Raw genomic sequence first — 72089 nt, 5'->3', positions numbered from 1 at the left:
CACACACACATATACATATGTGTACACAGTACATTTTCAAACAAATACATGGCACACACACACAGCATACTCACACACACAGCTTGTCCATTGTGTGGGCTCAGCTGCTACACTGCTGCGGACCTCTTCCGTGACGGTGAACCTGCTGCATGACTCTGGAGTCCCTCTCCGTCACAACTGCTATTGTGGCACACTGCCCAGCCAGCCACTGCCGGTTCAGCTCTCAGCGCACCGCATCAGCCATCAGGCGGTATGGCTATGATAGCAACCTGACACGGAAGCATACTGGTAAACCAGCAGTGGCAGGCAGGCCGGACATCACCGATCACAGCTGGAAGCCTGAGGCTGGTACAAAGGCTGTCTCCGTCTCAAAAAAAAAGAAAAAGTGGTTCGTCAGGGGGGGGAGTTCTGGGTACTCAGAAACCCCCCCTGCGTGCGCCACTGGCGCTGGTATACTGTGCGCCGGTATCCCAACAGCCGGCCACCTGAAGACCACCCATCTGTAATATATACACTAACAGCAATGGACCTGTGAAAGGGGTTAAATTGGATTTTTTATTGTATTCCCCCCTCCTCTCTCCACTCATACCCCCTGTCCCTGGCTCCCAATCATCATCCACCAATTCCACATCAGTCCCCCAGCCACAGCTCATCACCCCAAAACCTCACAGTCACACCCTCGACCCCTGTTCACATGCTATCACCTCACACAATATGCCACCCGCTCACAGCCTGTCACCCCACACACATACCCACTGGTCACAGTCCGTCACCCCATAACCTCTGTCCTTCAGCCTGTTACCACACAACATTTGATACTTTTAACTGTATTTTTATGTAGATCTGGCTTTTTTTTATGTGGTTTTATATGGATCTGTTTTATTGTTCATGTATTTTCAGTGGATCTGGTATTTTCAGTGATTTTTCTGGATCTGACTTTTTTAATGTATTTTTAGTGGATCTGATGTTTTTAATGTATTATGTGGATCTAGCTTTTTGCAGCATACTGTACAGTATTTAGGTGGATCAGACATTTTCAATGTATTTTTATGTGGATCAGGTATTTTATGTATTTTTAGTAAATCTGTTTTTTTCCAATGTATTATGTGGATCTGGCTATTTCAGTGTATCTTTATGTGGATCTGGCTCTCTTAATATGTGTATGGGTCTGGCGTTTTCAATGTATTTTTATTTGGATCTAGCTTTTTTAATGTAGGCCATAGTTTCGCATACTCCACCATCCAGTCCAGGTTTTAAGGATAGCCATGCTTGAGCACAGGTGACTTGGTAACTCAGTCGATTTGACTTAACTATCTGGACTCAAGCATGGATATCCTGAAAACCTGGACTGTAATGGTGAAGTTTGGGAAACTCTGATGGGACCCATAGTAGTGGTGTCATTAGTTCAAATGAAAGGTGGTGAGATCAATCATCACTCTTCAAGTCGACGGCAAGCCGATGTGGCTAACTCTCTGGCTGTGCACAGCATGCTGGGAGGAGAAATGGGATTATCTGCTAGGGGGCTCCAACAAAAATCTTGCCTAGGGCACCAAATTATCTAGGGCCAGCTGTGAGCAGCAGCACCAGGCCTGCTGCACTCTCCCGCCGGCGGCTCTGCCAGGACTCAGATGAGAGGGGCTGGGTGGGGGGAAGGTGACTTAAAGTAGTGTGAGCAGGGGGGTAGCTCATACCCCATCCGAGAAAGAGGGCACTATGTGTAATTGGCACTACGTGTAACTGGCACTACAGAGGGGCAATACGTGTAACTGGCACTACAGGAAGGCACTCCATGTAACTGGCACTACAGGATGCATTACGTGTAACTGGCACTACAGGGGGCACTACGTGTAACTGGCACTACAGGGGGCACTACATGTAACTGGCACTACAGGACGCATTACGTGTATCTGGCACTACAGGGGCATTACATGTAACTGGCACTACAGGATGCATTACGTGAATCTGGCACTACAGGGGCATTACATGTAACTGGCACTACAATGGGCACTACGTGTAACTGGCACTACAGGATGCATTACATGTAACTTGTACTACAGGGGGCACTACATGTAACTGGCACTATACTGAAGGCATTACGTTTATCTGGCACTGTACTGGGGTCTTTACATGTAACTGGCACCACAGGACGCATTACGTGTAACTGGCACTATTCTAGGGGCATTACATTTGTCTGGCACTATACTGGGGGCATTACATTTATCTGGCACTATACTGGGGGCATTACGTGTAAGGAGCACTGCTGTGGGCATTATGTGTAAGGCTGCCAATTGTGTGTGTAGGTGGGTGATAATATGGTATATATATTTATAATTTGATTTCATAATATATAGTTGCGAGAAAATGCCCACTCTTATAGGAGCGAAGGCGTGCACATTGGGGAGAGGGGGCACTTCAAATGATCTCACTCAGGGTTCTAGTAGGCCTGGAGCGGGCTCTAGCTGCTGTCTGGGTACTTTGGGGTCTGTCCTGTAATCACAGTATATACACAATGGCTGCAGTACCAGCCCTTCCCCCATATACTGTAATGTATCTGCTGTTACTAAAAAGTGAGCTGAGGTTTGTGATCTTGTGCTGCTGGGGATGTACTGGAGAAGCCAGTGCCTACCCAGCCTTTGACCTCACCGCACGTCACTGATATTTACCCCTTAGGAGTCAAATTATAAAAAATCCCTGCTTAGTGGGTGGCTGCAAAAAACTGTCACAGTTTCCAGAGCACCCAGCAGGTCAAATGTTCCATGTCACCAAGCAGATGCACGGGAAGAGTTCACTAACTGTCACATTTTCCATAGCACAATGATGATGCACTGTAAATGACAGGTGGACGTTTTGCCACATAACTCCGAAACCAACCAACAAACCAATTACAACGAAAATATGTTTCTGCAAATCTACAGGCCAAGACCTTTAATTTAGGTATATGATGCAAAGGCCATAGAAGCTTGGGTTCAGTGACTGGAGGATGGCAGACTATACATGTCTTACATTTAGACTGCTACATATTACATATAAGAAGAACCATCTGAGGCGGCACTGCTGGCTGCCTAGGCGTCTGCTACTTCCATTCTGGCGCGCCACATTCTATGGTTGAGACTGTGGAAAGTGCAATAGATTCCAAGAAAACCATGGAAATCCTTTCCTTCACTGGAGACATTCTGTTTGGGGAAGACCTAAATAAAATAGTGTCTGAACTGGCGGCTGCCAAGTAACTCACCATACCACACGGGCGGGCTAGTGGGTCACTTCCTCCGGGTGCAGTGGGTGACAGGTGGCTGGCTGCGCACACTTCCTCCAGTTTGTTTCCCGCCCTCTACAATTGATTCTATCCAAGTGGAATGGCCTGCCTCATCAGATGATCTCCGTGACTCTGGAGGTTCGCTTATTGCTGTCCCGGTGGCTACAGGACCAGCAAATGAGCATGAGCTGTCCTTTCTGGATCCCCAACAGGGTCTTCGGGGTTGGGGAGCGGTGACAGAGCAACACTCCTTTCAGGGTCGTTGGACCAGGGAAGAATCCCTACGTCACATCAATATTCTGCAATTGAGAGCAGTGTTCAATGCACTGTCTCTGGTTCTTCCACTGGTACAGGATCAGGCCTGTTCAAGTACAATCAGACAATACCACCATGGTGGCCTGCATCACCCATCAAGGTGATACCTGAAGCCGAATGGCAATTTGGGAAGTATCCAAGATCCTTCAATGGGCAGAACGCCATCTGCAGACCATATCGGCAGTGGGGGTCATTCCGAGTTGCTCGCTCGTTGCCGATTTTTGCTATACTGCGATTAGTCGCTTACTGCGCATGTGCAAGGTTCGCAGAGCGCATGCGCTTAGTTATTTTACACAAAAGTTAGGTATTTTACTCACGGCATAACAAAGCTTTTTTATCGCTGTGCTGATCGTAGTGTGATTGACAGGAAGTGGGTATTTCTGGGCGGAAACTGGCCGTTTTATGGGAGTGTGCAGAAAAACACGTTCGAGTTGCAAAACGCAGGAGTGGCTGGAGAAACGGGGGAGTGGTTGGGCAAACGCTGGGTGTGTTTGTGACGTCAAACCAGGAACGAAAAGGACTGAGCTGGTCGCAATGGCTGAGTAAGTCTGGAGCTACTCAGAAACTGCTAAGAAATTTCTATTCGCAATTCTGCTAATCTTTCGTTCGCACTTCTGCTAAGCTAAGATACACTCCCAGAGGGCGGCGGCTTAGCGTGTGCAATGCTGCTAAAAGCAGCTAGCGAGCGAACAACTCGGAATCACCCCCAGTGTTCATTTCAGGTGTCCTAAACTGGGCAGCATACTTCCTCAATTGTCAGAACATTCACTCTGTCGAGTGAGGTCCTCATCCCGAAGTCCTACAACTCCTGGAAGACAAATGGAGCCTCCCAGAGGTGGACCTCATGGCTTCTCAACATAATCACAAGGTTCAAGTCTTCGGATCATGAAACAGGGATCCTCAGGTGGTGTTCATGGATGCATTGGCAGTCCTGTGCAACCTTTGTCTGCCTTACATATTCCCTCCAGTGTCACTTCTGCCAAGGGTCCTTTGGAAGTTCAAACAAGAAGGAGGAATTCTCATTCTGATTGCTCCAGCATGGTCCAGACGTCGCTGATTATCAGATCTACGGGGACTCTTGGTAGAGCATTCCCATGTGTTTCCTCAGTGACAAGACCTTCTACAGCAGGACCCTTGCCTATATCCGGTCCTGGCCAGACTGGCTTTGACGGCATGGCTCTTGAAGCATAACTCCTAAGGACCAAAGGGTTCTCTGATGCTGTTATTCAGATGATGCTGAAGACCCGCAAACCATCTTCTGCCTGGATTTATTACAGAGTATGGCATTCTGTCTTAACCTGGTGTGCTGCTAAGAATCATAATGCCTCTAAGTTCAGAACTTTCAGAATTCTGGCTTTTCTCCAGAGAGGTTGCGACTTACAGTAGGCCTTCGGCTTGCCTCTCAAGGTACACATCTCTGCCTTGTCGGTATGGTTCCAACACAAGATTGCCTTCATACTTGATGTACGCATGTTCCTTCAGGGTGTGGTATGTATTCAGCCTCTCTGTGTCCCTCCAGTGGCTCCATGGGACCTGTCTAGTGTACTAAAGGCTCTTCAAGAGACTCCATTTGAGCCCCTTGAATCAGTAGACCTGAAATGGCTTACGACCAAGGTCATTTTCTTTCTGGCTATTGCCTCTGCAAGGAGGGTTTCGGACTTAGGCACATTGTCCAACTGTCGTCCCGTTTTAATTTTTCACCGTGAAAAACTAGGCCTGATTACCTACCTAAGGTGGTTTTATCCTTTTAATTTAACCAAGAGATTGTGGTTCCTGCCTTTATCTCTTCAGACTTGTCAGGTAAAGGTCGGTCTTTGGATGTGGTTAGAGCCCTACGTACAGTATAGACATGGACTTTACAACCCCCATTAAATGGTTGGATGCCCTCTTTGTACTATTGGTTTCCACAAACGTGGCTGGCCTGCTAATAAGCAAACACTGGCCAGATGGATTAGAATGGTTATTACTCATGCTTATACGCAAGCTGGTCTTCCAGTTCCAGCATCGATTAAGGCCCATTCTGCTCGGACTGTTGGACTTTCGTGGGCGGCCTGCAGTGGCGTGTTTACAGAACAATAGTGCAAAGCGACTAAGTGGTCATCAGTGAACCCAGTTGCCTACGTAGAATGCCTGTTTGTTTTTGTAAGGTAATTTACTGCCTGGCATTCTAGGGGGTGGGGTGTGGTTGGAGATTTCAATTATTGGTTTCACTTGTAGTATTTCTCTACTTAAGTTCTATCCTGTAGTTCTATCCTTAAGTTCTTTCCGGTTTGCTGTGCATTTATTATCTAAGCGTGCATTTTTATTAAAGGGTGATAAAATTGACACATAACAGCAGTGTTCCATCAGCGTTCAATCGAAGTGAAAAAGAATGAAAACAGAAGCACACCAATCTAACAAAACAAAGAAAACTGAAGAACTAATAACAAAGTCACTTACTCTTCATATCACTTACCTCCTGATTGTTGCATCTGATTAAATAGCCCGTAACTACATTACTTGGACATTTCAAAAACCATCCATTTCTGCTGCGGGGTACACTGGGCTCCACAAGGATTAACATCGGGGTGTAGAGTAGGATCTTGATCCGAGACACCAACAGGCTCAAAGCTTTGACTGTTCCCAAGATGCACAGCGCCGCCTCCTCTATAACCCTGCCTCCGTGCACAGGAGCTCAGTTTGTAAGTTGGTGCCATACAGTAAGCAGGCAATCAACAGGGGGGCTGCCTTTGCAGCCCATATTATAGCTTAAATTGAAGAAGAAAGAAAACTTTGAGGACTTCAAGTGCTGCAGCTTTTATGTACTGTATGTCATAAGACATACTTTGCTAGAGCTCCATCACTCCCCCAGCGGCACTGTATGCTCCCGCGCCCTGGTTGCCGGGTATCTACAGCGGAGGCTCCGGTGTCTTTTCTGTCAGTCACACACACCCGCCCCTGCCCTCCAGGATCGTGTGGGCGCAGGTACAAGGGGAGGTAAGGGGTCTCCTTGTTCCGCTGTTAACCGCGATCCGGCGCGGCCGTGGGAGACGGGCCGTGCGCGCTGGCGTGGACACTGTAATTGGGCAGCCGCTCCACTAGTCACCTGGACACTGGGCACAGGTGGGGTTTTTTCCTCTCCTTAAACCCCCGTTTTTACATAGCCAGCAGGGGGATAAGGCCTAACCTGTAGCCCCTCTCCCAGGGCGCCATTTCAGTGAATGTTCCCACCCTGGAGCTGCATATCTCTCCCTCACTCCCTGTCAGCCACCATCACAATGGAGCTGCGCTGTTCCTGGGACTGCTGGGGCAAATCCTCCTCTGTAAAGCCGCCTGATCACCAGCGCTGTGCATTTTACAGGACTCTGGGACAGTGGGGGTAATTCCAAGTTGATCGCAGCAGGAAATTTTTTAGCATTTGGGCAAAACCATTTGCACTGCAGGGGAGGCAGATATAACATGTGCAGAGAGAGTTTGATTTGGGTGTGGTGTGTTCAATCTGCAATCTAAATTGCAGTGTAAAAACAAAGCAGCCAGTATTTACCCTGCACAGAAACAAAATAACCCACCCAAATCTAACTCTCTCTGCACATGTTATATCTGCCCCCCCCCCCCTGCAGTGCACATGGGGGGTAATTCCAAGTTGATCGCAGCATGATTTTTGATAGCAATTGGGCAAAACCATGTGCACTGCAGGGGAGGCAGATATAACATGTGCAGAGAGAGTTAGATTTGGGTGGGTTATTTTATTTCTGTGCAGGGTAAATACTGGCTGCTTTATTTTTACACTGCAAATTAGATTGAAGATTGAACACACCCCACCCAAATCTAACTCTCTCTGCACATGTTATATCTGCCTCCCCTGCAGTGCACATGGTTTTGCCCAATTGCTATCAAAAATCCTGCTGCGATCAACTTGGAATTACCCCCATGGTTTTGCCCAACTGCTAAAAAAATTCCTGCAGCGATCAACTTGGAATTACTAGAGATGAGCGGGTTCGGTTTCTCTGAATCCGAACCCGCCAGAACTTCATGTTTTTTTTCACGGGTCCGAGCGACTCGGATCTTCCCGCCTTGCTCGGTTAACCCGAGCGCGCCCGAACGTCATCATGACGCTGTCGGATTCTCGCGAGGCTCGGATTCTATCGCGAGACTCGGATTCTATATAAGGAGCCGCGCGTCGCCGCCATTTTCACACGTGCATTGAGATTGATAGGGAGAGGACGTGGCTGGCATCCTCTCCGTTTAGAATAGATTAGAGAGACACTTGATTTACTAATTTTGGGGAGCATTAGGAGTAGTCAGTACAGTGCAGAGTTTTGCTGATAGTGACCAGTGACCACCAGTTTTATTTATAATCCGTTCTCTGCCTGAAAAAAGCGATACACAGCACACAGTGACTCAGTCACATACCGTATCTGTGTGCACTGCTCAGGCTCAGGCCAGTGTGCTGCATCATCTATTATCTATATATAAATAATATTATATATATCTGTCTGACTGCTCAGCTCACACAGCTTATAATTGTGGGGGAGACTGGGGAGCACTACTGCAGTGCCAGTTATAGGTTATAGCAGGAGCCAGGAGTACATAATATATTATATAGTGAGTGACCACCAGACACACAGTGCAGTTTATTTAATATATCCGTTCTCTGCCTGAAAAAAGCGATACACACAGTGACTCAGTCAGTCACATACCATATCTGTGTGCACTGCTCAGGCTCAGGCCAGTGTGCTGCATCATCTATATATATTATATATCTGTCTGACTGCTCAGCTCACACAGCTTATAATTGTGGGGGAGACTGGGGAGTACTACTGCAGTGCCAGTTATAGGTTATAGCAGGAGCCAGGAGTACATAATATTATATTAAAATTAAACAGTGCACACTTTTGCTGCAGGAGTGCCACTGCCAGTGTGACTAGTGACCAGTGACCTGACCACCAGTATATATAATATTAGTAGTATACTATCTCTTTATCAACCAGTCTATATTAGCAGCAGACACAGTACAGTGCGGTAGTTCACGGCTGTGGCTACCTCTGTGTCGGCACTCGGCAGCCCGTCCATAATTGTATATACCACCTAACCGTGGTTTTTTTTTCTTTCTTTATACATACATACTAGTTACGAGTATACTATCTCTTTATCAACCAGTCTATATATTAGCAGCAGACACAGTACAGTGCGGTAGTTCACGGCTGTGGCTACCTCTGTGTCGGCACTCGGCAGCCCGTCCATAATTGTATATACCACCTAACCGTGGTTTTTTTTTCTTTCTTTATACATACATACTAGTTACGAGTATACTATCTCTTTATCAACCAGTCTATATATTAGCAGCAGACACAGTACAGTGCGGTAGTTCACGGCTGTGGCTACCTCTGTGTCGGCACTCGGCAGCCCGTCCATAATTGTATATACCACCTAACCGTGGTTTTTTTTTCTTTCTTTATACATACATACTAGTTACGAGTATACTATCTCTTTATCAACCAGTCTATATATTAGCAGCAGACACAGTACAGTGCGGTAGTTCACGGCTGTGGCTACCTCTGTGTCGGCACTCGGCAGCCCGTCCATAATTGTATACTAGTATCCAATCCATCCATCTCCATTGTTTACCTGAGGTGCCTTTTAGTTGTGCCTATTAAAATATGGAGAACAAAAATGTTGAGGTTCCAAAATTAGGGAAAGATCAAGATCCACTTCCACCTCGTGCTGAAGCTGCTGCCACTAGTCATGGCCGAGACGATGAAATGCCAGCAACGTCGTCTGCCAAGGCCGATGCCCAATGTCATAGTACAGAGCATGTCAAATCCAAAACACCAAATATTAGTAAAAAAAGGACTCCAAAACCTAAAATAAAATTGTCGGAGGAGAAGCGTAAACTTGCCAATATGCCATTTACCACACGGAGTGGCAAGGAACGGCTGAGGCCCTGGCCTATGTTCATGGCTAGTGGTTCAGCTTCACATGAGGATGGAAGCACTCAGCCTCTCGCTAGAAAAATGAAAAGACTCAAGCTGGCAAAAGCAGCACAGCAAAGAACTGTGCATTCTTCGAAATCCCAAATCCACAAGGAGAGTCCAATTGTGTCGGTTGCGATGCCTGACCTTCCCAACACTGGACGTGAAGAGCATGCGCCTTCCACCATTTGCACGCCCCCTGCAAGTGCTGGAAGGAGCACCCGCAGTCCAGTTCCTGATAGTCAGATTGAAGATGTCAGTGTTGAAGTACACCAGGATGAGGAGGATATGGGTGTTGCTGGCGCTGGGGAGGAAATTGACCAGGAGGATTCTGATGGTGAGGTGGTTTGTTTAAGTCAGGCACCCGGGGAGACACCTGTTGTCCGTGGGAGGAATATGGCCGTTGACATGCCAGGTGAAAATACCAAAAAAATCAGCTCTTCGGTGTGGAGGTATTTCACCAGAAATGCGGACAACAGGTGTCAAGCCGTGTGTTCCCTTTGTCAAGCTGTAATAAGTAGGGGTAAGGACGTTAACCACCTCGGAACATCCTCCCTTATACGTCACCTGCAGCGCATTCATAATAAGTCAGTGACAAGTTCAAAAACTTTGGGTGACAGCGGAAGCAGTCCACTGACCAGTAAATCCCTTCCTCTTGTAACCAAGCTCACGCAAACCACCCCACCAACTCCCTCAGTGTCAATTTCCTCCTTCCCCAGGAATGCCAATAGTCCTGCAGGCCATGTCACTGGCAATTCTGACGAGTCCTCTCCTGCCTGGGATTCCTCCGATGCATCCTTGCGTGTAACGCCTACTGCTGCTGGCGCTGCTGTTGTTGCCGCTGGGAGTCGATGGTCATCCCAGAGGGGAAGTCGTAAGCCCACTTGTACTACTTCCAGTAAGCAATTGACTGTTCAACAGTCCTTTGCGAGGAAGATGAAATATCACAGCAGTCATCCTACTGCAAAGCGGATAACTGAGTCCTTGACAACTATGTTGGTGTTAGACGTGCGTCCGGTATCCGCCGTTAGTTCACAGGGAACTAGACAATTTATTGAGGCAGTGTGCCCCCGTTACCAAATACCATCTAGGTTCCACTTCTCTAGGCAGGCGATACCGAGAATGTACACGGACGTCAGAAAAAGACTCACCAGTGTCCTAAAAAATGCAGTTGTACCCAATGTCCACTTAACCACGGACATGTGGACAAGTGGAGCAGGGCAGGGTCAGGACTATATGACTGTGACAGCCCACTGGGTAGATGTATGGACTCCCGCCGCAAGAACAGCAGCGGCGGCACCAGTAGCAGCATCTCGCAAACGCCAACTCTTTCCTAGGCAGGCTACGCTTTGTATCACCGCTTTCCAGAATACGCACACAGCTGAAAACCTCTTACGGCAACTGAGGAAGATCATCGCGGAATGGCTTACCCCAATTGGACTCTCCTGTGGATTTGTGGCATCGGACAACGCCAGCAATATTGTGTGTGCATTAAATATGGGCAAATTCCAGCACGTCCCATGTTTTGCACATACCTTGAATTTGGTGGTGCAGAATTTTTTAAAAAACGACAGGGGCGTGCAAGAGATGCTGTCGGTGGCCAGAAAAATTGCGGGACACTTTCGGCGTACAGGCACCACGTACAGAAGACTGGAGCACCACCAAAAACTACTGAACCTGCCCTGCCATCATCTGAAGCAAGAAGTGGTAACGAGGTGGAATTCAACCCTCTATATGCTTCAGAGGTTGGAGGAGCAGCAAAAGGCCATTCAAGCCTATACAATTGAGCACGATATAGTAGGTGGAATGCACCTGTCTCAAGTGCAGTGGAGAATGATTTCAACGTTGTGCAAGGTTCTGATGCCCTTTGAACTTGCCACACGTGAAGTCAGTTCAGACACTGCCAGCCTGAGTCAGGTCATTCCCCTCATCAGGCTTTTGCAGAAGAAGCTGGAGGCATTGAAGAAGGAGCTAAAAGGGAGCGATTCCGCTAGGCATGTGGGACTTGTGGATGCAGCCCTTAATTCGCTTAACAAGGATTCACGGGTGGTCAATCTGTTGAAATCAGAGCACTACATTTTGGCCACCGTGCTCGATCCTAGATTTAAAGCCTACCTTGGATCTCTCTTTCCGGCAGACACAGGTCTGCTGGGGTTGAAAGACCTGCTGGTGACAAAATTGTCAAGTCAAGCGGAACGCGACCTGTCAACATCTCCTCCTTCACATTCTCCCGCAACTGGGGGTGCGAGGAAAAGGCTCAGAATTCCGAGCCCACCCGCTGGCGGTGATGCAGGGCAGTCTGGAGCGACTGCTGATGCTGACATCTGGTCCGGACTGAAGGACCTGACAACGATTACGGACATGTCGTCTACTGTCACTGCATATGATTCTCTCAACATTGATAGAATGGTGGAGGATTATATGAGTGACCGCATCCAAGTAGGCACGTCACACAGTCCGTACTTATACTGGCAGGAAAAAGAGGCAATTTGGAGGCCCTTGCACAAACTGGCTTTATTCTACCTAAGTTGCCCTCCCACAAGTGTGTACTCCGAAAGAGTGTTTAGTGCCGCCGCTCACCTTGTCAGCAATCGGCGTACGAGGTTACATCCAGAAAATGTGGAGAAGATGATGTTCATTAAAATGAATTATAATCAATTCCTCCGCGGAGACATTGACCAGCAGCAATTGCCTCCACAAAGTACACAGGGAGCTGAGATGGTGGATTCCAGTGGGGACGAATTGATAATCTGTGAGGAGGGGGATGTACACGGTGATATATCGGAGGGTGAAGATGAGGTGGACATCTTGCCTCTGTAGAGCCAGTTTGTGCAAGGAGAGATTAATTGCTTCTTTTTTGGGGGGGGTCCAAACCAACCCGTCATATCAGTCACAGTCGTGTGGCAGACCCTGTCACTGAAATGATGGGTTGGTTAAAGTGTGCATGTCCTGTTTTGTTTATACAACATAAGGGTGGGTGGGAGGGCCCAAGGACAATTCCATCTTGCACCTCTTTTTTCTTTTCTTTTTCTTTGCATCATGTGCTGATTGGGGAGGGTTTTTTGGAAGGGACATCCTGCGTGACACTGCAGTGCCACTCCTAGATGGGCCCGGTGTTTGTGTCGGCCACTAGGGTCGCTAATCTTACTCACACAGTCAGCTACCTCATTGCGCCTCTTTTTTTCTTTGGGTCATGTGCTGTTTGGGGAGGGTTTTTTGGAAGGGACATCCTGCGTGACACTGCAGTGCCACTCCTAGATGGGCCCGGTGTTTGTGTCGGCCACTAGGGTCGCTAATCTTACTCACACAGCTACCTCATTGCGCCTCTTTTTTTCTTTGCGTCATGTGCTGTTTGGGGAGGGTTTTTTGGAAGGGACATCCTGCGTGACACTGCAGTGCCACTCCTAGATGGGCCCGGTGTTTGTGTCGGCCACTAGGGTCGCTAATCTTACTCACACAGCTACCTCATTGCGCCTCTTTTTTTCTTTGCGTCATGTGCTGTTTGGGGAGGGTTTTTTGGAAGGGCCATCCTGCGTGACACTGCAGTGCCACTCCTAGATGGGCCCGGTGTTTGTGTCGGCCACTAGGGTCGCTAATCTTACTCACACAGCTACCTCATTGCGCCTCTTTTTTTCTTTGCATCATGTGCTGTTTGGGGAGGGTTTTTTGGAAGGGACATCCTGCGTGACACTGCAGTGCCACTCCTAGATGGGCCCGGTGTTTGTGTCGGCCACTAGGGTCGCTTATCTTACTCACACAGCGACCTCGGTGCAAATTTTAGGACTAAAAATAATATTGTGAGGTGTGAGGTATTCAGAATAGACTGAAAATGAGTGTAAATTATGGTTTTTGAGGTTAATAATACTTTGGGATCAAAATGACCCCCAAATTCTATGATTTAAGCTGTTTTTTAGTGTTTTTTGAAAAAAACACCCGAATCCAAAACACACCCGAATCCGACAAAAAAAATTCGGTGAGGTTTTGCCAAAACGCGTTCGAACCCAAAACACGGCCGCGGAACCGAACCCAAAACCAAAACACAAAACCCGAAAAATTTCAGGCGCTCATCTCTAGGAATTACCCCCAGTGTTAGTTAAGAAAGAGTGCATACATTCAGGGCTGTGTGGTACAAACACCCTGTGATATACAAGTATCTACTGTGCTTTGTTATATCTAGTGATGTGCACCGGACATTTTTCGGGTTTTGTGTTTTGGTTTTGGATTCGGTTCCGCGGCCGCGTTTTGGATTCGGAAGCGTTTTGGCAAAACCTCCCTGAAAATTTTTTGTCGGATTCGGGTGTGTTTTGGATTCGGGTGTTTTTTTTACAAAAAACCCTCAAAAACAGCTTAAATCATAGAATTTGGGGGTCATTTTGATCCCATAGTATTATTAACCTCAATAACCATAATTTACACTCATTTTCAGTCTATTCTGAACACCTCACACCTCACAATATTATTTTTAGTACTAAAATGTGCACCGAGGTCGCTGGATGGCTAAGTTAAACGACCCAAGTGGCCGACACAAACACCTGGCCCATCTAGGAGTTGCACTGCAGTGTCAGGCAGGATGGCACTTCAAAAAAATTAGTCCCCAAACAGCACATGATGCAAAGAAAAAAAGAGGTGCACCAAGTTCGCTGTGTGACTAAGCTAAGCGACACAAGTGGCCGACACAAACACCTGGCCCATCTAGGAGTGGCACTGCAGTGTCAGGCAGGATGGCACTTCAAAAAAATTGTCCCCAAACAGCACATGATGCAAAGAAAAAAAGAGGCACACCAAGGTCGCTGTGTGACTAAGCTAAGCGACACAAGTGGCCGACACAAATACCTGGCCCATCTAGGAGTGGCACTGCAGTGTCAGGCAGGATGGCATTTCAAAAAAAATGTCCCCAAACAGCACATGATGCAAAGAAAAATGAAAGAAAAAAGAGGTGCAAGATGGAATTGTCCTTGGGCCCTCCCACCCACCCTTATGTTGTGTAAACAGGACATGCACACTTTAACGAACGCATCATTTCAGCGACAGGGTCTGCCACACGACTGTGACTGAAATGACTGGTTGGTTTGGGCCCCCACCAAAAAAGAAGCAATCAATCTCTCCTTGCACAAACTGGCTCTACAGAGGCAAGATGTCCACCTCATCATCATCCTCCGATTCCTCACCACTTTCACTGCGTACATCCCCCTCCTCACAGATTATTAATTCGTCCCTACTGGAATCCACCATCTCAGATCCCTGTGTACTTTCTGGAGGCAATTGCTGCTGGTGAATGTTAGAGATGAGCGGGTTCGGTTTCTCTGAAACCGAACCCGCACGAACTTCATGTTTTTTTCACGGGTCCGAGCAGACTCGGATCCTCCCGCCTTGCTCGGTTAACCCGAGCGCGCCCGAACGTCATCATGACGCTGTCGGATTCTCGCGAGACTCGGATTCTATATAAGGAGCCGCGCGTCGCCGCCATTTTCACACGTGCATTGAGATTGATAGGGAGAGGACGTGGCTGGCGTCCTCTCCATTAGAAATTAGATTAGAAGAGAGAGAGAGATTGTGCAGAGTCAGACAGAGTTTACCACAGTGACCAGTGCAGTTGTTGTTAGTTAACTTTTATTTATTTTAATATAATATATCCGTTCTCTGCTATATCCGTTCTCTGCCTGAAAAAAAACGATACACAGCAGCAGCCAGTCACACAGTGTGACTCAGTCTGTGTGCACTCAGCTCAGCCCAGTGTGCTGCACATCAATGTATAAAAGGCAAAGCTTATAATAATTGTGGGGGAGACTGGGGAGCACTGCAGGTTGTTATAGCAGGAGCCCCCAGGAGTACATAATATTATATTAATTTAAAATTAAACAGTGCACACTTTTGCTGCAGGAGTGCCACTGCCAGTGTGACTAGTGGTGACCAGTGCCTGACCACCAGTATAGTAGTATATTGTTGTATGTATTGTATACTATCTCTTTATCAACCAGTCTATATTAGCAGCAGACACAGTACAGTGCGGTAGTTCACGGCTGTGGCTACCTCTGTGTCGGCAGTCGGAACTCGGCAGGCAGTCCGTCCATCCATAATTGTATTACAATATATACCACCTAACCGTGGTATTTTTTTTTCTTTCTTTATACCGTCGTCATAGTGTCATACTAGTTGTTACGAGTATACTACTATCTCTTTATCAACCAGTGTACAGTGCGGTAGTTCACGGCTGTGGCTACCTCTGTGTCGGCAGTCGGCAGGCAGTCCGTCCATCCATAATTGTATTATTATTATAATATATACCACCTAACCGTGGTTTTTTTTTCATTCTTTATACCGTCATAGTGTCATACTAGTTGTTACGAGTATACTACTATCTCTTTATCAACCAGTGTACAGTGCGGTAGTTCACGGCTGTGGCTACCTCTGTGTCGGCAGTCGGCAGGCAGTCCGTCCATCCATAATTGTATTATTATTATAATATATACCACCTAACCGTGGTTTTTTTTTCATTCTTTATACCGTCGTCATAGTGTCATACTAGTTGTTACGAGTATACTACTATCTCTTTATCAACCAGTGTACAGTGCGGTAGTTCACGGCTGTGGCTACCTCTGTGTCGGCAGTCGGCAGGCAGTCCGTCCATCCATAATTGTATTATTATTATAATATATACCACCTAACCGTGGTTTTTTTTTCATTCTTTATACCGTCGTCATAGTGTCATACTAGTTGTTACGAGTATACTACTATCTCTTTATCAACCAGTGTACAGTGCGGTAGTTCACGGCTGTGGCTACCTCTGTGTCGGCAGTCGGCAGGCAGTCCGTCCATCCATAATTGTATTATTATTATAATATATACCACCTAACCGTGGTTTTTTTTTCATTCTTTATACCGTCGTCATAGTGTCATACTAGTTGTTACGAGTATACTACTATCTCTTTATCAACCAGTGTACAGTGCGGTAGTTCACGGCTGTGGCTACCTCTGTGTCGGCAGTCGGCAGGCAGTCCGTCCATCCATAATTGTATTATTATTATAATATATACCACCTAACTGTGGTATTTTTTTTTCTTTCTTTATACCGTCGTCATAGTGTCATACTAGTTGTTACGAGTATACTACTATCTCTTTATCAACCAGTGTACAGTGCGGTAGTTCACGGCTGTGGCTACCTCTGTGTCGGCAGTCGGCAGGCAGTCCGTCCATCCATAATTGTATTATTATTATAATATATACCACCTAACCGTGGTTTTTTTTTCATTCTTTATACCGTCGTCATAGTGTCATACTAGTTGTTACGAGTATACTACTATCTCTTTATCAACCAGTGTACAGTGCGGTAGTTCACGGCTGTGGCTACCTCTGTGTCGGCAGTCGGCAGGCAGTCCGTCCATCCATAATTGTATTATTATTATAATATATACCACCTAACCGTGGTTTTTTTTTCATTCTTTATACCGTCGTCATAGTGTCATACTAGTTGTTACGAGTATACTACTATCTCTTTATCAACCAGTGTACAGTGCGGTAGTTCACGGCTGTGGCTACCTCTGTGTCGGCAGTCGGCAGGCAGTCCGTCCATCCATAATTGTATTATTATTATAATATATACCACCTAACCGTGGTTTTTTTTTCATTCTTTATACCGTCGTCATAGTGTCATACTAGTTGTTACGAGTATACTACTATCTCTTTATCAACCAGTGTACAGTGCGGTAGTTCACGGCTGTGGCTACCTCTGTGTCGGCAGTCGGCAGGCAGTCCGTCCATCCATAATTGTATTATTATTATTATAATATATACCACCTAACCGTGGTTTTTTTATACCACCTAACCGTGGCAGTCCGTCCATAATTGTATACTAGTATCCAATCCATCCATCTCCATTGTTTACCTGAGGTGCCTTTTAGTTCTGCCTATAAAATATGGAGAACAAAAAAGTTGAGGTTCCAAAATTAGGGAAAGATCAAGATCCACTTCCACCTCGTGCTGAAGCTGCTGCCACTAGTCATGGCCGAGACGATGAAATGCCAGCAACGTCGTCTGCCAAGGCCGATGCCCAATGTCATAGTACAGAGCATGTCAAATCCAAAACACCAAATATCAGAAAAAAAAGGACTCCAAAACCTAAAATAAAATTGTCGGAGGAGAAGCGTAAACTTGCCAATATGCCATTTACCACACGGAGTGGCAAGGAACGGCTGAGGCCCTGGCCTATGTTCATGGCTAGTGGTTCAGCTTCACATGAGGATGGAAGCACTCAGCCTCTCGCTAGAAAACTGAAAAGACTCAAGCTGGCAAAAGCACCGCAAAGAACTGTGCGTTCTTTGAAATCCCAAATCCACAAGGAGAGTCCAATTGTGTCGTTTGCGATGCCTGACCTTCCCAACACTGGACGTGAAGAGCATGCGCCTTCCACTATTTGCATGCCCCCTGCAAGTGCTGGAAGGAGCACCCGCAGTCCAGTTCCTGATAGTCAGATTGAAGATGTCAGTGTTGAAGTACACCAGGATGAGGAGGATATGGGTGTTGCTGGCGCTGGGGAGGAAATTGACCAGGAGGATTCTGATGGTGAGGTGGTTTGTTTAAGTCAGGCACCCGGGGAGACACCTGTTGTCCGTGGGAGGAATATGGCCGTTGACATGCCAGGTGAAAATACCAAAAAAATCAGCTCTTCGGTGTGGAGGTATTTCACCAGAAATGCGGACAACAGGTGTCAAGCCGTGTGTTCCCTTTGTCAAGCTGTAATAAGTAGGGGTAAGGACGTTAACCACCTCGGAACATCCTCCCTTATACGTCACCTGCAGCGCATTCATAATAAGTCAGTGACAAGTTCAAAAACTTTGGGTGACAGCGGAAGCAGTCCACTGACCAGTAAATCCCTTCCTCTTGTAACCAAGCTCACGCAAACCACCCCACCAACTCCCTCAGTGTCAATTTCCTCCTTCCCCAGGAATGCCAATAGTCCTGCAGGCCATGTCACTGGCAAGTCTGACGAGTCCTCTCCTGCCTGGGATTCCTCCGATGCATCCTTGCGTGTAACGCCTACTGCTGCTGGCGCTGCTGTTGTTGCCGCTGGGAGTCGATGGTCATCCCAGAGGGGAAGTCGTAAGCCCACTTGTACTACTTCCAGTAAGCAATTGACTGTTCAACAGTCCTTTGCGAGGAAGATGAAATATCACAGCAGTCATCCTACTGCAAAGCGGATAACTGAGTCCTTGACAACTATGTTGGTGTTAGACGTGCGTCCGGTATCCGCCGTTAGTTCACAGGGAACTAGACAATTTATTGAGGCAGTGTGCCCCCGTTACCAAATACCATCTAGGTTCCACTTCTCTAGGCAGGCGATACCGAGAATGTACACGGACGTCAGAAAAAGACTCACCAGTGTCCTAAAAAATGCAGTTGTACCCAATGTCCACTTAACCACGGACATGTGGACAAGTGGAGCAGGGCAGGGTCAGGACTATATGACTGTGACAGCCCACTGGGTAGATGTATGGACTCCCGCCGCAAGAACAGCAGCGGCGGCACCAGTAGCAGCATCTCGCAAACGCCAACTCTTTCCTAGGCAGGCTACGCTTTGTATCACCGCTTTCCAGAATACGCACACAGCTGAAAACCTCTTACGGCAACTGAGGAAGATCATCGCGGAATGGCTTACCCCAATTGGACTCTCCTGTGGATTTGTGGCATCGGACAACGCCAGCAATATTGTGTGTGCATTAAATATGGGCAAATTCCAGCATGTCCCATGTTTTGCACATACCTTGAATTTGGTGGTGCAGAATTTTTTAAAAAACGACAGGGGCGTGCAAGAGATGCTGTCGGTGGCCAGAAAAATTGCGGGACACTTTCGGCGTACAGGCACCACGTACAGAAGACTGGAGCACCACCAAAAACTACTGAACCTGCCCTGCCATCATCTGAAGCAAGAAGTGGTAACGAGGTGGAATTCAACCCTCTATATGCTTCAGAGGTTGGAGGAGCAGCAAAAGGCCATTCAAGCCTATACAATTGAGCACGATATAGGAGATGGAATGCACCTGTCTCAAGTGCAGTGGAGAATGATTTCAACGTTGTGCAAGGTTCTGATGCCCTTTGAACTTGCCACACGTGAAGTCAGTTCAGACACTGCCAGCCTGAGTCAGGTCATTCCCCTCATCAGGCTTTTGCAGAAGAAGCTGGAGGCATTGAAGAAGGAGCTAACACGGAGCGATTCCGCTAGGCATGTGGGACTTGTGGATGCAGCCCTTAATTCGCTTAACAAGGATTCACGGGTGGTCAATCTGTTGAAATCAGAGCACTACATTTTGGCCACCGTGCTCGATCCTAGATTTAAAGCCTACCTTGGATCTCTCTTTCCGGCAGACACAGGTCTGCTGGGGTTGAAAGACCTGCTGGTGACAAAATTGTCAAGTCAAGCGGAACGCGACCTGTCAACATCTCCTCCTTCACATTCTCCCGCAACTGGGGGTGCGAGGAAAAGGCTCAGAATTCCGAGCCCACCCGCTGGCGGTGATGCAGGGCAGTCTGGAGCGACTGCTGATGCTGACATCTGGTCCGGACTGAAGGACCTGACAACGATTACGGACATGTCGTCTACTGTCACTGCATATGATTCTCTCAACATTGATAGAATGGTGGAGGATTATATGAGTGACCGCATCCAAGTAGGCACGTCACACAGTCCGTACTTATACTGGCAGGAAAAAGAGGCAATTTGGAGGCCCTTGCACAAACTGGCTTTATTCTACCTAAGTTGCCCTCCCACAAGTGTGTACTCCGAAAGAGTGTTTAGTGCCGCCGCTCACCTTGTCAGCAATCGGCGTACGAGGTTACATCCAGAAAATGTGGAGAAGATGATGTTCATTAAAATGAATTATAATCAATTCCTCCGCGGAGACATTGACCAGCAGCAATTGCCTCCACAAAGTACACAGGGAGCTGAGATGGTGGATTCCAGTGGGGACGAATTGATAATCTGTGAGGAGGGGGATGTACACGGTGATATATCGGAGGGTGAAGATGAGGTGGACATCTTGCCTCTGTAGAGCCAGTTTGTGCAAGGAGAGATTAATTGCTTCTTTTTTGGGGGGGGTCCAAACCAACCCGTCATATCAGTCACAGTCGTGTGGCAGACCCTGTCACTGAAATGATGGGTTGGTTAAAGTGTGCATGTCCTGTTTTGTTTATACAACATAAGGGTGGGTGGGAGGGCCCAAGGATAATTCCATCTTGCACCTCTTTTTTCTTTTCTTTTTCTTTGCATCATGTGCTGATTGGGGAGGGTTTTTTGGAAGGGACATCCTGCGTGACACTGCAGTGCCACTCCTAGATGGGCCCGGTGTTTGTGTCGGCCACTAGGGTCGCTAATCTTACTCACACAGCTACCTCATTGCGCCTCTTTTTTTCTTTGCGTCATGTGCTGTTTGGGGAGGGTTTTTTGGAAGGGACATCCTGCGTGACACTGCAGTGCCACTCCTAGATGTGCCCGGTGTTTGTGTCGGCCACTAGGGTCGCTAATCTTACTCACACAGTCAGCTACCTCATTGCGCCTCTTTTTTTCTTTGCGTCATGTGCTGTTTGGGGAGGGTTTTTTGGAAGGGCCATCCTGCGTGACACTGCAGTGCCACTCCTAGATGGGCCCGGTGTTTGTGTCGGCCACTAGGGTCGCTAATCTTACTCACACAGCTACCTCATTGCGCCTCTTTTTTTCTTTGCGTCATGTGCTGTTTGGGGAGGGTTTTTTGGAAGGGACATCCTGCGTGACACTGCAGTGCCACTCCTAGATGGGCCCGGTGTTTGTGTCGGCCACTAGGGTCGCTTATCTTTCTCACACAGCTACCTCATTGCGCCTCTTTTTTTCTTTGCGTCATGTGCTGTTTGGGGAGGGTTTTTTGGAAGGGACATCCTGCGTGACACTGCAGTGCCACTCCTAGATGGGCCCGGTGTTTGTGTCGGCCACTAGGGTCGCTTATCTTTCTCACACAGTCAGCTACCTCATTGCGCCTCTTTTTTTCTTTGCGTCATGTGCTGTTTGGGGAGGGTTTTTTGGAAGGGACATCCTGCGTGACACTGCAGTGCCACTCCTAGATGGGCCCGGTGTTTGTGTCGGCCACTAGGGTCGCTTATCTTTCTCACACTGTCAGCTACCTCATTGCGCCTCTTTTTTTCTTTGCGTCATGTGCTGTTTGGGGAGGGTTTTTTGGAAGGGACATCCTGCGTGACACTGCAGTGCCACTCCTAGATGGGCCCGGTGTTTGTGTCGGCCACTAGGGTCGCTTATCTTTCTCACACAGTCAGCTACCTCATTGCGCCTCTTTTTTTCTTTGCGTCATGTGCTGTTTGGGGAGGGTTTTTTGGAAGGGACATCCTGCGTGACACTGCAGTGCCACTCCTAGATGGGCCCGGTGTTTGTGTCGGCCACTAGGGTCGCTAATCTTACTCACACAGCTACCTCATTGCGCCTCTTTTTTTCTTTGCGTCATGTGCTGTTTGGGGAGGGTTTTTTGGAAGGGACATCCTGCGTGACACTGCAGTGCCACTCCTAGATGGGCCCGGTGTTTGTGTCGGCCACTAGGGTCGCTTATCTTACTCACACAGCGACCTCGGTGCAAATTTTAGGACTAAAAATAATATTGTGAGGTGTGATGTGTTCAGAATAGGCTGAAAATGAGTGTAAATTATGTTTTTTGAGGTTAATAATACTTTGGGATCAAAATTACCCCCAAATTCTATGATTTAAGCTGTTTTTTAGGGTTTTTTGAAAAAAACACCCGAATCCAAAACACACCCGAATCCGACAAAAAAAATTCGGTGAGGTTTTGCCAAAACGCTGTCGAACCCAAAACACGGCCGCGGAACCGAACCCAAAACCAAAACACAAAACCCGAAAAATTTCCGGCGCTCATCTCTAGTGAATGTCTCCACGGAGGAATTGATTATAATTCATTTTGATGAACATCATCTTCTCCACATTTTCTGGAAGTAACCTCGTACGCCGATTGCTGACAAGGTGAGCGGCTGCACTAAACACTCTTTCGGAGTACACACTGGAGGGAGGGCAACTTAGGTAGAATAAAGCCAGTTTGTGCAAGGGCCTCCAAATTGCCTCTTTTTCCAGCCAGTATATGTATGGACTGTCTGACGTGCCTACTTGGATGCGGTCACTCATATAATCCTCCACCATTCTTTCAATGGTGAGAGAATCATATGCAGTGACAGTAGACGACATGTCAGTAATCGTTGGCAGGTCCTTCAGTCCGGACCAGATGTCAGCAATCGCTCCAGACTGCCCTGCATCACCGCCAGCGGGTGGGCTCGGAATTCTTAGCCTTTTCCTCGCACCCCCAGTTGCGGGAGAATGTGAAGGAGGAGATGTTGACGGGGCACGTTCTGCTTGACTTGACAATTTTCTCACCAGCAGGTCTTTGAACCTCTGCAGACTTGTGTCTGCCGGAAAGAGAGATACAACGTAGGTTTTAAATCTAGGATCGAGCACGGTGGCCAAAATGTAGTGCTCTGATTTCAACAGATTGACCACCCGTGAATCCTGGTTAAGCGAATTAAGGGCTCCATCCACAAGTCCCACATGCCTAGCGGAATCGCTCTGTTTTAGCTCCTCCTTCAATGTCTCCAGCTTCTTCTGCAAAAGCCTGATGAGGGGAATGACCTGACTCAGGCTGGCAGTGCCTAAACTGACTTCACGTGTGGCAAGTTCAAAGGGTTGCAGAACCTTGCACAACGTTGAAATCATTCTCCACTGCGCTTGAGTCAGGTGCATTCCCCCTCCTTTGCCTATATCGTGGGCAGATGTATAGGCTTGAATGGCCTTTTGCTGCTCCTCCATCCCCTGAAGCATATAGAGGGTTGAATTCCACCTCGTTACCACCTCTTGCTTCAGATGATGGCAGGGCAGGTTCAGGAATGTTTGGTGGTGCTCCAGTCTTCGGCACGCGGTGGCTGAATGCCGAAAGTGGCCCGCAATTCTTCGGGCCACCGACAGCATCTCTTGCACGCCCCTGTCGTATTTTTAAATAATTCTGCACCACCAAATTCAATGTATGTGCAAAACATGGGACGTGCTGGAATTTGCCCAGATGTAATACACGCACAATATTGGTGGTGTTGTCTGATGTCACAAATCCCCAGGAGAGTCCAATTGGGGTAAGCCATTCTGCGATGATCTTCCTCAGTTCCCGTAAGATGTTGTCAGCTGTGTGCCTCCTATGGAAAGCGGTGATACAAAGCGTAGCCTGCCTAGGAACGAGTTGGCGTTTGCGAGATGCTGCTACTGGTGCCACCGCTGCTGTTCTTGCTGCGGGAGGCAATACATCTACCCAGTGGGCTGTCACAGTCATATAGTCCTGAGTCTGCCCTGCTCCACTTGTCCACATGTCCGTGGTTAAGTGGACATTGGGTACAACTGCATTTTTTAGGACACTGGTGACTCTTTTTCTGAGGTCTGTGTACATTTTCGGTATCGCCTGCCTAGAGAAATGGAACCTAGATGGTATTTGGTACCGGGGACACAGTACCTCAATCAAGTCTCTAGTTGCCGCTGAATTAACGGTGGATACCGGAACCACGTTTCTCACCGCCCAGGCTGCCAAGGCCTGAGTTGTCAGCTTTGCAGCAGGATGACTGCTGTGATATTTCATCTTCCTCGCAAAGGACTGTTGGACAGTCAATTGCTTACTGGAAGTAGTACAAGTGGTCTTCCGACTTCCCCTCTGGGATGACGATCGACTCCCAGCAGCAACAACAGCAGCGCCAGCAGCAGTAGCCGTTACACTCAAGGATGCATCGGAGGAATCCCAGGCAGGAGAGGACTCGTCAGACTTGCCAGTGACATGGCCTGCAGGACTTTTGGCTTTCCTGTGTAAGGTGGAAATTGACACTGAGGGAGTTGGTGGTGTGGTTTGCAGGAGCTTGTTTACAACAAGAGGAAGGGATTTAGTGGTCAGTGGACTGCTTCCGCTGTCATCCAAAGTTTTTGAACTTGTCACTGACTTATGATGAATGCGCTGCAGGTGACGTATAAGGGAGGATGTTCCGAGGTGGTTAACGTCATTACCCCTACTTATTACAGCTTGACAAAGGCAACACACGGCTTGACACCTGTTGTCCGCATTTGTGTTGAAATAATTCCACACCGAAGAGCTGATTTTTTTTGTATTTTGACCAGGCATGTCAATGGCTATATTCATCCCACGGACAACAGGTGTCTCCCCAGGTGCCTGACTTAAACAAACCACCTCACCATCAGAATCTTCCTTGTCAATTTCCTCCCCAGCGCCAGCAACACCCATATCCTCATCCTGGTGTACTTCAACAGTGACATCTTCAATTTGACTATCAGGAAGTGGACTGCGGGTGCTCCTTCCAGCACTTGCAGGGGGCGTGCAAATGGTGGAAGGCGCAAGCTCTTCCCGTCCAGTGTTGGGAAGGTCAGGCATCGCAACCGACACAATTGGACTCTCCTTGGGGATTTGTGATTTAGAAGAATGCACAGTTCTTTGCTGTGCTTTTTCCAGCTTAAGTCTTTTCATTTTTCTAGCGAGAGGATGAGTGCTTCCATCCTCATGTGAATCTGAACCACTAGCCATGAACATAGGCCAGGGCCTCAGCCGTTCCTTGCCACTCCGTGTCGTAAATGGCATATTGGCAAGTTTACGCTTCTCATCAGACGCTTTCAATTTTGATTTTTGGGTCATTTTACTGAACTTTTGTTTTTTCGATTTTGCATGCTCTCTGCTATGACATTGGGCATCGGCCTTGGCAGACGACGTTGATGGCATTTCATCGTCTCGGCCATGACTAGTGGCAGCAGCTTCAGCATGAGGTGGAAGTGGATCTTGATCTTTCCCTATTTTTACCTCCACATTTTTGTTCTCCATTTTTTAATGTGTGGAATTATATGCCAGTATCAATAGCAATGGCCTACTACTATATATACTGCGCACAACTGAAATGCACCACAGGTATGGATGGATAGTATACTTGACGACACAGAGGTAGGTACAGCAGTGGCCTACTGTACCGTAATGCTATATATTATATACTGGTGGTCAGCAAACTGCAAAACTGAAATGCACCACAGGTATGGATGGATAGTATACTTGACGACACAGAGGTAGGTACAGCAGTGGCCTACTGTACCGTAATGCTATATATTATATACTGGTGGTCAGCAAACTGTGCAAAACTGAAATGCACCACAGGTATGGAGGGATAGTATACTTGACGACACAGAGGTAGGTACAGCAGTGGCCTACTGTACCGTAATGCTATATATTATATACTGGTGGTCAGCAAACTGTGCAAAACTGAAATGCACCACAGGTATGGATGGATAGTATACTTGATGACACAGAGGTAGGTACAGCAGTGGTCTACTGTTCCGTAATGCTATATATTATATACTGGTGGTCAGCAAACTGCAAAACTGAAATGCACCACAGGTATGGATGGATAGTATACTTGACGACACAGAGGTAGGTACAGCAGTGGCCTACTGTACCGTAATGCTATATATTATATACTGGTGGTCAGCAAACTGTGCAAAACTGAAATGCACCACAGGTATGGATGTATAGTATACTTGACGACACAGAGGTAGGTACAGCAGTGGCCTACTGTACCGTAATGCTATATATTATATACTGGTGGTCAGCAAACTGTGCAAAACTGAAATTCACCACAGGTATGGATGGATAGTATACTTGACGACACAGAGGTAGGTACAGCAGTGGCCTACTGTACCGTACTCCTATATATTATATACTGGTGGTCAGCAAAATTATGCACTGTGCTCCTACTATATACTACAATGCAGCACAGATATGGAGTGTTTTTCAGGCAGACAAGTTAACGTATACTGGTGGTCACTGGTCAGCAAAACTCTGCACTGTACTCCTCCTATATAATATTATACTGGTGGTCCCCAGTCCCCACAATAAAGCAGTGTGAGCACAGATATATGCAGCACACTGAGCACAGATATGGAGTGTTTTTCAGGCAGACAACGTATACTGGTGGTCACTGTCAGCAAAACTCTGCACTGTACTCCTCCTATATAATACAGCTGCTCCCCAGTCCCCACAATTAAGCAGTGTGAGCACAGATATGTGCAGCACACTGAGCACAGATAAGGAGCGTTTTTTTCAGGCAGAGAACGGATAAAACTGGTAGTCACTGATCAGCAAAACTCTGCACTGTACTCCTCCTATATTAATAATACAGCTGCTCCCCAGTCCCCACAATTAAGATATAAGCAAGCACAAATATTTGCATCAACAATGAATAAATGGAGAGGACGCCAGCCACGTCCTCTCCCTAACATTTCCAATGCACGAGTGAAAATGGCGGCGACGCGCGGCTGCTTATATAGAATCCGAATCTCGCGAGAATCCGACAGCGGGATGATGACGTTCGAGCGCGCTCGGGTTAACCGAGCCATACGGGAGAATCCGAGTATGCCTCGGACCCGTGTAAAATGGGTGAAGTTCGGGGGGGTTCGGTTTCCGAGGAACCGAACCCGCTCATTACTAGTTATATCTATTGTTAACATATATAGCTATACTGAGTATTACTTTGTATTGTTAGTCCAGTGCAGTTTTATGGTATATAATTTCTGCATGGTACGTTTGTGACTATATATGTGTGTGTGTGCATGTAGCTGCTGCGTGGCTGCCATATCGGGTATTTCACTCAGCGTGCTACTCCTATATTCTGTAACCTGAGGGGGCTAAGTGTGTCAGGTTTTCTAAAATAATATAGGTATATCACAAGATATACTTGCTGTGTATTTTTCTTTGTGATTTATAGTCACCATATATCTCTTGGATTCCCGGTTTGTGCTGACAGGAAAGTCACACTGCACTGGGAGTACTTGCTAGGTATATCGCTGCTAAGATTGTACCGGGATGCCCAATATTGTGCTTACTAGTATGTCAGCTACACGAGGCAATGGAGCTGGGGCTTCTCCCACATTGCGTTGTGGTGATGCCGCGGACATTGTGGAGGAAAATATGGCAGCAAAGAGTTCAGGTTCAGGGGGTTCCTTACCCCCCAGTGGGTCTGTAGCACCGGGGGCAACACATGACCCACCTTGGGCTACCTTTTCCACGCTGTTAAACAGGCTTGTAACTAAACTGGTGCCCCCTGTGGGACCACCTGTGCCAATGCAGCAGGTTATGGTCCCTGCAATTAATCCGCCATGGGCCGATCAAATCTCCACTCAGTTACAGCAATTGAACCGGTCACTGACTAAATTTAAATCTCATTCTCGCCCACCTAAGACTAAGACGTCTTCTAAACGGGCCATTACCTCCTCACAATCCACTGCTATCCCGGACACATCCTCTGAGAAGGATGGTGCATATACTGACCCGGCAGACACTGACTCAGATGCTTCTGATGGGGAAGGGAAGTCGATGGTGGATGTCCCTGATTTGATTGAGGCTATCAGGCTCATTCTTCAGGTCTCTGATGAACCTGAGCCGGAGGTTGTCTCTAAAAAGCTGGACAGATTTAAACGTAAGAAGGTGGTTAAACAAGTTTTACCTCATTCTCAACACCTGGCTGACATACGTCAGGAGTCCTGGGAAAATCCGGGGATGAAATTCACACCGAATAAGAGACTGTTGGCTCGCTATCCTCTCTCTGCAGAGCTATGTAAAAATTGGGAAACTCCTCCGCCTGTAGATTCTCATGTTGCACGCATGGTAGTTTCCTCTGCTCTGCCAATAACTACCGTCACCTCTCTGAAGGAACCGTCGGATAGACGTGTGGAGGGTTGTTTGAAAGTGATTTACACCCTAGCGGGGGCTGTGCATCGGCCAAACATTGCAGCAACTTGGGCTGCTGAAGTTGTTGAGGCGTGGGCTCAGGAGCTAGAGGCGGAGCTGCCTTCTAATGCATCTGAGCATGCTCGACAATGTCTCTCATATATTACCACGGCTTCTCTGTACTTAAGGAGGCAGCCTCCGATGCCGGAGTGCTGGTGGCCAAGGCTGCTACTATGTCCGTCTTGGCCAGACGTATCCTTTGGCTGAGATCCTGGTTGGTGGATATGGATTCCATGAAAACCCTGGAGGTGCTTCCTTTCAAGGGAGACATTCTCTTTGGAGAAGACCTCAATAAGATTGTGGCTGATCTGGCTACTGCTAAAACAGCTTGCCTACCTAGTACGGCTCCTTCCACGCAGAAGGCTAAAATTACTTTTCCTCTGCCCTTTCGTCCTCCAGGTAAAGCAAAAGGTCAGGCGTACCCAAAGCAAGCTCGTGCTTCCAGACCTGCCATGCCCAGACCGAAGCGAGCCAGGGCTGCCCGTCAGCCCGCTTCCAAAACTGACAAGCCTGCTGCATGATGGGGTGGGCCTCCCTCTGGGGGAGCCCAGGGTGTTGGGCCGACTTCTAGGCTTTGCCCAGGAATGGTTGAAGACCACTTCCGATGCCTGGGTAAGGGAAGTCGTCACTCGAGGTTAAGCTGTACCCTTCAAGAATCATCCCCCTCATCGATTTTGCCTGACAGATGTTCCTCTGGACCCAACAAACACTCTGCATTCGGTGGTACATTCCCTCCTGACCACAGAAGTGGTAGTAAGTGAGGCAAGGGGTACTATTCACCGCTGTTTCTGGTCCCGAAACCGAACGGGTCCTCACGGCCCATTCTCAATCTGAAGTCCTTGAACAAATATGTGCAGGTCTCCAAGTTTCGGATGGAAACTCTGCGCTCTATTGTTCTGGCCTTGGAGCCTGGGGACTATATGTTCTCCCTGAACATACAGGATGCCTACCTGCATATTCCTATTGCAGTGTCTCATCAGCAGTACCTCAGGTTTGCGGTGGGCAATCTTCATTACCAATTTCGGGCGTTACCCTTTGGTTTGACAATGGTTCCCCGAGTTTTCACCAATGTAATGGCGGTCATGACGGCTACACTCCGCCGTCAAAGGGTCAGGATCCTACCGTACTTGGACGATTTGTTGACCCTGGCAAATTCCCCAGAACTTCTCCTGTGTCATCTAGATCTGACGGTCCAGTTCATGATAGCCCACGGGTGGCTGATCAACTGTAAGAAATCCTCCCTGGTTCCTGCTCGGACCATGGTACACCTGGGAGCGTTATTGGACACTCGCAACAAACGGTTGTTCTTGTCTCAGGAGAAAGTCCTGAAGCTTCAGGACAGGATTCAATGCTTCCTATCTCAATCACATGTGTCGATACATTCGTCAATGCAAGTGCTAGGTCTCATGGTGTCGGCTTTCGACATGGTGGAGTATGCTCAATTCCATTCACGCCCTCTGCAGAAGTTAATTCTGACCAAGTGGGATGGCCTGCCTCACCAGATCAGATCTCACATGATCTCCTTGTCTCCTGAGGTCCGTCTGTCACTGAGCTGGTGGCTTCAGGACCTACGATTGAGCAGGGGACGTCCCTTCTGGATATCCAACTGGGTCCTGCTGACGACGGATACCAGTCTGAGAGGTTGGGGCGCGGTGTTGGAACAACACTCTCTTCAGGGCCAGTGGACCAAAGAGGAGTTTCTACTCCCGATAAATATTCTGGAACTGCGGGCAGTGTTCAATGCATTGACAATGGCCCAGCATCTAATACAGAACAGAACTGTTCAAGTACAATCGGACAACGCCACCACGGTGGCATACATCAATCATCAAGGCGGCACTCAAAGCCGCATGGCAATGAGGGAAGTATCACGGATTCTTCAGTGGGCAGAATGCCATCTGCCGCCCATATCCGCAGTGTTCATTCCGGGGTTCCTAAACTGGGAAGCAGACTTTCTCAGTCGTCAGGACGTACACGCCGGAGAATGGAGCCTCCATCCAGAGGTGTTTCAACTTCTCATTGACAAGTGGGGCCTTCCAGATGTGGACCTGATGGCGTCTCGACACAATCACAAGGTTCCGGTCTTCGGAGCAAGGACAAAGGATCCTCAAGCAGCGTTCGTGGATGCTCTGTCAATCCCATGGAACTTTCAGCTGCCGTATGTGTCCCCTCTGGTGTCACTACTGCCCAGAGTAATACGGAAGTTCAAGCAAGAAGGAGGAAACCTACTTCTGATCGCTCCAGCGTGGCCCAGACGGCACTGTTTCTCCGATCTACAGGGCCTCTCGCTAGATCGTCCCCTTCTACTTCCACAACGACCAGACTTCCTCGTTCAGGGCCCTTGTGTTTTCCAGGACTTGGCCCGTCTGGCTTTGACAGCATGGCTTTTGAAGCTTCCGTCCTGAGGGCCAAGGGTTTTTCTTAGGCAGTTGTTCAAACTATGTTGAAGGCCCGTAAGCTGGCTTCTGCTCGGATTTACCATAGGGTCTGGAATGCTTACTTTACTTGGTGTGCATCTCACAATCATGACGTTTTCAAGTTTAGCACGGCCAAACTGTTGGCCTTCCTACAACAGGGCCTGGACTTAGGTCTTCGTCAGGCCTCCCTCAAGGTTCACATTTCTGCCTTGTCGGTTTGGTTTCAGAGAAAAATTGCTGCCCTACCTGATGTTCATACATTCACTCAGGGCATGTTGCGGATTCAGCCTCCTTATGTACCTCCTGTGGCCCCTTGGGATCTGTCGGTGGTGCTGGAGGCCTTGCAAGAGTCTCAATTTGAACCTCTTGCCTCTACTGACCTTAAGTGGCTCTCCCTTAAGGTGCTATATTTGCTAGCTATTGCTTCAGCTAGAAGGGTTTCGGACTTGGGTGCCTTATCCTGTAAGTCCCCCCATTTGATTTTTCATCATGATCGGGCAGTTCTTAGAACGCGACCGGGTTATTTACCCAAGGTGGTGTCTTCCTTCCACCTTAACCAGGAGGTTCCGGCCTTTAATTCTCCTGAGTTGTCTTCCAAAGAGCGGTCTTTGGATGTGGTACGGGCTCTCCGTATCTACGTGAAGAGAATATCTTCCATTAGGAAATCTGATTGTTTGTACTGTTTGGTATTCACAAACGTGGCTGGCCTGCTTCCAAGCAGACCCTAGCCAGATGGATTAGAATGGTGATTGCACATGCTTATGTACAGGCTGGTTGTCCAGCTCCTGCTACCATCAAAGCCCATTCTACTCGGTCGGTTGGACCTTCTTTGGCAGCCCACCATGGTGCGACCCTTGAAATATTGTGCAAGGTGGCTACGTGGTCCTCAGGGAACACGTTTATAAGATTCTATGCCTTCGATACTTCCGCCTCCCAGGATGCTTCCTTTGGACGCCAGGTTCTTGTGCCCGCTATAGTGCATCTCCTCCCATAAGGAACTGCTTTAGGACATCCCCGATGTTAATCCTTGTGGAGCCCAGTGTACCCCGCAGCAGAAAACGAGATTTATGGTAAGAACTTACCATTGTTAAATCTCTTTCTGCGAGGTACACTGGGCTTCACAAGGCGCCCACCCTGACACACTTAGCTTCTTTGGGTTGGTGTGGCATAGCCGCTGACACCCTCTCCTGTGGTGAGTGTGTGGTGTAATTGGCTACGAGCGATTGTAGTCTCTAGTACCTGCTACTGCTACTGCATTGGGCTGGTTAACGAAACTGAGCTCCTGTGCACAGAGGTGGGGTTATAGAGGAGGCGGCGCTGTGCATCTTGGGAACAGTCAAAGCTTTGAGCCTGTTGGTGCCTCGGATCAAGGCTATTGTCGGGCGGCGGCGGCGTGTAGGACTTGAAACCAGCCGCCGGTTTGTGAGCCAATCAGAGCTCGCGGACCGGCAGCCAATCAGGAGCCACGGCTGCCGGTCCGCGAGCTCTGATTGGCTCTCGAACCGGCGGCTGGTTTCAAGTCTTACACACCGCCGCCCAACATAGCCGCGCTCTCCTCCGTGTACACACAGAAAGGAGCGGTAAGCGGGACGGGGGGGGGTTGGGAAACGGGGGGGCATCTGTATACCTGGCACTGTGGGGGTCATCTGTGTACCTGGCACTGTGGGGGCATCTGTATACCTGGCACTGTGGGGACATCTGTATACCTGGCACTGTGAGGGGCATTTGTATACCTAGCACTGTGGGGGCATCTGTATACCTGGCACTGTGGGGGCATCTGTATACCTGGCACTGTGAGGGGCATTTGTATACCTGGCACTGTGGGGGCATCTGTATACCTGGCACTGTGAGGGGCATTTGTATACCTGGCACTGTGGGGGCATTTGTATACCTGGCACGGTGGGGGCATCTGTATGCCTGGCACTGTGAGGGGCATTTGTATGCCTGGCACTGTGGGGTCATCTGTATACCTGGCACTGTCAGGGGCATTTGTATACCAGGCACTGTGGGGACATCTGTATACCTGGCACTGAGGGGCATTTGTATACCTGGCACTGTAGGGGCATCTGTATTCCTGGCACTGTGGGGACATCTGTGTACCTGGCACTGTGGGGGCATTTGTATACCTGGCACTGTGGGGGCATCTGTATGCCTGGCACTGTGAGGGGCATTTGTATGCCTGGCACTGTGGGCCTGGCACTGTGGGGGCATCTGTATACCTGGCACTGTGAGGGGCATTTGTATACCTGGCACTGTGGGGGCAATTGTGGATCTGGCACTGCACTATTGGGGGCATATGTGTATCACGTCCCATTTTAACTGGCCACACCCATTTTTTTTGGCGCGCGCGGGGGCAGACTTGTATGGCCCCCGAAGGATTTTATAGATATCCAAATGGCCCTCGGTAGAAAAAAGGTTCCCCACCCCTGCCTTACAGCCTCCACTCCTACTTCCAGTTTCCCTCAACCTATTTACCTACTTAATACTATGTCAAGGTTTTCTTCTACTCCCCACATCACTCAGTGTCTACCTAATCATGTATCTTTATCCTTCCCCCCTAGTCTCCTACACCTCCTCCTCTATCCCCTCCATCTCTCTTTTTCCTTTCCCTTCCTTTCCTGTTACCCCACTTTCACTCACCTCTGCCCCATGGTCCTGCTACCCCACAACTCAACCCTGCTCCTTCCCTCTCTTCCCTGTCACCTCCCCACACCCCCATCCACATTACACTGAACTCCCCCCCTGCCCACCTCCTGCAGTTTCCCCTCCTAGCTCAGGCACCCGCACCATCACTACTCTCTCATCATCCCTGCCCTCAAAGTTAAGCTCACCTTATCGCTACAGCAAACCTGATAATCTCATTCACATCTTTCACACAAAATCATACCCCCTATCCTGTGCCCTCTGGAATGCCAGATCTATTTGTAACAAACTGGTCCCCACTCATTACCTTTTAATTTCCAACTCCCTGCACCTACTAGCCATTACTGAAACTTGGATTACTCCCTCTGACTTTACTTCTCCTGCTGCTCTCTCTGCTGGGTCCTCGCATTCACACACACAACCCGACCTGGGGGTCGCCATGGGGGTGGTGTTGGGGTCCTTTTACCTTCTAGTTACTCCTACCAACTCATACCACCAGAACCGTCCCTTACATTCTTTACATTTGAGGTCCATGCTATACACCTCTTTCAACCAGTCCATCTTAGAGTAGCTGTCATTTACCGCCCCCCTGGCATTGCTTCCAAATTCATTGACAACTTTGCTTCCTGGCTTCCTCACTTCCTCTCTTCTGACATTCCCTCCATTATCCTAGGTGATTTCAACATCCCTATCGACATCCCCACACAATCCCCTGCCTCTAAACTCCTTAACCAACACCTCTTCACTTGGTCTCTCCCAGTGAACCTCCTCACCCTCCCATGTGAATGGGAGCTCACTGGATCTAGTCTTCACTCACCGCTGTGATATTTCTGATTTTTGCATCTCCCCATTTTTCCTCTCTGACCACCACCTGCTCTCCTTTAACCGATCTCTCTTTGCTTCCCCATCTCTACCTCCTAATGCTACATCACTAAGTGTAACATTGAGGCTATTGACACCACATTCCTTTCCTCCCTGTTAAACTCACTTATCTCTCCTATTCTCTCTCTCATGCCCTGAACAAGCCACTTCCATATACAATGCATCCCTTACTTCTGCTCTTGACTCTGTGGCTCCACCAACCACTATTCACCCTCGCATATTAACACCTCATCCCTGGCACACCAAATGCACCAGATATCTGCAAAAATGCTCACATACTGCTGAGCGACACTGGAGGAAATCACGCTCTAAGGCAGACTTCCTCCATTTCAAACTTATGCTCTCATCCTTCAGTGCTGCCCTTTCTCTTGCTAAACAGTCATACTTCAAGAACCTCATCATTTCCCAGTCTTCCAACCCCCGGCGCCTATTTGCCACTCTCAACTTCCTCCTGCCCACCTCCACCTCATCTCCCTTCCTCACTCTCTGCTCTTGACTTTGCCACTTTCTTCACATCCAAAATTGACTCCATACGTAAGGACATCACATCACACCAGACCATCAGTAACCAGCCTCCTCCCATCCCTTACCACCCCTCCCCATCCCTCTTTCTCCCCTCCCCATCTTTCTCCCATGCATCTGGTGAGGAAGTCTTGGCCCTCATTCGTTCCTGTCCCCTCACCACCTCCCCACTTGACCCTATCCCCTCCCGCCTCCTCCACTACCTCTCTCCTTCTGCCTGTTCCCATCTTTCCCACCTTCTCAATTTCTCCCTCTCATCAGGCACTGTCCCCTCTGCCTTCAAGCATGCACTTATCTCTCCTATTCTTAAAAAACCTACCCTTGATCCAAACACTCTCTCTATCGACTCATCTCTCTCCTCCCTTTTGCCTCCAAACTCCTTGAGCGTATTATCTACAACCGCCTTACTTCCTTTCTTTCCTCACACTCACTGCTTGACACATTCCAATCTGGCTTCCGTCCTCTCCACTCCACTGAAACTGCCCTTACAAAAGTATGCAATGACCTCCATGCTGCTATATCTAAGGGACATTACGCTCTACTTATTCTACTTGATCTTTCTGCTGCTTTTGACACTGTGGACCATCCTCTCCTACTGCAAATCCTTCACTCCATTGGTCTGTGTGATACTGCCCTCTCTTGGCTGTCTTCCTACCTCTCTGACTGTTCATTCTCTGTCTCCTCTCATGACTCCACCTCTCCCTCACTTCCACTAACTGTAGGTGTACCCCAAGGTTCTGTCCTTTGTCCTCTTCTTTTCTCTCTCTATACGTCCTCACTAGGTAAGCTCATTAGTTCTTTTGGTTTCCAATATCATCTCTATGCTGATGACACTCAAATCTATCTTTCCTTTCCAGACCTCTGCCCTGCTCTCCTCACTTGTATCTCCAACTGTCTCTCTGCTATCGCTGTTTGGATGTCCCAGCCTTTGTTAAACTTAACATGTCTAAATCCGAGCTGATCATCTTCCCTCCCTCCCGCATAACCTCACCTCCTACAATCTCATTATCTATTGATGGCACTACTATCTCCTCTTGCCCCCAAGTACACTGTCTTGGAGTAATCCTTGACTCCTCCCTCTCCTTCAAACCACACATTCAGCACCTCTCACAAACCTGCCATTTTCATCTAAAAAATATTTCCAGGATCAGACCCTTTCTGACCCAGGATGCTACTAAGACTCTTATGCACTCACTGGTCATCTCAATACTGGACTACTGTAATCTCCTCCTGACTGGCATTTCTGACAAATACCTCTCTCCACTCCAATCTATCCTCAATGCTGCTGCCCGGCTCATTTTCCTTAACAAACGCACTACGTCCACCTCTCCTCTCTTACAAGACCTTCACTGGCTCCCCTTCCCTTTCAGAATCCATTTCAAGCTTCTCACACTCACTTAGAATGTCCTCACCCACTCCTCTCCCATCTACATTTCTGACCTTATCTCCCTTTACACTCCCACCCATCCTCTTCGCTCTGCTAATGCAATCCGACTCTCCTGCCTACGGATTACTTCCTCCCACTCCTACCTCCAAGATTTTTCACGTGCTGCACCACTTCTCTGGAATTTCCTTCCTCTCCCCCCCAGACTCTCCACCTCTCTACAAAACTTCAAACGGGCTCTCAAGACCCACTTCTTCACCAAACCCAGCCAAATCTCATCCTACCCCTCTGTTCCACGCTCTCTATGTACCCCGTCTGTGTCACCACTGTCTGTCTACCCCTCCCTTTTAGAATGTAAGATCTCACGAGTAGGGACCTCTTCCCTCATGTGCTTATCCTTTTTCTTACTTTAATAATCTTCAACTGCACTAAATCCAGCAGTCTTCTGCCATCTGATACATATTCCAGTGTCATCTGCTGATGTAGCTATGTTTATTTACCCTGTACTTGTCCTATATTTTCGTCAACTGTAAGTTGCTGTTTTCCTGTCTGATTATTTGTTTATGTACTCTGTAACTGGGCACTGCGGAACCCTTGTGGCGCCATATAAATAAAGGATAATAATAATAATAATAAACACGTTTCTTAAGTTCTTTGCCTTTGGTACCTTTGCCTCCCAGGATGCTTCTTTTGAATACCGGATTCTCACATCCGCTCAGGGCATCCCCTCCCTTGAGTACTGCTTTAGGAAATGCCCAGTGTTTCCCTGTGGAAACCCTATGTACACTGCTGCAGAGTTAGGGTAGACTTACCATTGTTAACTCTCTTTCTGTGAAGTACATAGGGTCCACAGAGTGCCCAACCTGATGCACCTAAGCTTCTTTGGGTTTGTATGGCATTAGCCACTGGTACCTATGTATTTTTATGTGACTAACATCTTCCTTTTCTCTTGCCCGCTTCCTGCATTGGACTGGTTAACAAAACTGAGCTCACAGTGCCTGGAGGAGGGGTTATAGAGGAGGGCCCCAATGCATCCTGGGACAGCTAAAGCTTCAACCTGTTGGTGTCTGAATCCAGATCCATCTCTACACCCCCTGATGTTGCCCTGTGGACCCTATGTAATTCGTAGAAAGAGAGTTAACAATGATAAGTCTACCATAACTCTCACTTTTTCTGCTATTAATATATAGATAATAGTAATGTGGACCTGATTAAAGGTTCCAGCCACCTTAGGCTAATACAGAAGAAGACCCCACCACCACCACCACCACCATCAGTTTTTTATATAGATTTTTTTTTTTTTGCTCATATACAGATAAAAATCTGAAATTAAGTGTCAGAATTTACCACAGATTCAATTATTGTTTGCCGATACAAATTGCATTTTTTTAAAAACATATATGTTTTTTATAATCCTATCATCCTGATCCTCCTACACATTAATTTAATTTTACTTATATATCTCCCCCTGCCTCCTGTCTCTCTTTCCCCTGCAGGCTGCTGCTGCATCTGTTTACTTACAGAAGTTACGCTGCCTGGGACTAGTACATGTTACTTCTGACAGGTCACACTGGCAGCAGGCTGCTGCTCGAGTCAATGCTGGCCTGGCTGCAAGTTGATGAAGATCATATTATGCCTGCGCCAGCCCAGACAGGCCTGGGAAGAGTAGCACATTGCTCCTCCACCTCCCTTGCAGCAGCAGTTTCACGCACAGCACAGGCCAGAGGCAGGCGCGCAACGTGACTTCATCACGTCACGTCACACGTGCTGCGCATAGTGAGGGGGAAGCCAGTGGTGGCAAATGAACTGACAGTTCATTCCAGTTCGAAACTGCAGACTGAGCCACAGCTGGCAACCGCTAGTATTAGCATCACAGCCGTGGGTCGTGATAAGCAGCATCACCAGCCGCTGACCGTTGTGCTGGAGGTGGGAATTGGATCATTGATCACAATAACTGTGCAGCTGCAGGATCCCTGGCAATGCGCGTGACTTCATGATGTCCGCACCCGCTGCGTCCCCCCAGGACTTTGCGCTCCAGGCTATTGGTTGATCAGGTCCTGATAGTAATCATGTTTGTTATTTTTAATATATAATAAGCACAGTAAGCTAAACCATCCAATCCTTTTCTCTTTGTGCAAATCTGAAGCCAAAGTTTCTGTATTTTCATCTCGTGTGCCTCTGGCTGGGAACAACAAAGGTTATTTACAGTGTAAAGCAAACAAACATTTTAACATAAATGGCTTTGGAGCCAAGACAGATAAGAAGATACTGTGGGCAGGAAGTACTTTTTCTGGGTTTTAACACATTTTCCATATATACTAAAGCCCCGCTGCTGCCGGGTTTCCGATGTGGAAGGTAACGCTAGCTTTAGCTGGAAATACCCTATAGAAGCCTATGGGCATCTTTTTTCTGCATTGGTGCTGTCAGAGGCATCCAATCAGATCCCTCCCAGCATCCCGGCGGTCAGAATGCAGGTGATCATGTGACTGACACCGGAATCCCAACACCATTCAAGGGGCTGGCACCGGAACACTAACAGACAAAATCTATGAAGGTAGTTATTGGGGTACGGGTTAGGGCCTGAGGTGGGAAGGTTAGGTACTAGGGATGGGGGTTAGGGTTAGGCACTAGGGGGTGGTTTGCCATAGCCACCACTCCCTGAAGGTTAGCTGTAGTCGATATCCTGAAAGGGTTTGCCGTAGCTGACACTCTTGAAGGGTTAGCCATAGCTGCCGTCCCCAGAGGGTTAGAGTTAGTGTAGAGGAATGGGGAGGGGTACAATACTTACCCATCTGGTGTCGGAATGCCACTGTCGGTCATATGATTGCCAGTATCCCGACCACCGGTATACCATACCGTACCCCTCCCACCATGTCCCATGGTCGATGTGTCACTGTGCATGTGCCTGGGTCAAAAACCTGGAAGTTCAGGGACCGGAGGCCATCACAAAGGGCAGCTCTTATCAGGAGAGCTGTCCTTTGTGGTACTAATCGCATATGTTAGTGCATATGTGATTAGTGTCGGTGTGATGTGTGGCATGATGTACAACATGCAGCGGCCCAGAAAATGCAGCCGACTTGCCACCATTATCGACGTTCCGCCCCTGCAATGAGCCGAACGGGGTTATTGCAATGTGACGACGGAGGTGGCGGAGGCGGCAGAGGTGGCGGAGGCAGCAGCCGGAGCAGCTAGAGAGGCTGGCGGCGGTGCGCAGCACCACAGGGGGCAAGTGTATCTGACACTGTGGTGGGCCTGTGTATATGCCACTGTGGGGCCTTGTGTATCTGACACTGTGGGAGGCCCGTGTATCTTGCACTGTGGGGACATGTGTATCTGACACTGTGGGTTGCACGTGTATTTGGCACTGTGGGGAGCACATGGATCTGGCACTGTGGGGGCACGTGTATCTGACACTGTGGGGGCATGTGTATCTGACACTGTGGGGGGCATGTGTATCTGACACTGTGGTGGGCATGTGTATCTGACACTGTGGTGGGCACATATATCTGGCACTGTGGGGGGCATGTGTATCTGGCACTGTGGTGAGCATGTGTATCTGGCACTGTGGTGGGCATGTGTATCTGACACTGTGGTGGGCACGTGTATCTGACAATGTGGTGGGCACATGTATCTGACAATGTGGTGGGCACGTGTATCTAACACTGTGGTGGGCACGTGTATCTGACACTATGGGGTATCTGGCACTGTGGGGAGCTTGTGTATCTGGCACTGTGGTGGGCATGTGTATCTGACACTGTGGTGAACACGTGTATCTGACAATGTGGTGCACATGTGTATCTGACAATGTTGTGGGCACATGTATCTGACACTGGTGGGCATGTGTATCTGACACTGTGGTGGGCATGTGTATCTGACACTGTGGTTGCATATTATGTGTATCTGACACTGTGGTTGCATATTATGTGTATCTGACACTGTGGGGGCATATTATGTGTATCTGACACTGGAGGAATATCATGTGTTTCTGGCACTGTGGGGACACATGTCTATTTGACACTTTGGGGGCATATTATGTGTATCTGACACTATGGGGGCATATTATGTGTATCTGGCAATGTGGGGGCACATAATGTGTATCTGACACTGTTGGGGTATATTATGTGTATCTGACACTGTGAGGGCATATTATGTGTATCTGGCACTGTGGGGGCATATAATGTGTATCCAGCACTGCACATCTGGGGGCATATATGTATCTGCCACTGCTGGGGGCATATATGTATCTGGCACTGCTGGGGGCATATGTGTATCTGGCACTGCTGGTGTATCTGACAATGTGGGGGCATATAATGTGTATCTGGCACTGTGAGGGCATATTGGGGGTGATTCCGAGTTGTTCGCTCGCTAGCTGCTTTTAGCAGCATTGCACACGCTAAGCCGCCGCCCTCTGGGAGTGTATCTTAGCTTAGCAGAATTGCGAACGAAAGATTAGCAGAATTGCGAATAGAAATTTCTTAGCAGTTTCTGAGTAGCTCCAGACTTACTCAGCCATTGCGACCAGCTCAGTCCTTTTCATTCCTGGTTTGACGTCACAAACACACCCAGCGTTTGCCCAACCACTCCCCTGTTTCTCCAGCCAATCCTGCATTTTGCAACTCGAACGCCTGCGTTTTTCCGCACACTCCCATAAAACGACCAGTTTCCGTCCAGAAACACCCACTTCCTGTCAATCACACTATGATCAGCACAGCGATGAAAAAGCTTCGTTATGCCATGAGTAAAATACCTAACTTTTGTGTAAAATAACTAAGCGCATGCGCTCTGCGAACCTTGCGCATGTGCAGTAAGCGACTAATCGCAGTATAGCGAAAATCGGCAACGAGCGAACAACTCGGAATGACCCCCATTATGTGTATCTGTCACTATGGGGGCATATTATGTGTATATGGTACTGTGGGGGCATATAATGTGTATCTGGCATTGCACTACTGGGGTCATATGTGTATCTGGCACTGCTGGGGGCATATAATGTGTATCTGGCACTACTGTGGGTGTATGTGTATTTGGCACTACTGGGGGCGTATGTGTATCTGGCATTGCACTACTGGGGTCATTATGTTTATCTGACACTATACTGGAGACATTTATTTGTAAGGAACATTACTGTGGGCATTATGTGCAAGGCTGCTAATTGTGTGTAGAGGGGGGATGAAAATATATTTAGTTACAGTTTGATAATATAAAGTTGCGAGGCCTTGCCTACTTTTCCAAGAGTGAGCGCATGGGGTGGGTGCTCTTCAAAATTTTCTCACTCTGGGCGCTAGTAGGCCTGGAGCCGGCCCTGCTTACAACTTTAAAACTTTATTTCATGTGTGCATAGTCTTCAGGCTCCTAACGGGATCACATGGAGTACTAGGCTTTAATCTAGAGGCGTTTTATCAGAGAAGAGTGTCTGTGTACAGTTTTCTCATAGACCACTTCCTCACTCTCTGTGCTATTTTCCCAGTGATTTCTGTGGCACAGACAGAAAAGTAAGTATCTTGTATGGGTGCAGGGTGTGTCATGCGGGCCCCCTGGATCCAGGTGCCCATGTACAATGCACATTCTGCACCCACCATACAGTAGATATGGCTAGGGTGAGCATAATATCCCTTTAATCTGGGACACCTATGATTTACACAGGTTCTGTGGCTGGCTAAAACCAGGTGAAATTCAAGCTAGAGTCTAGCCAGCCACAGAACCTGTGTAAATCATAGGTGTCCCAGATTAAAGGGATATTATGCTCTCCCTAGATATGCCCGGATATTGGTAAATCTGGCAATGTCGCAAAACCTATGGAGGATGCTGCTGTAGGCACAAATGGAGGGATCACAGCAGGTATCGGAGATTTCTTCTGTGGTCCCTCCTAAAACCATAACTAGGTGTGTGCCAGCGGTTCCTTGCACACCGCGCATATGCACTGTGGGCGCAGTACTGCCGGCAACACCCATAGTTTCGGTGTGCTGTGCAGCTGAGGGCAGCCGTGGGCTCACTGTCCTGAAGGGAAGGGAGTTGTCAGCACTTAATGTAACTCCGGCGGACAGGGGTGATGGGGAGGGTGATCGGGCTTTATAGTCTGCGCGGCTCACTGTCACTATATACTCCGGCGGTGGCAGCATGGGTGGGGAGATCGGGCAGTATTGCCCACGGCTCAGTTTAACATCCCATCAGGTGGAGGGCGTGTCTGGGCTCCGGCAGTGGAGATAGGGTGGGTATACGCTCCGGCAGTAGGGATGGGGTGGGTATAAGCTCTGGCAGTTGGATGGAGTGGGTATAAGCTTCGGCAGTGGGGATGGGGTGGCTATAAGCTCCAGCAGTGGGGATGGGGTGGGATCGGGCATTGCTGGCCACAGCTGCACAGCACTGTAACACCAGAAGGGGACTCTGCCTGCTGTACTGTGTAAAAGGGAGACTCTGCCTGCCGTACTGTGTAAAAGGGAGACTCTGCCTGCCGTACTGTGTAAAAAGGAGACTCTGCTTGCTGTACAGTGTAAAAGAGGACTCTACCTGGAGTAATGTGTAAATGGGACTCTACCTGGCGTAATACTGTGTGTGACAGTGGCTCTACCTGCCGCAATGTGTAACAGGGGCTGTACCTGGTGTAATGTGTGTAAGTGGCGCTACTGTGGAGCATAAATTGAATAATGGAGACTTCTGTACAGCGTACAGGTTGAGTATCCCTTATCCAAAATGCTTGGGACCAGAGGCATTTTGGATATCGGATTTTTCCGTATTTTGGAATAATTGCATACCATAATGAGATAGCATGGCGATGGGACCTAAATCTAAGCACAGAATGCATTTATGTTTCATATACACCTTATACACACAGCCTGAAGGTCATTTTAGCCAATATTTTTTATAACTTTGTGCATTAAACAAAGTGTGTGTACATTCACACAATTAATTTATGTTTCATATACACCTTATACACACAGCCTGAAGGTCATTTAATACAATATTTTTAATAACTTTGAGTATTAAACAAAGTTTGTGTACATTGAGCCACCAAAAAACAAAGGTTTCACTATCTCAGTCTCACTCAAAAAAGTCCGTATTTCGGAATATTCCGTATTTCGGAATATTTGGAATCTGGATATGGGATACTCAACCTGTAATATGAATTGGTATTATTTTTTGATCTTCTCCAGGAAGCCATCACCCCTATATTTTTGGCGCGCGCCTAAAGTGTGCACTGGCCCTGTTTTGTATGTGATATGGGGGGGGGGGCGCAGATGTTGTTTCTTGCACACAGCGCTAAAATGTCTAGTTATGGCACTGGTCCCTCCTACCTACATTTAAAGGATACTGAGGGGTCTTATTCATGAAGCAGTGAAAAGAGTGGAGAAGTTAGCCTGTGGAGAAGTTGCCCATGGCAACCAATCAGCTGCTCCATACAATTGTATAATATGCAAATTATAAATGTTACTTCAATGCTGATTGGTTGCCATGAGCAACTTCTGCACTAGCTCACTTCTCCATACTTTTCACTGCTTCATGAATATACCCCTAAAATATCTGAGGCTAACCGCCTGCAAATATTGTTTGATAAATGGGCCCTTACGACTGAGCACACATAGAAGTTCTGAGAGAGCACTACACTATGTGAACCCTGCTGCCTACTGAAGGTCACCAGACCAGGGGCGTAGCCATAACTTTGTGGGCCCCATAGCAACATTTTGAATGGGCCTCCATCCCAATGCTTCTAGAGAGACACTTCTCTGCAGCAATTGTTAATTATATGCCCCATAGTAGTGCCTTAGTTTCTTTTATTAATCACAGTAGTGCTTAAGTTCACCCTATGTCACATTTAAGAGCTGCCAGTACACATTATGCCACACAGAACCCCCTATTCACATTATGATATATAGTGCTCCCCATTCATATTGTGCCTCATTACAGTGCCCTGGTTCATATTATATAACATTATAATGCCCGCCAGTTCATTTTACACCACACTACAATGAGCAGGTCCAGGGGCATACCTAGATATACCGCAAGTAAAAAGTTTGAAAGGACCCCTACGTACCACCCAATTGGGAAAAATGTATATAACACATGTAACTGTGGCAGGGAAGGTGGGCCCCTCTCAGCTCTGGGCCCCATAGCAGCTGCATTGCCTGCACCTATGGTAGCTACGCCCTTGTACCAGACTAATATTATGTTTGAAAAATGACAGGAGCTGGTTGGTTGATACTTTATCTCTCTCCACGTTGTCTCTCTCCAAGGCTTAGGTAAATAGACCCCATAATGAGGCTGTCTGCAATTTTGGGGTTAGAGTTTAATGTGCTGTGTGGTAATAAATTGTCCTAATATGATTGCAATTATCGGACCCCTTGTGCTATCTTATCAATGACAGGAACATGATAACACAATTCACACGTAGTGTAGGTAAATATCCAATAGATATATTGATATTATAAAATGTGTTAATGCAAAAGGGGTATTAAGAAATTATACGTTAATATTTAGGCAAAAAGGTAAATATAAATACTAGAGATGTGCACCGGAAATTTTTCGGGTTTTGTGTTTTGGTTTTGGATTCGGTTCCGCAGCCGTGTTTTGGATTCGGACGCGTTTTGGCAAAACCTCCCTGAAAATTTTTTGTCGGATTCGGGTGTTTTTTTTTCAAAAACCCCTCAAAAACAGCTTAAATCATAGAATTTGGGTGTAATTTTGATCCTATAGTATTATTAACCTCAATAACCACAATTTCCACTCATTTCCAGTCTATTCTGAACACCTCACACCTCACAATACTATTTTTAGTCCTAAAATTTGGACCGAGGTCACTGGATGACTAAGCTAAGCGACCCAAGAGGGCGGCACAAACACCTGGCCCATCTTTGAGTGGCACTGCAGTGTCAGACAGGATGGCACTTAAAAAAATTGGCCCCAAACAGCACATGATGCAAAGAAAAGAGAAAAAGAGGTGCACTGTGGTCGCTGGACGTCTAAGCTAAGCGACACAAACACTTCAATATCACAGGAATTATTCGTTCTAATCAGTGGTATTATTGGTCCAAATCACTGGAAGAAAATGACAAAATCACTGGAATTATTAGTTCTAATCAATGGTATTATTGGTCCAAATCACTGGAAGAAAATGACAAAATCACTGGAATTATTTGGCAAGATCACTGTAATTAATAATTATAAATCACTGATATTAATTGGTAAAATCTCGCTATCGCCTGCCTAGTGAAGTGGAATCTAGATGGGATTTTGTAACAGGGACACAATAACTTCATCAATTGTCTAAATCCCACTGCACTAATGGCGGAAAACGGGCACACGTCTAACAGCGCACTGATTATACTGAGAACTGATTATACTGATCACTGATGATACTACGGAGAACTGATACTGAGCAACGAGAACAGCACTGGACTATTGTACTGTAGTATACTGGTCACCACAATGCAGCACTGACACTGAACACAGATATTAAGCACTGATCAGGATGCTAGAAGTGACACAGAGCTGCAAGATACAGCAATGGCCTACTGTACTGTACTACTATATATACTGGTGGTCACCACAATGCAGCACACTGAGCACAGATATTACCAGGTGTATCTCACACATCGTTCAGTACAGATTACAGGATGTATAATCACCAGGTGTATAACACACGTCGCACAGTACAGTATACAGGGTGTATAATTATTTACCAGGTGTATCACACACATCACACAGTACAGTATATAGGGTGTATAATCCCCAGGTGTATCTCACACATCACAAAGTACAGTATATAGGGTGTATTATCCCCAGGTGTATCTCACACATCACACAGTACAGTATATAGGGTGTATAATCCCAAGGTGTATCTCACACATCGCTCAGTACAGTGTACAGGGTGTATAATCACCAGGTGTATCACAAATGTTGCACAGTACAGTATACAGGGTGTATAATCCCCAGGTGTAACTCACACATCGTTCAGTACAGATTACAGGATGTATAAAAACACCAGGTGTATAACACACGTCGCACGATACAGTATACATACTGGTAACAACAATGCAGCAGATATTGAGCACTGATCAGGATACTACAAGTGACACCGCTCATCTTTAATAAATACCGCAATCAAAGCATTTTTAAGCAGGGGTTAACTTACATTCAGCATAGTACCGTAGTTGTACTTAAAGGGGGGTACACATGGGGAGATGTGTGCTGAGCAATCTATCACAGAATGCATCTCTCCCTCCGCTCAACACACAGCGCGATGTGTGCTAAGCAAGGGAGGGCGGGGGTTTGCTCACTTCACCCAGCGGGGAAGTGAGCGATGTAACTAGATTGTTGCTGCATGCAGGCCAATCTACAACCGTCGATAGCGATGGTATCGCTATGGGGCATACACATGGAGAGATCCGTGCTTAATTTATAAGCATCTAGTCAGATTGCTTAGAAATTAAGCATACATCTCTCTGTGTGTACCCCCTTTACTGTATAGCATATAATGTAAACATAATGTAATGTAAACATGAATAGAGCTCTATCAATGGCCACCCTTAGTCATCTAATCCTGGTGGAAGCTTCACCCATGGTGCTCCTGGGAATGCAGAGACCCTGCTTCACAGTCACTCCACTGTTGGCGTGCACACAGATCCACAAGACCTACAGGTCTCTATTTAAGGAAGAGAACGTGCCATTTCTTCTGTAGTGTTCCAATGTTCATTTAGTTCAGTGGGAGCAGTAATCCAGCCCTGACACTCAGTTCAGAGAGAGAGAGACACAGGACTAGATTTACTAAGTGGCGGCTTTGCCAATTCACTGAATCTAAGCACGTTTGACCCTGAAATTAAAAACAGTATTATTAAATCCAAAACACACCTGATTTTGCAACCTACTTTTCAGTAAATTTAGCCCATAAATAACTGGGGATCTGGGGACAAAGGGAATAAAAGGTGCACTAATCAAAGTCCATACTTTGTTGAAAACTTTATTCTCCAGCAGCAGAATTTTACTATTATTTATTAACCATTAAATATATAGCACATTTATATTTTGCAGCACTTTATAGTCATTCACATCAGTCCTTGCTCCAATGGAGCTTGCATTACATATTTATTTATTTCCAGTTATTTATATAGCGCACACATATTCCACAGCGCTTTACAGAGAATATTTGGATTGTGGGAGAAAACAGGAGCACCTTAAGGAAACTCACGCCAACAATGGGAGAACATACAAACTCCACACATATTGCTCCTAGGTCAGGGCCAGTTCTAGTCCTTGTGGCGACCCGGGTGAAAATAGGGGCATGGCATCATAAAGGGGCGTGGTCCGTTATGGCCCTTGTAGAGTTGTGCCCTTGTTTGTGCCCCCAGTAGAGTTGTACCACTTACAAAAAACAAAAAAATAGATTAATACTCACCATCCTGCTCCTGATTCCCGACCGCTGCTGCCCTCCATCTCCGGCCGCCGGCACCGCTCCTCTGATCTATGGGAGAGACGTCATGACGTCTCTCCCATAGCACCGCATAGACACTAGAGGTCAATCATGACCCCTAGTGTCTATGTGCCGCTCCCATCACTTCATTGCGCTATGTACTGCACCACATCTACCGAGGACCGCGGGCACCAGTAGCGGTTCTTGCTATGGCGGCAGCGCCCTCTGGAAGGCGGTGCCCTTGGCAAAAATCCTGTGTGTCCGTAGCAAGATCCGCTACTATCCTAGGTGGGAATCGAACCTAAGACCATAGTGCAGTGAGAGCGTAAGAGCACTACTGCACCTTTGTGATGCCAGAAGTATCTCACTCCTATAGTCTGTATTTGTGAGAACAATACAAATGTTTATTTTCAAAAGTGTCTTGACCCTGAAGTAATTTCTATCGTAAGTATAGCAACTAGTTAGTTATTAGTCACTTCCACACAATACATACAGTAGCAGCAGCCAATTTAGTAACGGGTGAATGTACAATAGCAGCTCTCAAGTACAACTTCTGAATTTAAATAAGGTCATCAGTCAGCCACATAATGGTTTCAGCCACTGATTACATAATGTTCCATGAAATTTCCATAATCATATTATCTATAATTAAAGTTTCTTAATATATATATATATATATATAATCACTTTATCACGTTCATCCTAATCGTGTTCACTGCATACTCTGTAATGTCGTTTTTCAACCTGGTAGATTTCTATAAAATACAGTCAATAATTAATTTCCTCAATATCACTAAGCATATTGCTGAAGCGAGTATACCTACAAAGCTTCAATAATGCAAGAGGACACAAATTTATTTCCATCATACAAATTTACCTCGGCACAGTCTGGTGAAGAAAACACAAACAGTTTTTATTTACTGCACTGTGCATTCTTCAGCTGCATATCTTCAATACCAGTTTATAAATAATTTCTGTGCCAGGAGTTTCAACTGTCTATTGCTATTTATGCATTTTAAATAAACACGTTGGCATTTCAGCCATCAGGGGATTTATCTCTAAAAGATAAAGTATGGAAAAACAAACAGTTTACTATGAAAATAGTAATGACAAAGGTTAATTTCTTTTATGCTCCTTGATGCATATGTATATTCCTAATTTATAATATAAGTAATAGTGCACCCCACTAGCTATAAAACAGCACGTCACAGAAGAGCTCAGTGGCCATACTCCAAGATATTTCATACAGGTCATAGAAATGAAGGTGACTTTTAATATTCTTGTTGCATTATTCATTATAATTTCATACCTCACAAACTTCTCTATTGGAAAATTGGAACAAATTAGGTCATGGCGAAGATTGTCTCAAACCAACACCTAAGGTGGCCACACAACATAAGTTTTTTCAGGAGGTCGTATCCCCTTTGACATCTACAAATCACCCTCTGAAAACTGGAATTGGTGAGAGGTATGCTTGAATGAAAAAGATTTTACTTAAAACAAGTTAATTGGGGGGCGTGGCCAGGAGGTTGAAGGAGCAAGCTGCTTTCTCAGTGAGCTCCCAGGGATCTGGGAGTTTCATTAATATAAGCCAGCTCCAGCAATAACTTTTTCACCCCTAAGTGCCTTGTTTGCTAACCCAAGGCAGCGGGGAGAGTAGTGAGTGGGAGCTGCGGAATCGGGGAGCCGGTCTCCTGGCTCCCGCGGATTGCGGCCTACTCGCTGCATAGAAGCCGGGGCCTAAATTTTTAAACTATCCCCAAGCCTGGTGGACTGACGGCCCGGGACGTCGGAGAAGTACAGCTGAACCTTGTCTCTTGCTGGGACATCACTGCAGCTTCCCGGGCGGCCCTCGCTGACTGGCGAGGAGGATCCGAGAAGTGTAAGGAGCTGAGACGCAGGCTCCGGAGTAAGAGCGGCGGCCATCTTGGGAGACGGGAGACGGGAGGAGAGGCGGCGGTGACCCGGAGGAGGCGTCCGAAGGCCAGCGAAGGTGAGCGACCTGAAGCCTGGATCCCACGGGGGTGGCTGTACCTCTCCCTCCTTGTGTAACCAAGCCGTTGCTACGGAGGACCGCCAGCCCGACCGAGGCCTCCACTCTCCTGCCAGTCACAAATTAAACCGCTCTGCGGGCACCCCCGCATATATCTAGGGCCCGGGGCCAGCTGAGCCGCAACCAGGGGTGCAGCCCCACAAAGGAGAGCAGTGCAGAGAGAAAAAGACCCCCCTCTCTATACAGGCTCCAGTGCGGCGGCCATCTTAGCTCTCGGGACCCCCGGAGCAACGTGCGGGACAGGAGGCCCGGAGACGCCGGATTTGGTGAGCTGCCTCACTGGCCTGACCCTCCTAACCGCAGCCCGCATTCACCATCGGCGGACGGCCGCAATAGGTGGCTCAAAGTTGGAAGTCGGAGGGGTCACAATACAACCATATTAGCAGTATCACCTAGGGACCTGTATCTGGAGCCGCATTATAGACACCGACCCAGAGTACTTGCTTAAACGGTCCGTTGATGTGCATCTGCTGACTGGTCCGCTGGTAGCCGTTATCCTGGGGTTGGCTCCGTAGTACATTACATATCTGCACACCTGAAAAGGAGCTGATCTTTACGACTGATATCTCCCGGACAGGGGCGTGAATCGCTACTCGATCTAGTGCACTCACCCTGCCCGTGCGGCACTGAGATGTGATTTTCTCGCTGCAATGTCCTCCTAATGCCTCCCCGCAACCATTTTAGCTAATACATACCTACACCGGGTCGCTATACTACTAGATTGAAGACACCTGTGCCACCATAATACCGCATCCGCCCAATCTCCATGAAAACAGAAGCCATGGCTCCAAAGAAGAATAAAGCCTCCAAAACGGTCAATCAAGTCGCCTTTTTCAAACCCTCTTCTTTCCGTAACAAACCCCCAGAAGCTGAAACCCCTGGGGTGGGCCCCTCTCCTCAGCCTAAGAGGTCCTCTCTTTTGCCCTCTGAGCCCCCTTTCAGTGACGCATCCCCTTCAATGCGTCTTGAAGACGGTGAAGCCTTAACAATCGGCAGTATGAAGCTTTTGCTACATCAATTTAAGGATGACGTGACATCTGAGTTCAGAGCCCTGCTGAAATCCTGCCAGAGCTCCATCGATGACCTGGGGGAGAGAACAAATCAACTGGAAACTAAGATGGGCGAGGTAGTCGGTTCACACAATTCGTTGATAGACTCCCATGATACTCTTTAGGGTGAAGTGAATTTCTTGCGCGATAAAGTAGCGGATTTGGAAGATCGCTCGCGCAGGAACAATCTGAAACTCAGAGGGGTCCCCGACTCGATCTCTAACAGCAGTCTCCACGATTATACTATGGAGATCTTCAAAAAACTGTTGCCTACTGCCAGCTCCTCAGATCTTTTGTTGGATCGAATTCATCGAATCCCTAAGGCCCGAGGTGCCCCAGAGGGATCGTCTAAAGATGTTCTGATGAGTGTTCACTTCTATCATATAAAAGAATCATTGCTTAAGGCGGCTAGACCATCCTCTGATACGGCAGAACCCTTGGGAAAACTTCAACTGTATGGGGACTTGTCGCAGTACACTCTCAATAAAAGACGCTCCTTCCATCCGGTTACTACTATTCTTCGGAAGGCTGGTATCCTTTATAGATGGGGCTTCCCCACTCGCCTGTTGATCTCCAGAGATGGTTCTACCATAGCCATCTCGTCGGCTGACGAGGGCCTGAAGCTCCTTCGTAAATGGAACTTGGGGGGAGACCCCGGGCCCAGTTCTCCTGACCATCGACTCCAGCAGGACTGGTCGACGGTTGAGAAGTAATGGTATACTGATCACACTCACTTGCCATAGGTGCCTTTACCTGGAATGTTGTCCCGGGCCGTGGCAGTTAACAGCAGAGACGGTTACGTGAGAGATTTAAGTCGGCTAATGCCACAGAAACGATTATATTCTGTTTGCTAACCATTGCATTATAGTAGGCATTAATGTATGAGAATTACAGTGTTAATTTGTTGTCTCTTTCCTACGAAATCTCGGCTGATAATCTCATTTCAATAGTTCTTCTATAGCCGACCAGCGTTGTATGTCTCTGTGGCACTAAACCCTAAGGTTATGGGAATGATAGGCCATGTGGGTGTACTTACACCGAGATATACAATCCTCGTCTATTAGGTTGCGGGGAGGTTGGCCACCAACCTCTCTATTTCATTGGGTGGGGCGCTGGATGTTTTGGCGCCTTACTGCGGCCCTATATCTTTATGGGGTCTGTTTCCTTTCTTTTTCTCATAATTCTCTTTTGTCTACCCCAGTCTGTTTCCCCTATGTGTCTTGTCTTCCTCAGGGTTGTGTTCCTAGACGTTGGACTCAGCGGTTGAAGGTTCCTGTACTACTCTGTCATGGTCAGGTTAGTCTCACTTAATGTTAAGGGATTAAATTCCCCTCAGAAACGTAAACTAGCGCTGTCCTCCTTCTATAAAATGAAGGCGAATGTTGTTGCGGTTCAGGAAACCCATTTCAAAAAATTAGATCCCCCTAAATTTCACGATAACCGTTTCCCTACTTGTTATATGGCCAATGGCCCTACAAAAAAGGCTGGAGTGGCGATACTATTTTCTTCGAACTGCACTTTCACCTTAGAGTCCCAAATTGCAGATCCTGAGGGTCGATAACTCATTTTAATTGGGTTACTGGAGAATGTTGTGGTCACTCTAGTCTCATGCTATGCCCCTAATACTGGTCAGCTCACTTTCTGCAGGAGACTTTGTGCTCTGATACAGAAACATACTAAGGGGTCGGTTTTGATCTTGGGGGATTTCAATCTGGTGGTCGACCCCCTACTAGACAGATCGGGTACTACTAGAGATATTCGGTTGGGAGGTCGGAATGCTCGGGACGGGAGGCCTAGCCTCCGCCAGTTACTGGGGGAATTCGACCTGTATGATGCATGGAGAACTAAGCACCCCACAGAGAGGGATTATTCCTTCTACTCACATGTACACTGCACATACTCTAGGATAGACCTTGTTCTGACAAACAAAGAGACCCTGACGGCTATTGGGGAAATCAAAATATTGCCAATGACCTGGTCTGACCACTCACCGGTAATGGTGGTATGGGAGTTGGAGACGAGTGGGATCCCCCCAGGGCCTTGGAGACTGGGGAGGTTTCTGCTCAATAATCCCAATGCTCTTAGCACTATTCGACAATCTATACAAACATATCTTGACACAAATAAATCAGAAGATACTTCGACCTTTAACAACTGGTGCTCTTTTAAAGCGGTGATTCGAGGCATAGCCATCCAGACTGCTGCCAGACTTAAACGCACTCAACAGGCGGAACGCCTGTCTGCTGATAGGGAGGCTGCCAGGCTGGAATCATTACATAAAACGAACCCGCTCAATAAGACTACCCATAAGCTCTTACTAGCCGCCCGGGAAAAAGTGAATATTTTTTCACTTAGGGAGGTGCAGCGCAACATTACTAGATTAAATCAGAGGTTCTATGCACTAGGTAATAAAGCTGGACGCCTTTTGGCTCGGAAGCTACAGTCTAAACGAGCCAGAGCCAGGATACACTATGTCTGTTCTGCGTCGGGATCTAGGGTATCTGACCCCTATGATATAGCAAACACCTTTGCAGAGTATTACTCCCAGTTATATGACTTAAGGTCTGACCCGTCCACCCCCCAACCCAGAGAGGTTGATATTTAGTCGTTCTTGAAAGAAATTTCCCTCCCGACGCTAGATTCCGCGACTAGTCTGTTTCTTAGCGCCCCCTGGACATTAGAAGAACTAGACACAGCTATCTCTGGTCTCCCGAAGGACAAGGCCCCTGGCCCTGATGGCTTCCCCTCCAATTTCTATAAAGCATACAAGAATGAATTGGCTCCCCTACTGTTGTCTGTTTTCAGCGAGGCATCGGACGTGGGAAGGTTTCCCAAAGAAATGCTGGAGGCGCAGATAGTTGCCATCCCAAAACCTGGCAAACCCCCCACAGCAGTACAAAATTACCGACCTATAGCCTTGTTGAACACAGACGTTAAGCTCTTTGCAAAATTAATTGCCAACCGTCTTTCCCCTCTGCTCCCCTCTCTCATTTCTGCTCCCCTCTCTCATAGCGGCTGACCAGGTGGGCTTTGTCCCGGGCAGACAGGCTCCGGACAACACCCGGAGGGTGTTTAACATTCTCGAACACTGTATTGCGCATAAAACACCCCTCCTTATACTCTCTCTAGATGCCGAAAAGGCTTTGATAGACTCCATTGGGGATATCTGAGAGCTGTTTTAGATAAATTTCGGTTCGCTGGGAGGTTCTTGGATTCTGTTTTTGCTCTGTACTCTGCCCCCTCTGCAAGGGTGTTTGTTAACGGTTGTCTGTCAGGGACTTTTAATATCACCAATGGAACCAGACAGGGCTGCCCCCTGTCACCCCTTATATTCGCCTTAGCTATTGAGCCACTAGCTGAAATAATTAGGACTGAACCAACGATTACTGGCCCAGAAATTGGGGGTTTAACCCACAAGATCAGTTTATTTGCTGACGACATCTTGCTTTGCTTAACTCGCCCTGATACCTCATTAGCTGCGCTCCATGACGTGCTGAATCGATACTCTAGTATCTCATATTATAAGTTGAACACAACCAAGACTGAGGCCCTACCGCTTCACATACCACCCCGTACGGTGACCCGACTTAAAGATCTATACCGTTATGCTTGGCAGGTCAGATCCATTAAGTACTTAGGCATTCACCTCTCCCTAGACAGAGACCTGTATGATTGTAATTACGTACCCCTTCTTAGCGCCTTTGGAAAATTAATAAAAGAATGGTCTCTTCATGAAATATCTTGGCTAGGAAGAATTTCTGCGACCAAGATGATACTACTCCCTAAACTTCTTTATCTGTTCTGTGCTATACCTCGTAACTTCCCAGACCTCTCCTGATGAAAGCTAACATGATTATTTCTCAGTATATATGGAAGGGGGCGAGACCCCGCATAGCTAGACAGGTCCTGATGTTGCCTAAATCGGTCGGGGGGGTGGCATACCCTAACTTGGAAGCGTACCACTCCGCGTGCCTTCTCAGCCAGGCTCGAGATTGGTTCGACTTGCACAGCCCCAAACCATGGGTCCTTATAGAAAGGTCCTTCTTGGGTTCGATCGACCTGAGAGATATGTTTCTGCTGCCTGCTCAAAGTGTCCCTAAGCGACTGGGCCCGGGGGAATCGGTTAGATGTACCCTGAAGCTCTGGCATAATGTCCTGCGTCGGATCCGAAAATCGTGTTGCCTGCGGCTGATTTAGAAATTAAGACTATTGCTAATCTCATACCCAATTTAGGATTGGATAATTGGATCTGTGCTGGGGTTGTGCATTTAGGAGACCTATACTCAGAGGGAGGGTTGGTGCCCTTTTCTAAGTTATTAAGTAATTCTGGTATCCCGAGGCATGACTTCTTCAAATACTTGCAGATTCGACATTGGCTGCAGTCTTGTGGGAGGGAGGGGGCGGCACCCGTCCCCCTTCCGGCCTCCCTCCGCCTCCGGCTGTCTTCCCCTGACCATGGGGGCGGGATATCAAAATGGTACCAGTATATAACCCTCCTCACTAAAAGGGGTAAGCTTCCTTCGCAGCTGAAATGGGAGAGGGATCTCTCCATTGATCTGCGGGAGGAGGAGTGGGACTCCATCTCCTCGAGGTGCTTTGGGATCTCGAGATGCCTGCAGCACTCTGAGATGTACTTCAAACTGTGCCAAAGGGCGTACTTTACTCCACAGCGACTTCATATCATTTGGCCTACGACTTCCCGGTTATGCTGGAGGAATTGCGGCCACGTGGGTAACATCCTACACGTTTTCTGGGAATGCCCTGATCTGAGGTCGTTGTGGACTGAAGTGTTCTCTCTTCTCCGGGAAGTGTTAGGGGTTGAGGTCCCTATGACCCCTATGTTCGCCCTATTCCATTATTCCTCACCCGACCTTATGCGCTGTGATAGATATATTGCTGGCCATATTCTCATATCTAATAAAGCTGCAATTGGACAGCGTTGGAAAACACCAAACGTACCCACGCTCCATGCCATTGTTAACAGCACACATAAACACTATCTATTTGAAACGTCGGGAGGTTACGATACGACCTCACCATCATCAGTACTGAATTATTGGCTGAAGTGGAAAATATTTCGGGAACGGACAGGGTTTCCTATGGTTGTTACCAACCCTATAGAATTGTCGCAGTTACACTCTCCACAATCTGAGGATGCCTGAGGATTACGGCTACATTCAGTATATATCACTCTTAATTTAGATCGATAATCGATCAGATGTGTTAGGAACGTTCTCATCAGAGGAACTTAACCCGTGTCTTTGTTATCCCCTATGTGTCTCAATGTGTTGTCTCTCTTCTTGTTCTACTCTACCTTCTTTCTCTATCTGTTAGATGTTAGTCCTATGTTTGTTTTCGGCCGGATTCGGCAGTGCATGATTATGACATTGTAAACACAGCTGCACTGTTAATGCATTGTACTATTTTTGCTTGATATCCTGTTCAGTCAACTCATACTTATATTGGATTGTACGTGTACTGTTATGTCCGGTTGTGTATGTTACTGTTTAAAAAATAAATAAAAACTATTGATAAAAAAAACAAACAAGTTAATTGGTGAAGTAAACCTTCAGTGACATTTAAATATGTAACCCCCACTGCTTGGTATAGCCTACCAGAGACCCACTCAATGAATTACACAGACCACTAGAGAAGATAAATTTGGTTGTGCTTGCTTGGAAGAATCAGGAAAAGCTGTCATGCACTGTGAGCAGAAATAGGAATGAGACTCACAGATAAATAGTTAGGAGTGCATAAAAAAATGTGCGAATCGGTTAGCATCACCAATCAGTGAGTGAACCATTATCACTTCAGAGTGTTCCTGTGAGTAGCAGAGTGGGAGTGGCCTGAAGAGGATTAGCAATGATATGTTCTGAGCGGAGGTAGTACTGCTGCAAATTGACACGGAGCAACTGAGACAATTTGGAAAAAGCCAGAAGACAGTGCATGCAGTACTGTTTGCATGAGTCTGTACTCTCTATCCTAAGATTTGACAGGACTGAGGCAGTAGTTCCCTTTTTTAACTAGATATGTGCGCCGGACACTTTTCAGGTTTTATGTTTTGGTTTTGGATTGCCGTGTTCTGGATCTGGATTGGTTTTGCTTACCACTCTAGTCGAAACTCATTTCATATTACAAGTAGGACTGTGGGAGGAAGCAATGCTAACCTCTGTGCCAACAGCATGTCTCAACCTGGAAAGCCAGACATCTTCCCTGCTGCAAGCCACCATGTGACTCCAAACTGTGCCCTTATTCAGTAATTGTTTGTACCTCACAGGAGCTCCTGACCCATCTAGTGCTGCAGTGCAATGGAAAGCTGATGCAATGCAAAATCACTGAAACTCTGTTCTAACACCACAAGGTCTTACGATAACCCTATGCAGCCCTACATTGTACAATTACTAAGGAGAAAACATTTACAAAATAAAGTAAAAGAACCCTGTACAACAAATGCACATCTTGTAAATAATCCCAAAATGTGGTACATTAATAATAAATCAAAAATAATGTTGACTAATTGGAGCCATTCATTGAGTCCCTAACATGAAATAATTGCGAAAAACCTCTCTCTAATGCTGGGTACACAGTGCACACTAGGAGATATATCTACTAGACATGAATGGGTTTAGACAGGGCACCGCTGGAATTATATGGCAGACATATAGACATAGGTGTGTTTGGAAAATCTAGTTTTCTCTGGCAGTTCCCAGCAAAAATGAAGTAGGAGATGTTGCCATGTCACGTTTTGCTGTATTATGATTCTGTCCCTTCTGAGTCTGAGTGACTTTGGCCACAAATGTGGTCTCTCCCCACTTTATCGGAAAACAATCAAAATTGCAATTTCCATTTCCACCTTTGTGGCTATATGTTTTCACAAATCTGGTTGTGATGTTGAAGCTTGTTTCATATTCTGCTCTAGGCTTTAATTTAAATTTAGGATAAGTTACAGCAGCACCCCTGGTATTATACGGCAGCGCCTCGTGACTTATAAAGCAGATAGGCAACACCTTATTACTTATACAGCATAGCCACCACCCCTGAAGAATTAAACAGCACAGCAGACAAGCAACAGCACCCCTGGACTTAAACGGCAGTAGGGCAGCACCCCTGGACTGATAGGACAGAAGGGCAGCACCCCATATAGGGCAGCACCCCTGGAACGATGTGGCAGACAAAGAAAAGACGTGCAAGATGGAATTGTCCTTGGGACCTTCCACCCACTCTTATATCTTATGTTGTATAAACAGGACATGCACACTTTAACAAACAAATCATTTCAGCGACAGGGTCTGCCACACGACATTGCTTTTGTTTGGGCCCCCACCCAAAAAAAGCAATTAATGTCTCCTTGCACAAACTTGCACTACAGAGGCAAGATGTTGTCCTCATCCTCTGATTCCTCACCCCCTTCAGTGTTTACATCCTCATCCTTATCCAAATCTACCTATCCTCCCCAGATTTGTTACTATCTGTATTGGGCGCCATGTCACTGAATGCCTTTCTGCCATTTCATCTTGGATGACCTCTCGTCACCTCAAACTTAATATTTCCAAAACAGAATTAATTATATTTCCATAGGCCAATAGTAGTTTCCAACCTGATATCTCTATCACTGTTGAGAACTCGGCAATCATCCCTACCCCACAAGCTCGCTGCCTAGGTGTTATTCTTGACTCTGAACTGTCCTTTGTTCCCCACATTCAATCTGTCTCAAGATCATGTTACATACATCTTAGAAACATATCCAAATTATGACCATATCTTACACAAGACAACAGAAACTGTAATCCATGCTCTTATTATCTCCCGCATTGATTATTGTAATAGTCTCCTGACCGGTCTTCCCAAACATAGGCTCTCACCACTACAATCCATTTTGAATGCAGCTGCGAGGCTAATCTTCCTCGCTAGACGTTCATCATCTGCAGATCCACCCTGTCAGTCCCTCCATTGGTTACCAGTATTCTACTGTATTAAATATAAAATACTTTTACTGACATACAAGGCTATTAGCCAAACTGCACCAACATACATCTCTTCACTCATCTCAAAATATCTCCCTATACGACCTCTCCACTCTGCACAAGATCTACTTCTCTCATCCACACGCATTACTTGTTCACACTCAAAATTACAGGACTTTATCCGGGCTTCACCCACTCTGTGGAGTGCCGTCCCACGCACAATAATACTCGCCTCTAGTCTCCAAGCCTTTAAACGTTCCCTGAAAACTCACCTCTTCAGACAAGCCTTTCAAATTCTAGACCCACCCACATAACCTTCAGTGCTTCCCTTTCTAAATACATCCTCAGTCTGTACAGTATACATAACATCACATATCTTGTCTTTCTTTACTCTCACATCCTCCTGACACTTGGCCAACATTGCTGGGTGATAATATCATACAACCCATTAAGAACCTAGCAATCTGGTGGACCATTATGCAATAGGTAGCATCTACCCTTGTGTATCAATGCCTATTTTCCTATAGATTGTAAGCTTGCGAGCAGGGCCTTCCTACCTCTATGTCTGTCTGTTTTTACCCAATTTTGTTCTATTACTGTTGTTCTAACTGTAAAGCGCAACGGAATATACTGCACTATATAAGAAACTGTTAATAAATAAATAATAAATAAATCCTCACAGAGAAATAACTCCACACCGAAGAGTTGGATTTTTTGGTATTTTGGCAAGGCATGACAGTGGGATTTTTCATCCCATGCCCAACAACTGTCTCCACTGGTGCCTTATTCAAACAAATCACATCACCATCAGAATCCTCATTGTCAACTTCCTCTTCAGCGCCAGCTACACCAATATCCTCATCATCCTGGTGTACTTCTACAGTGACATCCTCAATCTCAATATCAGCAACTGGACTGGCGGTGCTCCTCCCAGCACTTGCAGGGGGTGTGCAAATGGTGGTAGGATCCTCCTCTTCCCATATAGTCTTGGGAAGGTCAGGCCTAGACACAGGGCCGGTCCTAGACTTTGTAGTGCCCAGGGTGAATGTTTCCTCTGGCACCTCCCCCACCCCCTGACAGGCAAAACAGGGTTAGTACACACCATAGGTGTGCACCACAAAATAGGGGCGTGGCATCATAGGGAAGGGGCATGGCCACAGATATGCCCCCTTTAGCTGTGCCCCCGGTAGATTTGTCCCTGGTTGAGTTGTTCCCCCTGTAGTTTTGCCCCCTTTAGCTGTGCCCCCAGTAGAGTTGTGCACCTTGTGGTTTTGCCCCCTCTAGCTGTGCCCCCGGTAGAGTTGTGCCCCCTGTAGTTTTGCCCCCTGTGGCTGTGCCCCCAGTAGAGTTGTGCCCCTGTAGTTTTGTCCCTGTAGCTGTGCCCCGAGTAGAGTTGTGCCCCTTGTAGCTGTGCCCTCAGTAGAGTTGTGCCCCATGTAGCAACGCTTACAAAAAATAAATAAAAATAAATACTTACCAGCCCCGCTCTTGCTTCCCGACCACTATTGCTGTCTCTGCCGTCACTCCTCAGATCAATTAGGACCTCTAGTGTCCGCGGCCGCTCCCACAATGCCATGCGGTGCACAATGACGTCAGGTGCACCGCACGTTAGCATCTGGGAGCTCAGCTGGGAGAGTCAGGCAGGGCCCCGGGCAAGAATCCTGCTTGACCGCGACAAGAGCCACTCCTGCCTAGACATCACAACCGCAGACACACTTGGACCCTCCTTGAGGATTTGTGATATCTTTGAGCGCTCAGTTGTTTTTTCCTGTGCTTTAACAAGAGAGGGAGGAGGGCTTCCATCTTCATGAGAAGCTGAACCACCAGTCACGAACATAGTCCAAGGCCTTAGCCTTTCCTTGTCACTTCATGTCGTGAATGGCATATTGCCAATTTCACGTTTCTTATCAGATATTTTTTTTATTATTTTTTTGGTTATTAATTTTTGCTTCTTGGATTTTACATGTCCTCTATGACATTGGGCATCGGACTTAGCAGACAACAATGATGGAACTGCATCGTCAATGTCATGACTGGTGGCAGCAGCAGCTTCAGCACTAGGAACTGGAAGTGGTTCCTAATCTTTCACTATTTTTTCCTCCAAATTTTTGTTCTCCATTTCACAGAATATCACCCCTTTTTTATTACAGCACACAGAACAGTCAAACTTTATTTTCACAGCATCCCTGTATTTTTACAGCATGCAAGACAGGGCCAGTGTACATTTATTTTCACAGCACCTCCGTAATTCTATAGCATATAAGACAGGGCTAGAGTAAATTTATTTTAACAGCACTCCTGTATTTTTTACAGCACATAGGACAGGGCCAGTGTATATTTATTTTCACAGCACTCCTGTAATTTTACAGAATATAAGACAGGGCTAGTGTACATTTATTTTCACAGCACCGCTGTATTTTTACAGAATACAAGACAGGGCAAGCATTTATTTATTTTCACAGCACCCCTATATGTTTACAGCATACAGGAAAGGGCCCAGTGTACATTTATTTTCACCCCACCCCTTTATTTTTACAAGATAAGGCCAGTGTACCTTTATTTTCAAAGCACCCCTGTAATTTTACAGCATATACGACAGGGCCAGGGTACATTTACAACACCCATGTATTTTTACAGCACACAGACCAGAACTAGTACCCCTGCATTTTCACAGCACCCCTGTATTTTTACAGCATAGAGAATAGAGCCAGCACTCCTGTATTTTAACAACACCCCAGTAATTTTACAGCATACAAGACAGGGTCAGTGTACCTTTATTTTAACAACTGCACCCCTGTATTTTTACAGCATACAAGATAGAGCCAGTGTAAAGTTATTTTCACAGCACCCCTGTATTTTTACAGCATACCTGTCTTGTACATGTACAGTGTACATTTATTTTCACAGCACCCCTGTATTTTTACATCTTACAGGATAGGGCCAGTGTACTTTTTCTCCCCAGCACCCCTGTATTTTTACAACATTCAAGAAAGGGCCAGTGAACATTTATTTTAACAGCACCCATGTAATTTTTTTAGCCTACAAGACAGGGCCAGTGTACCTTTATTTTCACACCACCCCTGTAATTTTACAGCGTACAAGACAGGGCCAGTGTTCCTTTATTTTCACACCACCCATGTAATTTTACAGCATGCAAGACAGGGCCAGTGTACCTTGTCAACACCCCTGTATTTTTAAAGCATACAGGACAGAACCAGCACCCCTGAATTTTCACAGTACTTCTGTATTTTTACAGCATACAGTACAGGGCCAGTGTACATTTATTTTCACAGCACCCCTGTATTTTTACAGAATACAAGACAGGGCCAACGTATATTTAATTTAAAAACAGCACCCTTGTATTTTTACAGCATATAACACAGGGCCAGTGTACATTTATTTTCACAGCACCCCTGAATTTTTACAGAATACAAGACAGGGCCAATGTATATTTATTTTAACTACAGCACCCCTGTATTTTTACAGCATACAACACAGGGCCAGTGTACATTTATTTTCACATCACCCCTGTATTTTTAGAGAATTCAAGACAGGGCCAGCATATATTTATTTTCACAGCACCCCTGTATTTTTACAGCATACAGGACAGGGCCAGTGTACATTTATTTTAACCCTACCCCTTTATTTTTACAAGATAGGGCCAGTGTACCTTTATTTTCATAGCACCACTGTAATTTAACAGCATATACAACAGGGCCAGGGTACATTTAAAACACCCCTGTATTTTTACAGCATACAGACTAGAACCAGAACCCCTGTATTTTCACAGCACCCCTATAATTTTACAGCATACAAGATAGGGCCAGTGTACCTTTATTTTAACAACTGCACCCCATTATTATTACAGCATACAAGATAGAGCCAGTATACATTTATTTTCACAGCATCCCTGTATTTTTACAGCATACAAGGTAGGGCCAGTGTACATTTATTTTCACAGCACCCCTGTATTTTTACAGCTTACAGGACAGGGCCAGTGTACATTTATTTTCACACCACTCATGGAATTTTACAGCATGCAAGACAGGGCCAGTGTACCTTTTCAACACCCCTGTATTTTAACAGCATACAGGACAGAACCAGCACCCCTGAATTTTCACAGCACTTCTGTATTTTTACAGCATACAGCACAAGGCTAGCACCCCTGTATTTTAACAACACTACTGTAATTTTACAGCATACAAGACAGGGCCACTGTACCTTTATTTTGACCACAGCACCCATGTATTTTTACAGCATACAGTGTACATTTATTTTCACAGCACCCCTGTATTTTACAGCATACAGTACAGGGCTGTATTCATTTATTATCACTGCACCCCTGTATTTTTATGGCAAACAAGACAGGGCCAGTGAACATTTATTTTCACAGCACCCCTGTATTTTTACAACATTCAACACAGGGCCAGTGTACATTTATTTTAACAGCACCCATGTAATTTTATGGCATACAAGACAGGGCCAGTGTACCTTTATTTTTGCACCACCCATGTAATTTTACAACATGCAAGACAGGGCCAGTGTACCTTTTCAACACTCCTGTATTTTTTACAGCATACAGGACAGAACCAGCACCACTGTATTTCCACAGCACTCCTGTATTTTTACAGCATACAGTAAAGGGACAGCACCCCTGTATGTTAACAACACTACTGTAATTTTACAGCATAAAAGACAGGGACAGTGTACCTTTATATTAACAACAGAACCCCTGTATTTTTACAGAATACAAGATAGGTCCAGTGTACATTTATTTTCACAGCATCCCTATATTTTTACAGACTACAAGACAGGGCCAGCGTATATTTATTTTCACACCACCCCTATATTTTTACAAGATAGGGCCAGTGTACCTTTATTTTAATAGCACCCCTGTAATTTTACAGCATATACGACAGGGCCAGGGTACATTTTCAACACCCCTGTATTTTTACAGCGTACAGACCAGAACCAGAACCCCTGTATTTTCACAGCACCCTGTATTTTTACAGCATAGAGGACGGAGCCAGCACCCCTGTATTTTAACAACACCCCAGTAATTTTACAGTACACAAGACAGGGCCAGTGTACCTTTATTTTAACAACTACACCCCTGTATTTTTACAGCTTACAAGATAGAGCCAGTGTACATTTATTTTCACAGCACCCTGTATTTTTACAACATTTAAGACAGGGTCAGTATACATTTATTTTCACAGCACACCTGTATTTTTACAGCTTAAAGGACAGGGCCAGTGTACCTTTATTTTCACACAACCCCAGTCATTTTACAGTATACAAGACAGTGCCAGTGTACCTTTATTTTCACACCACCCCTGTCATTTTACAGCGTGCAAGACAGGGCCAGTGTACCTTTTCAACACCCCTGTATTTTTTACAGCATACAGGACAGTACCAGCACCCCTGTATTTTCACAGCACTCCTTTATTTTTACAGCATACAGTATAGGGCCAGCACCCCCTTTATTTTAACAACACTACTGTAATTTTACAGCATACAAGACAGGGCCAGTATACCTTTATTTTAACAACAGCACCCATGTATTTTTACAGCATACAGTGTACATTTATTTTCACAGCACCCCTGTATTTTTACAGCATAACGGACAGAGCTGTGTTCATTTATTTTCACTGCACCCCTGTATTTTTATAGCAAAGAAGACAGGGCCAGTGTACATTTATTTTTACATCACCCCCATATTTTTACAGCATATATGACAGGGCCACTGTACATTTATTTTCACTGCACCCCTGTATTTCTACAGCTTACAGGACAGTGCCAGTGTGCATTTATTTAAACAGCACTCATGTATTTTTACAGCATACAGTATAGGGCCAGCACCCCCATATTTTAACAACACTTCTGTGATTTTACAGCATACAAGACAGGGCCAGTGTACCTTTATTTTAACAACAGCACCCATGTATTTTTACATCATACAGTGTACATTTTTTTTCACAGCACCCCTGTATTTTTACAGCATACAGGACAGGGCTGTGTTCATTTATTTTCACTGCACCCCTGTATTTTTATAGCAAACAAGATAGGGCCAGTGTACATTTATTTTCACATCACTCCTGTATTTTTACAGCTTACAGGACAGGGCCAGTGTGCATTTATTTTCACAGTATCAATATATTTTTACAACATTGAAGACAGGGCCAGTGTACATTTATTTTAACAGCACCCACTTAATTTTATGGCATACAAGACAGGGCCAGTGTACCTTTATTTTCACACCACTCCAGTAATTTTACAGCATGCAGGACAGGGCCACTGTACCTTTTCAACACCCCTGTATTTTTTTACAGCATACAGGACAAAACCAGCACGCCTGTATTTTTACAGCACTCCTGTATTTTTACAGCATACAGTACAAGGCTAGCACCTCTATATTTTAACAACACTACTGTAATTTTACAGCATACATGACAGGGCCAGTGTACCTTTATTTTAACCACAGCACCCATGTATTTTTACAGCATACAGTGTACATTTATTTTCACAGCACCCCTGTATTTGACAGTATACAGTACAGGGCTGTATTCATAAATTTTCACTACACCCCTGTATTTTTATAGCAAACAAGACAGGGCCAGTGAACATTTATTTTCACAGCACCCCTGTATTTTTACAGCATACAAGACAGGGCCAGCTTACATTTATTTTCACAGCACCCCTGTATTTTTACAGCTACAGGACAGGGCCAGTGTGCATTTATTTTCTCAGCACCCCTGTATTTTTACAACATTCAACACAGGGCCAGTGTACATTTATTTTAACAGCACCCATGTCATTTTATGGCATACAAGACAGGGCCAGTGTACCTTTATTTTTGCACCACCCATGTAATTTTACAACATGCAAGACAGGGCCAGTGTACCTTTTCAACACTCCTGTATTTTTTACAGCATACAGGACAGAACCAGCACCACTGTATTTCCACAGCACTCCTGTATTTTTACAGCATACAGTAAAGGGACAGCACCCCTGTATGTTAACAACACTACTGTAATTTTACAGCATAAAAGACAGGGACAGTGTACCTTTATATTAACAACAGCGCCCCTGTATTTTTACAGAATACAAGATAGGTCCAGTGTACATTTATTTTCACAGCACCCCTATATTTTTACAGAATACAAGACAGGGCCAGCGTATATTTATTTTCACACCACCCCTTTATTTTTACAAGATAGGGCCAGTATACCTTTATTTTAATAGCACCCCTGTAATTTTACAGCATATACGACAGGGCCAGGGTACATTTTCAACACCCCTGTATTTTTACAGCGTACAGACCAGAACCAGAACCCCTGTATTTTCACAGCACCCTGTTTTTTTACAGCATAGAGGACGGAGCCAGCACCCCTGTATTTTAACAACACCCCAGTAATTTTACAGTACACAAGACAGGGCCAGTGTACCTTTATTTTAACAACTGCACTCCTGTATTTTTACAGCTTACAAGATAGAGCCAGTGTACATTTATTTTCACAGCACCCCTGTATTTTTACAACATTTAAGACAGGGTCAGTGTACATTTATTTTCACAGCACACCTGTATTTTTACAGCTTAAAGGACAGGGCCAGTGTACCTTTATTTTCACACAACCCCAGTCATTTTACAGTATACAAGACAGTGCCAGTGTACCTTTATTTTCACACCACCCCTGTCATTTTACAGCGTGCAAGACAGGGCCAGTGTACCTTTTCAACACCCCTGTATTTTTTACAGCATACAGGACAGTACCAGCACCCCTGTATTTTCACAGCACTCCTTTATTTTTACAGCATACAGTATAGGGCCAGCACCCCCCGTATTTTAACAACACTACTGTAATTTTACAGCATACAAGACAGGGCCAGTATACCTTTATTTTAACAACAGCACCCATGTATTTTTACAGCATACAGTGTACATTTATTTTCACAGCACCCCTGTATTTTTACAGCATAACGGACAGAGCTGTGTTCATTTATTTTCACTGCACCCCTATATTTTTATAGCAAAGAAGACAGGGCCAGTGTACATTTATTTTTACATCACCCCCATATTTTTACAGCATATATGACAGGGCCACTGTACATTTATTTTCACTGCACCCCTGTATTTCTACAGCTTACAGGACAGTGCCAGTGTGCATTTATTTTCACAGCACTCCTGTATTTTTACAGCATACAGTATAGGTCCAGCACCCCCATATTTTAACAACACTTCTGTGATTTTACAGCATACAAGACAGGGCCAGTGTACCTTTATTTTAACAACAGCACCCATGTATTTTTACATCATACAGTGTACATTTTTTTTCACAGCACCCCTGTATTTTTACAGCATACAGGACAGGGCTGTGTTCATTTATTTTCACTGCACCCCTGTATTTTTATAGCAAACAAGATAGGGCCAGTGTACATTTATTTTCACATCACTCCTGTATTTTTACAGCTTACAGGACAGGGCCAGTGTGCATTTACTTTCACAGTATCAATGTATTTTTACAACATTGAAGACAGGGCCAGTGTACATTTATTTTAACAGCACCCACTTAATTTTATGGCATACAAGACAGGGCCAGTGTACCTTTATTTTCACACCACCCCAGTAATTTTACAGCATGCAGGACAGGGCCACTGTACCTTTTCAACACCCCTGTATTTTTTTACAGCATACAGGACAGAACCAGAACGCCTGTATTTTTACAGCACTCCTGTATTTTTACAGCATACAGTACAAGGCTAGCACCACTGTCTTTTAACAACACTACTGTAATTTTACAGCATACAAGACAGGGCCAGTGTACCTTTATTTTGACCACAGCACCCATGTATTTTTACAGCATACAGTGTACATTTATTTTCACAGCACCCCTGTATTTGACAGCATACAGTACAGGGCTGTATTCATTTTTTTTCACTGCACCCCTGTATTTTTATAGCAAACAAGACAGGGCCAGTGAACATTTATTTTCACAGCACCCCTGTATTTTTACAGCATACAAGACAGGGCCAGCTTACATTTATTTTCACAGCACCCCTGTATTTTTACAGCTACAGGACAGGGCCAGTGTGCATTTATTTTCTCAGCACCCCTGTATTTTTACAACATTCAACACAGGGCCAGTGTACATATATTTTAACAGCACCCATGTAATTTTATGGCATACAACACAGGGCCAGTGTACCTTTATTTTTGCACCACCCATGTAATTTTACAACATGCAAGACAGGGCCAGTGTACCTTTTCAACACTCCTGTATTTTTTACAGCATACAGGACAGAACCAGCACCACTGTATTTCCACAGCACTCCTGTATTTTTACAGCATACAGTAAAGGGACAGCACCCCTGTATGTTAACAACACTACTGTAATTTTAATTTTACAGCATAAAAGACAGGGACAGTGTACCTTTATATTAACAACAGCGCCCCTGTATTTTTACAGAATACAAGATAGGTCCAGTGTACATTTATTTTCACAGCACCCCTATATTTTTACAGAATACAAGACAGGGCCAGCGTATATTTATTTTCACACCACCCCTATATTTTTACAAGATATGGCCAGTGTTCCTTTATTTTAATAGCACCCCTGTAATTTTACAGCATATACGACAGAGCCAGGGTACATTTTCAACACCCCTGTATTTTTACAGCGTACAGACCAGAACCAGAACCCCTGTATTTTCACAGCACCCTGTATTTTTACAGCATAGAGGACGGAGCCAGCATACCTGTATTTTAACAACACCCCAGTAATTTTACAGTACACAAGACAGGGCCAGTGTACCTTTATTTTAACAACTGCACCCCTGTATTTTTACAGCTTACAAGATAGAGCCAGTGTACATTTATTTTCACAGCACCCTGTATTTTTACAACATTTAAGACAGGGTCAGTATACATTTATTTTCACAGCACACCTGTATTTTTACAGCTTAAAGGACAGGGCCAGTGTACCTTTATTTTCACACAACCCCAGTCATTTTACAGTATACAAGACAGTGCCAGTGTACCTTTATTTTCACACCACCCCTGTCATTTTACAGCGTGCAAGACAGGGCCAGTGTACCTTTTCAACACCCCTGTATTTTTTACAGCATACAGGACAGTACCAGCACCCCTGTATTTTCACAGCACTCCTTTATTTTTACAGCATACAGTATAGGGCCAGCACCCCCCGTATTTTAACAACACTACTGTAATTTTACAGCATACAAGACAGGGCCAGTATACCTTTATTTTAACAACAGCACCCATGTATTTTTACAGCATACAGTGTACATTTATTTTCACAGCACCCCTGTATTTTTACAGCATAACGGACAGAGCTGTGTTCATTTATTTTCACTGCACCCCTATATTTTTATAGCAAAGAAGACAGGGCCAGTGTACATTTATTTTTACATCACCCCCATATTTTTACAGCATATATGACAGGGCCACTGTACATTTATTTTCACTGCACCCCTGTATTTCTACAGCTTACAGGACAGTGCCAGTGTGCATTTATTTTCACAGCACTCCTGTATTTTTACAGCATACAGTATAGGTCCAGCACCCCCATATTTTAACAACACTTCTGTGATTTTACAGCATACAAGACAGGGCCAGTGTACCTTTATGTTAACAACAGCACCCATGTATTTTTACATCATACAGTGTACATTTTTTTTCACAGCACCCCTGTATTTTTACAGCATACAGGACAGGGCTGTGTTCATTTATTTTCACTGCACCCCTGTATTTTTATAGCAAACAAGATAGGGCCAGTGTACATTTATTTTCACATCACTCCTGTATTTTTACAGCTTACAGGACAGGGCCAGTGTGCATTTACTTTCACAGTATCAATGTATTTTTACAACATTGAAGACAGGGCCAGTGTACATTTATTTTAACAGCACCCACTTAATTTTATGGCATACAAGACAGGGCCAGTGTACCTTTATTTTCACACCACCCCAGTAATTTTACAGCATGCAGGGCAGGGCCACTGTACCTTTTCAACACCCCTGTATTTTTTTACAGCATACAGGACAGAACCAGAACGCCTGTATTTTTACAGCACTCCTGTATTTTTACAGCATACAGTACAAGGCTAGCACCACTGTCTTTTAACAACACTACTGTAATTTTACAGCATACAAGACAGGGCCAGTGTACCTTTATTTTGACCACAGCACCCATGTATTTTTACAGCATACAGTGTACATTTATTTTCACAGCACCCCTGTATTTGACAGCATACAGTACAGGGCTGTATTCATTTTTTTTTCACTGCACCCCTGTATTTTTATAGCAAACAAGACAGGGCCAGTGAACATTTATTTTCACAGCACCCCTGTATTTTTACAGCATACAAGACAGGGCCAGCTTACATTTATTTTCACAGCACCCCTGTATTTTTACAGCTACAGGACAGGGCCAGTGTGCATTTATTTTCTCAGCACCCCTGTATTTTTACAACATTCAACACAGGGCCAGTGTACATTTATTTTAACAGCACCCATGTAATTTTATGGCATACAACACAGGGCCAGTGTACCTTTATTTTTGCACCACCCATGTAATTTTACAACATGCAAGACAGGGCCAGTGTACCTTTTCAACACTCCTGTATTTTTTACAGCATACAGGACAGAACCAGCACCACTGTATTTCCACAGCACTCCTGTATTTTTACAGCATACAGTAAAGGGACAGCACCCCTGTATGTTAACAACACTACTGTAATTTTACAGCATAAAAGACAGGGACAGTGTACCTTTATATTAACAACAGCACCCCTGTATTTTTACAGAATACAAGATAGGTCCAGTGTACATTTATTTTCACAGCACCCATATATTTTTACAGAATACAAGACAGGGCCAGCGTATATTTATTTTCACACCACCCCTATATTTTTACAAGATATGGCCAGTGTTCCTTTATTTTAATAGCACCCCTGTAATTTTACAGCATATACGACAGAGCCAGGGTACATTTTCAACACCCCTGTATTTTTACAGCGTACAGACCAGAACCAGAACCCCTGTATTTTCACAGCACCCTGTATTTTTACAGCATAGAGGACGGAGCCAGCATACCTGTATTTTAACAACACCCCAGTAATTTTACAGTACACAAGACAGGGCCAGTGTACCTTTATTTTAACAACTGCACCCCTGTATTTTTACAGCTTACAAGATAGAGCCAGTGTACATTTATTTTCACAGCACCCTGTATTTTTACAACATTTAAGACAGGGTCAGTATACATTTATTTTCACAGCACACCTGTATTTTTACAGCTTAAAGGACAGGGCCAGTGTACCTTTATTTTCACACAACCCCAGTCATTTTACAGTATACAAGACAGTGCCAGTGTACCTTTATTTTCACACCACCCCTGTCATTTTACAGCGTGCAAGACAGGGCCAGTGTACCTTTTCAACACCCCTGTATTTTTTACAGCATACAGGACAGTACCAGCACCCCTGTATTTTCACAGCACTCCTTTATTTTTACAGCATACAGTATAGGGCCAGCACCCCCCGTATTTTAACAACACTACTGTAATTTTACAGCATACAAGACAGGGCCAGTATACCTTTATTTTAACAACAGCACCCATGTATTTTTACAGCATACAGTGTACATTTATTTTCACAGCACCCCTGTATTTTTACAGCATAACGGACAGAGCTGTGTTCATTTATTTTCACTGCACCCCTATATTTTTATAGCAAAGAAGACAGGGCCAGTGTACATTTATTTTTACATCACCCCCATATTTTTACAGCATATATGACAGGGCCACTGTACATTTATTTTCACTGCACCCCTGTATTTCTACAGCTTACAGGACAGTGCCAGTGTGCATTTATTTTCACAGCACTCCTGTATTTTTACAGCATACAGTATAGGTCCAGCACCCCCATATTTTAACAACACTTCTGTGATTTTACAGCATACAAGACAGGGCCAGTGTACCTTTATTTTAACAACAGCACCCATGTATTTTTACATCATACAGTGTACATTTTTTTTCACAGCACCCCTGTATTTTTACAGCATACAGGACAGGGCTGTGTTCATTTATTTTCACTGCACCCCTGTATTTTTATAGCAAACAAGATAGGGCCAGTGTACATTTATTTTCACATCACTCCTGTATTTTTACAGCTTACAGGACAGGGCCAGTGTGCATTTACTTTCACAGTATCAATGTATTTTTACAACATTGAAGACAGGGCCAGTGTACATTTATTTTAACAGCACCCACTTAATTTTATGGCATACAAGACAGGGCCAGTGTACCTTTATTTTCACACCACCCCAGTAATTTTACAGCATGCAGGACAGGGCCACTGTACCTTTTCAACACCCCTGTATTTTTTTACAGCA

The sequence above is a fragment of the Pseudophryne corroboree genome, chromosome 2 (assembly GCF_028390025.1).
Source record: "Pseudophryne corroboree isolate aPseCor3 chromosome 2, aPseCor3.hap2, whole genome shotgun sequence".
NCBI lineage: Eukaryota > Metazoa > Chordata > Amphibia > Anura > Myobatrachidae > Pseudophryne > Pseudophryne corroboree.
Note: the sequence above shows the minus strand (reverse complement) of the source record.